The sequence below is a fragment of the Ornithodoros turicata genome, unplaced genomic scaffold (genome assembly GCF_037126465.1).
Source record: "Ornithodoros turicata isolate Travis unplaced genomic scaffold, ASM3712646v1 Chromosome13, whole genome shotgun sequence".
Taxonomy (NCBI): domain Eukaryota; kingdom Metazoa; phylum Arthropoda; class Arachnida; order Ixodida; family Argasidae; genus Ornithodoros; species Ornithodoros turicata.
In genome coordinates this window covers 4,226,620-4,298,708 of record NW_026999307.1, presented here as the reverse complement: position 1 = coordinate 4,298,708, position 72,089 = coordinate 4,226,620, and the positions used below count along the sequence as shown (strand labels likewise).

General features: G+C 43.3%; 1 protein-coding gene and 2 long non-coding RNA genes across 5 annotated transcripts; 2 read left to right on the top strand and 1 right to left on the bottom strand.

The window, feature by feature from the left end:
• The first annotated feature begins 14,264 nt into the window (after window positions 1-14,264).
• LOC135372062 (uncharacterized) lies at window positions 14,265-28,717 on the top strand. The gene is made up of 4 exons (XM_064605785.1): window positions 14,265-14,333; window positions 14,470-14,528; window positions 27,494-27,886; window positions 28,486-28,717. Exons 1-4 carry the CDS (start codon window positions 14,311-14,313, stop codon window positions 28,698-28,700), a joined length of 690 nt encoding a protein of 229 aa, XP_064461855.1. The 5' UTR covers window positions 14,265-14,310; the 3' UTR covers window positions 28,701-28,717.
• An 18,641-nt stretch (window positions 28,718-47,358) lies between these two features.
• LOC135372108 (uncharacterized) lies at window positions 47,359-49,303 on the top strand. Of its 3 annotated transcripts, none has more exons than XR_010415828.1 (3): window positions 47,359-47,425; window positions 47,545-48,500; window positions 48,839-49,303. It is a non-coding gene; the product is annotated as an uncharacterized LOC135372108 (long non-coding RNA). The 3 variants fall into 3 exon arrangements; XR_010415827.1 differs by having other exon boundaries at window positions 47,361-47,832; window positions 48,161-48,500; XR_010415826.1 differs by having other exon boundaries at window positions 47,361-48,500.
• A 9,012-nt stretch (window positions 49,304-58,315) lies between these two features.
• LOC135372117 (uncharacterized) lies at window positions 58,316-59,037 on the bottom strand. Its single transcript, XR_010415837.1, has 3 exons — window positions 58,868-59,037; window positions 58,700-58,735; window positions 58,316-58,642 (listed from the first exon to the last, which is right to left on the bottom strand). It is a non-coding gene; the product is annotated as an uncharacterized LOC135372117 (long non-coding RNA).
• Window positions 59,038-72,089: the final 13,052 nt, after the last annotated feature.

Sequence of the window (72,089 nt, the reverse complement as noted above, 5' to 3'; positions counted from 1 at the left end):
GTAAACGTCGGGACGAAATGTTGGGTTAGGGGACTAAAATGGGGAGTAATTGCAGACTAGAGGAGTAGAAGCTGCAATTACTCCCCATTTTACTCCTTTTTTTCTTAGAGTGTGCAGGCGAGGTCGTAGGATATTCTAAAGCTCAGTAATCAAGAAAATCCGACGCTCGGACAACGCACGGTGAACGGCCGTTACATGTGAGATATCAGGACAGTCTTCTTGTATACTGTATACTGAAAGATAACAGTCTCCTCGTCAGTGTCGTCCCTTGTTATTGAATGCCTTGTCATCTTGCAAGGTTATTAGTCGGCGATCACTTACCTAGTGGTCCGCTTTTCAACACTATTAATGTTATTGCTTTATTTCATTACAGTGTACTATGCTGCACATAGTTCATAATTTTTCCCTTCCTAATATAGTCTCGGGCATCCGTAGTCGGATCAGACGCGCGTTTTCGAATGTAGCAATGCCATTCGGGAAATACTGTGACGGAGGTCATTTCATCGCCTCCTTTGTCAAGAAGCACTTGGAGAAAGCACCAGAGGTGTATGCGTCTGTAGCTGTCTCTTCTGCTTGAGGTAGATGTATTTGTGTCATTTTTGTCTAGAAGGTTGAAGGGTTGAAAGGATGCAAACGGTCGCTCTGGGGAAGATGACCTCCGCACTGTTGGAGTTCCCTTGAGAATATATTTTGCTAAGCCGTTGCTTCTTTGTAGTTTGTGAAGCGTCCGCTAATGGAGCTGTATTATCGTTTGTGAAGTTAGTTTTATTGCCAAGAGTTTAGTGATGTTAAGCAGGGGAAGTGAAATATTATGGATGGAATCGTCTGGGCCATACTCATGTTCGAATGATCAAATCAGGGTTTTTTGGGAATCGGGTGTTCGGTTTGGTATTCCGATCTTGAGAGATCTGGAGGTTCAAGAAAGTTCGGGAAGAGATGGTCAGTCTCGACCTTCGGTAATGTACTTATTATCATGTACATAGCGTAATTAAATCTATATACCTGTTGTTACTCCTGAGCTATCCTTCCTTCATTTCAAGTACGGACTCGCGTCATCCCGCCACAATTCCACCACGACAACTTCCCTTGAGACTTCGATCTTCAACGGTGGGACGATGAGGGCAGGAGTTGAGTAACCCGTATGTGGCGCTCATTAGTTAACTCAAGGTTTATTCTTGAAAACACAACCTTGTAGCTTAATGTAATGTAGCTGAAAATTGTAATAGTAATGGGGCCGTGATGTCACATGTAAGATGTTTCTGCCCAGTGTGATAACAACATTGTAAGTCATAAATCATGCAGATAGCTTTCCCATTGTAGTGATAGAGTAGTCGTAGACATAAAAAGTCAGTTTATAGCGGTAAACAAGGAAATAGCCATATCAGGTAATAAAGGATGTAGGTAGTCCCATACTATCCGACTGTAGTGCATAGATCAGTAATAGGCGCAAAGAAGTCAATTTATGGCTGTAGAAATAATCAAAACAGGTATTACATCATGTGGGTAGTCCCATACTACCCCATAGGAGTGTACAGTGTCGGCCTAGTCATAAAAAGTCAGTTTATAGTCATAACAGGTCATAAATCATGCAGGTATTCCCATACTATCTCATTGGCATAGATAAGTAATACTCGCAAAGAAGGCAACTTATGAGAGTAAACAAGGAAATAGTCAAAACAGGTAATAAATCATGCAGGTAGTTCAATACAATCGAATAGCAGTGCATAGGGTAGGCATAGTCATAAAAAGTCAATTTATAACCCTAAACAAGGAAATAGTCATAACATATCATAAATCATGCAGGTAGTCCCCTACTATCCCATTGTAGTGCATACATCAGTAATAGTCGCAAAGAAGTCAGTTTGTAGTCATAAACAGGTGAATAGTCATAACAGGTCATAAATCATGAAGGTAGTCTCATAGTATCATATAGTAGTGCATTGAACAGTGATAGTCACAAAAAAGTCAATTTATAGCCATAAACAAGGAAGTAGTCAAAATAGGTCATAAAGCATGCAGGTAGTGCAATACAATCACATACTAGTGCATAGCGTTCGCATAGTCTTAAAAAGTCAATTTATAGTCATAAACATGTGAATAGTCATAACAGGTCATAAATCATGCACGTAGTCCCGTATTATCACATAGTAGTGCATTGAACAGTGATAGTCACAAAAAAGTCAATTTATAGCCATAAAAAGGAAATAGTCAAAATAGGTAATGCATCATGCAGGTAGTCCAATACAATCGCATAGCAGTGCATAGAGTTAGCATAGTCATAAAAAGTCAATTTATAGTCATAAACAAGTGAATAGTCAAAGATGTCATAAATCATGCTGGTAGTCCCATAGTAGTGCATAGAGTATGCATAGTCATAAAATGTCATCATATATAGCAGTAAACGATGAAATAGTGATATCAGGTGAAAAATCATGCAGGTGGTCCATACCATCCCATTGAGTAGGCATTGAGTAGGCATAGTCACAAAACAGTCAATGTGTAGGCATAAACCATGAAATAGTCAAAACCGGTCAGAAATCATGCAGGTAGACCCACACTACCACATTATAGTGAAAAGAATTATGAAAAGCGAACCCGTGAATTTAGGATTAAATTCCACGGCATAAGGATTAAAAGTGGCGACATAAGGATTAAATTCCACGGTATAAGGATTAAATTCCGCGGTATATGGATTAAGTAGACGGGAAAACCTGTAGTAATTATAATATGCTGTGACAGCAAAGAAAAAGCAATGAGAAAAACTTGCAGCAAGCACGAAATGAAAATATGCCGACATCAACATTTCTACAAGTCTGCGCACTGATGGGAAATCATCCCTAATTGCATGCATGACGCAGATCGAGATCCAGTGGAGTACTTTCTATTGTATTTTCTCGGAGCACCCCATATCCTTCTTGTGAATGGAAGACAGGTGGTATAACGGAATTTCCTGCAGAAATAAGGATTTTCCGTCCAGTTTGCCGTTCAAGTAGCGCGTAAAGAGCGCACGGCGCTGCCGTAATGTTGCCATGCTCTTCGGTTTCTCGGATGTATGTAAAAGACACTTGCAGTACTTCGGTGTCAGGACACAGTATTTCGAAATATTCGTTAGTTCTGACGCAAATTGTCTGTCTGCCTTCCACACGCATTCTCTACCTCTCGGCAGCAAAAACCGTAGTATCCATCCGTAGTATCCGTCGGTTTGCATTTCACACATGAACACCTGCACGACGAAAAAAAAACACGCTTGTTTCGGCTTACACAAGTGCTTCTCCCTGATACATGGAAATTTCACAAAGCAGTCCGTGTTCACGGCACGGTGAGCTACTGCTGAGGACGGATGTGATTCCGACTAATCTCTGGACGAGGAATCTTCTGCTGCGAAGAACACACTTTCCACCACGCTAACGCACGAACAACAGTTCTGTGTGAGCGACAGTTCTCGAATGCGGAATTCCAGCGCACTCATGTTCGAGAGGCTCGATATTCTCGACGTAGAAAGTGGTCACAAACGCCCACTGCCATTTTCGTTTTCGCCGGATTAGCGCCCGGAAGTGCACGTATTACATGCGTCCTCGACAGATGGCGCAGGGTCATGCAATTGTTGACAGACTGCTCGGTGTCCTACTATGTCCCTGGACATGCAATTATGGAAAATTCGATTACAGAAAGACTACAACGATTTCAGAGGAGTTCTTTGATATTTGAACTTTTGAAGGTTCAAGCTTTTCGTTGAACATAAAGTTTCGATAGGTTTATATTCACTTTTCGGTCCCTTTAATACCTGTAGGAACACTTAGGTATCTGACAGGAGTTGACACGTGTCCAAAAGGAAGAAAAAAGAGGGCGTAATACAAAGGGCTATGATTGTATCAAAGTAGTCTAACCTCTGACTTCAGCGGTACAGTATGTAATCTAAAATGTGCCAAAGATCAAGCGTAGGGAACATGTGAAACACAACAAACCAAAATGTCACTTTCTAGTTAACTTACTTCTAAACAGCACTTCTGCATTAGGAAATAATAAGGTTACTCACAGGTTGTATCAGCTCATATCCGGAAGGAAATCTAAACAAATGTAGCGGAGATAACAGTCCCTTTTCGCCGTGTGAAATGACAACCAATATTCCCCATGTGTTTTTCTACGTTTGGCAAACCGAATTTCCGCGGGCAGAGAAAGCTAGTAAAAGTAATACGGAAATTCAGTCAAATTATGGAAATATAGCAACACTGCCAGTCACAAATATGCACATAAATATTTTACCCTCAACCTCTCGTTGCATTCAAACCTATAAAGCACACTGCCAATAATTTCACAATGACTAGCCAGAAACAGCGAAGACTCTGACACTTCCGCCTTCTGCATTGGACGTTGAAAGCGGGAGGCCTGAAAGACCGCATAAAGCACACCATGAATCGATTTCGTCCAAGCGACAGGCAAAACAAATCTAAAACCAAAACGCCAAAACGAAGATGTCCAAACGAACGCCCTGCTGCTGTTTACCTGTATCTTCGTGGCTGACTGCAGAATATCCATTCCCCATGAGTTCCTTAAAAGTTTCACAAACTTCTACGCGTACAACTCGCCCTGGTGTCCTATGAAACACAAGCCAAGCAGCTCGCAGGATCACTGTTCGGCGTCGACGCCATCATGGAGGCGTTCGAGCTCAAATTTGAAACTCTCGCTGTAACGTTTAAGCGCGATTTGTTTAGGAGTCAAAGAGAGAGGAAAGGCGAAGGGCGGCGGCAAGGAGATTATGCAGTGAAGACGCCTTCAGGCTTTTTTGTGAGCGTTTAACCGTCAACAGAAAATTTTAGGTGTAATAAGTAAAGTGTAAGGACGATTCCATCTGGAAATGACGGCTAATATAAATGATATTCCGCCTAAAGCGAAAGCCGTAACACTTATTCTGCCTGATTTTATTGTTAATAAACGCTAGGGTAAGCCTAACGGCTAAAATTTGTCGCGTTTTTAGCGTTTTACATCTAAATAGGCGTCAAAAATGCTGTAAGTGGTATTTTAAGCGATTCAATTCTGAGAGTGTAAGAACGTAAATGTAAGCTCAAGTCATTGAATAATTAACATTATCGATATACTGCTGGAGATCATACCAACAATAGCACACAATATATTTTTTATTGCGTGTTAGCGCCGCAAAGCAACTGTGGCTATAAGCGGCGTACAGACGTGGACATATGGAGTAAGGACAGCAGGAAGGAGTAGGGGGGTTAGTATGCGTCCTGGGCCGACTTCAGGGGGAACTGTGCCGACATTCATCTGGAAAGTATTCGGAAAACCCAGGGAAAACCTCAGACGGCACAGCCGGTAGTAGGATTCGAACCCACCACCTGCCAGTCCTCAGCACGACCGTGGTTACCACCAACGAGCGAACGCCTTAGCCCGCTCGGCCATGCCGCTGGTCACATAAGAAGTTCTGATATGTTCTGCAGTAATGTCTCTGTACTCACAATATTAGTACAGCAGCTACAGAAAGGCATAAAACAAGTTTTCGTATACATGACACCACTTGAATGCAACACAAGCTTCTGTTGCAATGCCAGAACAAATCAGCTGACAGATTTACCTTACTTAAACCTGAGAAAAAGAATGTACTGTTGCACACGTGATGCCGTTTGAATGTAATGCTCAAAAGTCTCGATAAACACATAATTTATGACCGAAACACATCAGCTGGAAGGTTTAGATTTACCTTACTCAAAACTGAGAAAAGGAATGCGCTGTTGCACACATGAAACTGCTTGAATATAACCCTTGAGGGCCCTGGAAGAACACCTTATTTGTGACCAAAATACAACAGCTGAACCAATACTTAAATTTATACCTTAATCAAAATACACAAGATGTGCTGCCGTGCATGTGATACTGCTTGAATGTACACTCTGAAATCACTAGACTAAGAACATAAACACCTCAGGCATGGTTGCTCTAAGCTAGCGAGCAACAGCAATGGTATACGAATAAACAAAGTCGAGCACAAGTGATGCAATGCACTAGATTCATCAGAAAATGAAATGTCTCAGTACCAGGTGCGGGTGTGACTGTTCCGTCAACAAAAACAGACGAACTTTGAAAGGGCGTCTGGTTGGCAGTGGTGACAGCCTACTGCTTGCAGCCCAGAAGGTGAAAGTTGGGACGTGTAGTGCAAACGTTTTGGTGGTGCCAGAATGCCTGCGAAATCATTTAACAAACAAGGCAAATTACAAATCAGTAGTGAAAATAAAACATGAATGTACATCCGCTGGAAACCTCGTAGATTGTAGCATAGTAAAGAGACCATTATATTCCCGAGGTATGGTGCAAGACTTTTAGGGGAATACAAACAAAGAGCCAGGAATACCATTTAGTTGTCCTGAATCTCTACAATTGGAGGCAATAAGTTGATTGTATCTCACATTTAGGATGATCAAGGAAAACTGCATATCAAGCAGTTCTATTGCGCATTACAGTTCGCCAAGTTGTAGCACACGACACATTTGCCAGTGTCGCAACTCCAGGACCAGACGAAGAACAAATAAGGAACATCTTGAAGCAGTATTCATAGTGAAACTGCAAGGAAGCTCTCCTCTACCGTGCTCCGAAAGAGAACGAGCGCCGTGCAGCTGATATAGGAAAGACACTGACAACGTTCGCTACCAGAATATTGAATGGACACATGCAGAGGCATTCTAAACTGGAACTCAATCATGTTCTTGCTCGCTACAGTATTTAGATTAGATTAGATTAGATTAGATTAGATTAGATTAGATTAGATTAGATTAGATTAGATTAGATTAGATTAGATTAGATTAGATTAGATTAGATTAGATTAGATTAGATTAGATTAGATTAGATTAGATTAGATGGGATGGGATGGGATGGGATGGGATGGATGGGATGGGATGGGATGGGATGGGCGGACGGACGGACGGACGGACGGACGGATATGCTTTATTTAAAGTGCACATAACAGCACAAGGGCCATATATATGTATATTGCACCAACATCTAACAATGATCAACTTATGGAAGACACACCTTGTCAAGTAGTACGTAGAAACAGCACTTTTAAATAAAGAGAAAGAATTAAAGAGGGCAACATCCCGGGGAAATGCATTGTACGCAATCTGCAGCCTAGACGAAGGTGACAAGGTGGAATATGCCGGACAAAAAAGTAAAACCACTGTTATGTCTACAAAGAACATGAAAATTCAGAGCGACAAAGAATTGCTCACTCGAAATAATGCCGTTCACAGCCTTGAATAAATACAAGGTGTCCCGCATTTGTCTACGGCTATAAAGTGTACTAAGACCCAGTTGAGACAAAAATATATACGTAATCATAGTAACACCAACGCTGAAAATATCTCTCATCATATACAGAACGGACATAAAAATGGCGATACACGATCATATACGGCGACAAAAAGAAAAAGAAAAAGAAAAGAAACAGATATATGGGGGTGGACGAGAGAGCAATCTAGCTGTAAGGTGGTTCTTGGAGGAAATAAACTGACAAAACAGGTACTGCGTTTGTTCCATGATGTATGAAGAACACTACCGTAGACTCCATGCAACTGTGTCAACTATGATCCTATTTCCGGCTCTGTTTTCACAAAGAACCAGATATTCTTGGACACATCAGTGGTACAAAACATTTGCATGAGTTGTTGGTATAGTTCATGATTATGCATGTGCACAAGCGTTGACTTACAAAATGTAAATGTTCTTGAAACATATTTCGACATGTAACAACAGTAACTGACATGGTCCTGTGAATGACAAGAATTATATTAACCATGCGTTAGTGTCATCAGGATAAGTTGTGTGTACATCCCAGGATAGAAAATACTGGAAATTCACTGGCTGCAGGAAAATAATATAAGCTTGTTGCAAAGCAGAATACTCGATGCTTCCAGCCCCCCATTTCCATTTCTGCAACCTTTCTCAATGCTTCCTGTATGCACTACACTCATAGTAACTACGCTGCATCACGTTGAGAGATGACAAAGCTAGGTTAGATGCACCACAAGGAATGTTACCCATATGTGGACTAATTTAGCGACACAGAACTCATAGTTTATGGCTTAGCCTTTTTCATAACAGAACCTTTGCATAATACTGTGCACTATGGCATCAAAATGACGTATCGGGTGCACCAGTGTTCGGGGGGAAGCTATTTATGCTTGTATACACCAAAATTATATTTGGCGTGCAAGCTTCAGCTGCATGTGATACAGGATGCAGCGCGTAATTTCATCATAACTGCTTCATGGATGATAATACAAAATCCTTGGTTAATAGAGGGCTAGCCTACAACAGTAGTGCGTGATTCGTATTTGACACAGATGACGCTCCATGTAGTCTACAATGAATGGTTTTGATATCAGTACGAATTTCAATAGCATTGCAGTAGGATGGAGGACAATAAGAAGGAAGATTTTAAAATGTGTTTATTACAAGTTTCCTACCACATTACATTTTGCATTTGCACACCAAATCACACAGAAGCAGTACCTGTTTTGTTTGATGAATGTCACATGTGCAGTATTTGTAGTAGCCCAAGCACCATGAAGTCAACAAAAGTTGGGAGCATCTGCGTCAAGAATTCTAGCAATGCAAAGCGAGAAAAAGTTGTCTGCAGAGAGTTTCCTGTGAAAATACAAAACTATGCCAGACTCGCTCGGACTGTTGTGTCACCTTTACATTCGTAGTCACGGTTTATTTCTTCTTGTTCCCTTTCTTTTACTACAATCACTTCCACTGTACGATTGTATTACGCTGCATTGTGCTAATAATATATTACTCTCGTTTACCGGTTTCATTTGCTGTTGCAGTTATTTGTGGATCAGACGATCACAATATATTTTAGGAAACATGCCTGACATTTATTCTTTGCGTATCACACGCATGCTGTTGTTACTGCGAAAAATGTTTATAGTGCAGGAGGTTTGCATATGTGTGCTGCACGGGGAATACCGAGGTGTGTGTCAAATGACGACGAAGGTGGGGTAGATGCAACAGATATAATATATACAACATCAGCATGTATACAACAGCAGACCGCCAGTTGAAATGCTTAAAAATACTGCTTCTGACAAAAATGATCGTACGCACCACGCCTGAACAACGTAGTCGCGGTGTTCACATTTATACTTATTCTCGTTAGGCGATACTAGGCGAGGATTACGCTTTTGAGGTGATGTAAATTTCATTTCCGAAGAGGTAGAGACGTAGTGCAGTCAAACCAGTCGTACTGTGACAACAGCATTTCAATGTAATCCAAGAGTGTATTTTGGAGTACGTGAAATCACGTGCGTGAAACAGCTGCTACCTGAAATCCACCATCTCGCGTTCCCATCATGGATTGGCATTGATGGGGTACTTGGCCATATAAGTGTAAGTATATATAAGTATATAAGCGCTACAATATGGCCGTGCTCGGAGCCGTTTATGAGGGGAGTTTGGTCATTCTGTGATCTTTTGCCGCCCGGAGAAGGGGAGCCGCCGTGACGTCAGAGCCGTCGTCGCTCCGCCCACTTGAACTAGATGAAAGGCGAGCCGTGGCGGCAAGGGGGATTTCAAGGCTGTGCCTCTGCTCCAAAATGGCGGAATGGGATATTTCAAGGCGATAGCGCTGACCCAAAATGGTGGCGACTGGCCTTGGCGCCGCCTATCGTATGACGCCAAATGGCGCGCTTTGAGACAGGCTCCTCCCAATGGCCAATCTCTCCTAATAAAGAGCTCTGGACGAGCTGTTCTGTGCCGTTGAGGAGGAAAAGCTCCTCCGTTCATCCTAGAGCACTAGAAAAACAAGTTTCAGAGTACCGCCAGCCTTTTCCCTCGCCGCGGCGATGGCTATTGGCCGAATCCACCCACGTGACCGTGATCCACCTTATCCCTTCCAATTATTTATTCATTCGGATATCTGTTGTACATGTAATGCTGCTGTTGCTCACTGGCTCTGTTAATTAAAACACTACGGTCTGACGTCTGTGTTTTTAAATCAAATTATTGTATAACTGAGATTATATTATCGCTACCTAGGAGAATTTTTTCGCTTTGTGATAGTCCAGGTCCGTTTATCTGTACGCACAGTAGTTTCTGCACCATCTAGGATTGTGTTGCACAGGTAATCTCACGCGAGCTTACATAAAATTGAATTTGTCGCGGAGCGTTAACACAGCGGCCCATATTGGCGTGGAGGGGAAATAGTTGCGTTGCCTAGTTACGTCAGGTGAGGCCAAGTCAAGCCAAGCGGTTGGCGGTATTCTGAAACTTGTTTTTCTAGTGCTCTAGTTCATCCGCTTTGCTCTCCCTCTTTTGCGCTCTCTCACCTTTTCTTCTAGCCTCTCTCCTTATGATTCTAACGGGCTGAGGGCGTGCAAGACAGTGTTGCCACATCTACAGATTTGTATGGAGATCCACAAATTTTCGGCAACATCTACATATCTACAGCTTAATTCTGAAAGCTACAGACTTTTTGACTCCGTGATGAAGGAAGCCTAGCGTGGGCTACACAATACACGAACATACACAACGATCGTTGTGTATGTTCCTGTATGTTCACATGCTATGACTTGTTTCATCATGAATTTCATGCACCAGCTACCCTGCGCTTACGCTATGTTGTCAGATTTTTTGACAATCGTTAACAAAGTTGTGACGAGAAGCCCGATTCACAATGGGCTACTCTCGGATGAAAAAACAACGAATTTTTAATTTCACGTTTGTTTCATGATGTGCGTATAAACAAAAATGACTGTCAGTATCATCTCTCATATTTTGTATCACTCGTGACATGGAAGCTGTTCGCACTGAATCACACGGTGTGTATACCAACCATCATGGTTAGATGTAGTGATTTGTTTGATGATGATGCTTGATTTTTTCTTATTCGTGCTGCCTCCAGTGGAAGCAAATAGACCTCGCGCAGTCGCCGGGACATTGACACCGACGAACAGGTGGTGGTGGTGGTGTGCCATTTCAGAACGGTTTGCCTGCCGGCTTGTTGTTCAGTTCTTCCTAGAAAGCACAGCCGGCGCCAGGATTCGAATCCGGGAGAGCAAAGCCATTCTGCGCAGATCCCCAATAACTTTTGCCATCACATATTTCCATTACTTCCATGAGCGAAATAGAAAATGTCAGACGATGAAACGCACAAACTCCTGGCCTAAAACGATGTTTTACTGCCATCTATCATCAGATTTTTACGGAAGTCTCCATACGTTTTAATAAGTGATCTCCATACTTTTCCTCCGACGAGTGTGGCAACACTGGCGGCAGATGCGCGGGCAAGTCTGAGCGTGCGGGAGGAAGTTTGAAGTACACAATGGAGTGCGAACCAAGCACGAGTGGGCCAAGTAGTCGGCAAAGGAAAACAGAATGCGATCGACGGCGATGGGCTGCCGAGACTGAAGAGCAACGTAAGCAACGCCTGGCTGTGGACGCCGCGGTTCAACGCCGAAGCGCCCAAACGAGACCGTGGAAGAACGAGAACTTTGATGTCTCGTTCGTTACTTAGGGTGGCCGAACCTTTTAAAAAGCTCTATAGCTAGGGAGATGCATTGGTGGATCCCTTGGAAATGCGCTAGCGTAACCCTTAGGGTAAACGCTAACACGGACCCCGAAACGCAAAAGGAGGAAGTTAAAGAAGGAATCAAAGAAAAGAAGCAAAACAGAAACGAGGAAGCAAAGGAAGGAACGAAAGGCTTCAAATGATCCACCAATGGATCTTCCAAAATTAATTGCGCCTAAGTATTTAATCGGTGCCCATGGAAAAATTCAGATTACAACGCTCAATTCCGCACAATATTCTGCAGTTTTAATTCGTCGTTGACTCACCGTGTTTTCTCAGACCCCAGTGCATGTCAGCCGGGACACCCTGTATATTCCACCAAAGAGAATCACCTGATTTCAAAATCTTCTCTTTGAAAAAATTATATTGTCATGAACATAGAACCTTGAGGTAAATTTAAAATACACATCTGAACAGGCAATTTTACATGGTTTTCACAAATGCTGAATATGCCCTCCTCCGGACGCACTGCATACATCTACTAATCGTTTCATATTTGAGCTAGCATGTATGGTGTTACTTATGTCCACAGTAGTTGAAACGGAGAACACAGAATTATTTTTATTGACAAGAAAAAAGACTACAGAAAATCGTACCTTTTTGGCGGATCTTTACATTCCAGGCAAAAGTAGCATTTTTTCTCACTCTCTCTTCAACCCATACACCAATCCTGACAATTCTCGCGTGCAATAAAGCGGACATGCACAGCCGCCTATGAGTAAAATTTCGCAGGGAGCAATGCGAGCAATGAGACAGGTGGCGTTTAGCAAAAAATGTCGCATGTTGCCCCGTAGCTCATCTTACCCCACCTTACCCTACACAAGTGGAGGTATGAAGTGCTAATTGTGCGCAGAACCGAGCATTAGCATTCTCATAAAGCACATTATACAACAGCTAAGCGGCCTTCATCATGTATTGACGTAGATATCTACGTCAATCTATCTAATCTCTCTAATATCCATATCTAATGTATGATGGAGAAGCCTTGCAACTTAGCCATCAGGAAAGTGTAGTAAATCAAACTACCTTCACAAGATATTTGTGTCCCAGCAAACGAAGGTAACACGGCTCATTGACGAGAAGGCTTCATCTACCGCCAAAACTGCTTTATCTCCATTGCACAGCTACATGGTTATACCAGTGATGGTGAAATATACAGGGCGTCTTTCTTTTTTTCGATGCAGATTTTTCATAAAAACAAAACAAAAAACAATAAGGGCTAGAGACATGCTGTTTTCACTTCTTTCATCTCTAGGCCGGCGGACGTTCTTGGCTATATGTTGCTCGACCTAAAAGTCGTTAAGTAACTTTTTAGTTATAAGAGCTACGAAGTTGTTCAATGAACATATGTTGTTTTCGGTCACCTGATATCGTAGCCGTTTTCGGAACAAAGATCCGTTCGGTAGATCGCCCGCAAAAAAAAAAAATCGTGCAGGAACACATTTTTTTTTCTTTATTTTGTTCAATGGGCATCTTCGGAGACCCGTTTTTCCTTCACCGCCAATGTGAGAGGGTGAAAGAGCGCACTGTCGCCTCTTGCGTCCTGGAAAAAGATTAAAAGAAAACAGAAAATGCAACCCAAGGTAAGGGCAGTTCCAATAGCGTCACCAGATACATGTGTTTTTGTTTTGTTTCCGCACGTTACAGCTCATCTTCGACGCATGAGGCGGCACTGTGCTCCTTCACCCTCTCACATTGGGGGGGTGAAGGAAAGATGCCTCTCCGAAGATGCGCAATGAATAAAATAAAGAAAAAACAGGTATTCCTTAACGAATTTTTTTGCGGACGATCTGCACAACGGATTTTTGTTCTGTAAACGGCTACGATATCAGGTGACCGAAAGGAACAGATGTTCTCATTGAGACAGCTTCGTAGCTTTTATAATTAAAAAGTAAATTAACGATTTTTAGGTAATTAGGCATTCGACGGCTGACCAACAGATGGCCAAGGATGTCCGACGGCCCAGAGATGATAGAAGTGAAAACATGATGTCTATAGTCCTTACATTTTATAATGAAAAATCTGTACCGACAAAAAAAGACACCCTGTACATGGTCTTCAAATAGAACACATCGTTAGAAAAGTCTAGAAATAAACTATCTCAAAGCTAGAGAGGATGTCTGTTTGAGCATGTCAGACAACGTTTATTATTGATGAGAGAAGGAAGTCACTGAAAAGGTTAGCCAGCTGCAGGGCTGACTTCCTTCTTTCGTCATTATTTCCTAGGTACTAGATGCTTTCTATATATTTGTCCTTTGTATGTCTTCCAGCTTCAGATCATCAATTCCCAGTACTGTGACGGCGATATTTCTTGGAAGACAATGAGTGGCTTCACCGTGCAACAATTCACAGAAAAGCAAGGAACAATACATACTCTGTAGCCGACAGCAAATTGAACTTTAATACCCCTATGAAATTTTCCGTGATATTAGGGCTCAGTGGTTTCCATGACACATTTAGGTAATTACTTCATGATTCGCGAGAATCCGCATGCCGCAAGTCATGCTACTTCCAACAGTTCCAATTAAATTAGTGAAAGTTCATCAAGATACACATAAGTGGGTAATATGTATACAATGAACGAATTCATTTCTCCTGTCAAAATACGGTCCAACGAACAAAGGCTGCTATCGCATTCCTCTATATGATTTGTTACGTGGTAATTCCACAACTATAGGCAACTGCAGAACCTAGTTAGCGCCGTCTGCAGAAGTGGAACTTTAACGCGGCTCGACATGCTGCTTAAGTGTCCGTTCCAGTGAGTCATTCTTCTGACGTATTTATTCAATCTCTCCTCGTATCAACATTCAAGGATTGTACGCTTGTTTGAAATGGCGTATTTACATGTCTTAGAAATTGTTGCATGTTCAAACACCGCGTCCGTGTACATCTAGATTGGATCGAGTGCTGACGATATCCCTCCTCGTGGTCTTCGTGGCTTCGCCAATCACACGTGAGTATTTTGTTCCTAACGTTGGAAGCGCACGATGTGGATATTTTCAGGGTCGTAATCGCCTAACCCTTCACCACTACCCGTAGAGTTTTTAAAGGAGGTCTGCATTCCAGTCCGTTGGCACAACATTTGCTCGTACAATAGTCAAGATGTCTTAATGACTGCAGAGCGGTAGTGAAATTTCGCGAACCTTGTCGCGACTCACGTCTCTATTATTTTCTTGTTCTCATCATCATTTTCGGGACGAACACAAGGATCAGCATTTAAATGTATTTGAAAAGCATCACATTAATTTCCCTTCCATAAAAAAGGCTCCACCTTCGTATCTTACCCCCGTGTAAAATTTGTAAAAACATCCAGGTCTTAAATCTCTCTCTCTCTCTCTCTGATTTTCTCTTCTCTAATTTTTTTCGTCCTGCAGCGGTAACTGCACTCTCGCATTCAGATCTTTTGGTTTTCAATAGATACAGGTTATATATACATATTAAAAAAATGCTCTATGAGAGCAGCCGAGATTAGATTCGTAAAGGTGGGTTATACAGCCACGCGGTCGTTCTGTCGAACAGAATATGTCAATTGTTTGAATAATAAATGCCTAAAATTAATTTTTAGATGACCGAACTTGTGAACGGCAGGTTTTCAACGAAATATGAGATAGCAGAATCTGAGCCTGCTCTTATTTAAAGCCGTCCTCATTATTTTAAGCGCTGAAAGAGAACCTACTTCACGACATCCATCACGGAGTTTTGATGTGAAATGAGCACACATGTGCGAATAATTATTTCATATGCGAAAACATTTCAACGCACTTTTGATGCCTCGGTGAAGCCACGCTGCATTAATTTCAGGGAGAGGGGCATCGGTGAAATCCCTTCTCACTCTACCGATACGCCCTCTCCCTGTCCTACCACTGCGGCTGAGAAGAAACCAGCCTGCGCGCTTGCTGGGTGCAGCGTTGGCAACTTTGGAGAAAATTTGCAGGTCTAGCCAATCTTCTGTTCACTTAGGAAAAACATATTTTTCGAAGATCTAGATAATTTCGCTGTGGCATCACACACGCAGAGAATTTGACGTCATAACACTTGTACTGTATTGAGTTGGATTTAAAAGAGGAACGCTCTTGCACGGCCAATCCTGCTTTATCGGCTGGCAACCGACCGTGCTACAGGCAGATCAAAACGCCAAAAAACAGTATGCCACACTCGGACGCCTCTCCTTGTAGCAAGAGGGTTAGATTGCGCAGAACTTTAGATTGCTTTTGCGGACAACCTTAACCCCCGAATTTTTTCGCACTGTGTTCCATGAATGATAATATAAAATGCCTGGTAATAGAGGGCTAGCCTACAACAGTAGTGCGTGATTCGTATTTGACACAGATGACGCTCCATGTAGTCTACAATGAATGGTTTTGATATCAGTACAAGAATTCCAATAGCATTGCAGTAGGATGGAGGACAATAAGAAGGAAGATTTTAAAATGTGTTTATTACAAGCTTCCTATCATATTACATTTTTTTTGTTTGCACATCACATGACACAGAAGCAGTACCTGTTTTGTTTGATGTGTGTCACATGTGCAGTATTTGTACTAGCCCGAACACCATGAAGTCAACAAAAGTTGGGAGCATCTGCGTCAAGAATTCTAGCAATGCAAAGCGAGAAAAAGTTATCTGCAGAGAGTTTCCTGTGAAAATACAAAACTATGCCAGACTCGCTCGGACTGTTGTGTCACCTTTACATTCGTAGTCACGGTTTATTTCTTCTTGTTCCCTTTCTTTTACTACAATCACTTCCACTGTACGATTTGTATTACGCTGCATTGTGCTAATAATATATTACTCTCGTTTACCGGTTTCATTTGCTGTTGCAGTTATTTGTGGGCCAGACGGTCACAATATATTTTAGGTAACATGCCTGACATTTATTCTTTGCGTATCACACGCATGCTGTTGTTACTGCGAAAAATGTTTATAGTGCAGGAGGTTTGCAAATGTGTGGTGCACGGGGAATATCAAGGTGTGTGTCAAATGACGACGAAGGTGCGATAGATGCAATAGATATATATATACAATATCAGCATGTATACAACAGCAGACCGCCAGTTGAAATGCTTAAAAATACTGCTTCTGACAAAAATGATCGTACGCACCACGCCTGAACAACGTAGTCATGGTGTTCACATTTATACTTATTCTCGTTAGGCGATACTAGGCGAGGATTACGCTTTTGGGGTGATGTAAATTTCATTTCCGAAGAGGTAGAGACGTAGTGCAGTCAAACCAATCGTACTGTGACAACAGCATTTCAATGTAATCGAAGAGTGTAATTTGGAGTACGTGAAATCACGTGCGTGAAACAGCTGATACCTGGAATCCACCATTTTGCGTGCCCATCATGGATTGGCTTTGATAGCGTACTTGGCTATATAAGTACTGGAGCTTTTTCAGCTCACGTGCGCTACAATATGGCCGTGCTCGGAGCCGTTTATGAGGAGAGTTTGGCCATTCTGTGATCTTTTGCCGCCCCGAGACGGGGAGCCGCCGTGACATCAGAGCCGTCGTCGCTCTGATGTGGAACTGGAACTGGATGAAAGGCTAGCCGTGGCGGCAAGGGGGGATTTCAAAGCTGTACCTCTGCTCCAATCTGGTGGAATGGGATATTTCAAGGCGATAGCGCTGACCCAAAATGGTGCGACTGGCCTTGGCGCCGCCTATCGTATGACGTCAAATGGCGCGCTTTGAGACAGGCTCCTCCCAGTGGCGAAACTCTCCTAATAAACAGCTCTGGATGAGCTGTTGCTTACCGTTGACGAGGAAAAGCTCCTCCGTTCATCCTAGAGCACTAGAAAAACAAGTTTCAGAGTACTGCCAGCCTTTTCCCTCGCCGCGGCGATTGCTATTGGCCGAATCCACCCACGTGACGGTGATCCACCTTATTTATTCATTTGGATATACCGTTGATTACTGGCACTGTTAATTAAAACACTACGGTCTGACGTCTGTGTTTTTTAATCAAATTATTGCATAACTGAGATTATATTAGGAAAACTTTTTCGCTTTGTGATTGTCCAGGTCCGTATATCTGTACGCACAGTAGTTTCTGTATCATCTGGGATTGTTTTGCACAGGTAATCTCACGCGAGTTTACATAAAATTGAACTTGTCGCGGAGCGTTAACACAGCGGGCTATATTGGCGTGGAAGGGAAATGGTTGCGTTGCCTACATACGTCAGGTGAGGCCAAGTCAAGCCAAGTGGTTGGCGGTATTCTGAAACTTGTTTTTCTAGTGCTCTAGTTCATCCGCTTTGCTCTCCCTCATTTGCGCTCTCTCACCTTTTCTTCTAGCCTCTCTCCTTATGATTCTAACGGGCTGAGGGCGTGCCAGACAGCGTTGCCACATCTACAGATTTGTATGGAGATCCACAAATTTTCGGCAACATCTACATATCTACAGATTAATTCTGAAAGCTACAGACTTTTTGACTCCGTGATGAAAGAAGCCTAGCGTGGGCTACACAAAATACACGAACATAGACAACGATCGTTGTGTATGTTCCTGTATGATCACATGCTAAGGATTGTTTCATCATGGATTTCATGCACCAGCTACCCTGCGTTTACACTATGTTGTCAGATTTTTGGACAATCGTTAACAAAGCTGTGACGAAAAGCCCGATTCACAATGGGCTACTCTCGGATGAAAAAACAACGAAATTTTAATTTCATGTTTGCTTCATGGTGTTCGTGTCAAAAAATGACTGTCAGTATCATCTTTCATATCACTCGTGACATGGAAGCTGTTCGCACTTAATCACACGGTGTGTATACTAACCATCATGGTTAGATGCTGTGATTCGTCTGATGATGATGCTTGATTTTTTGATATTTTTGCTGCCTCCATTGGAAGCAAACAGATGTCGCGCAGTCGCGGGGCATTGACACCGACGAACAGGTGGTGGCGGTGGTGTGCCATTTCAGAGCGGTTTGCCTGAAGGCTTGTTGCTCGGTTCTTCCTAGACAGCACAGCCGGTGCCAGGATTCGAACCCGGGAGAGCCAACCCATTCTGCCCAGAGCCCCAGTAACTTTTGCCATCACATATTTCCGTTACTTCCATGAGCGAAATAGAAAATGTCAGACGATGAAACGCACAAACTCCTGGCCTAAAACGACGTTAATTAAGCAAATTATATGTTTTACTGCCATCTACAGATTTTTACGGAAGTCTCCATAGGTTCTAATAAGTGATCTCCATACTTTTCCTCCGACGAGTGTGGCAACACTGGTGCCAGATGCGCGGGCAAGTCTGAGCGTGCGGGAGGAAGTTTGAAGTACACAATGGAGTACGAACCAAGCACGAGTGGGTCAAGTAGTCGGCAAAGGAAAACCAGGTCCCCCAAGGTCGCCATTTTCCCATGTATTTGTTCCTATCCCGATGCGTGCAATGCCGGAGGCCGCCCTTAGATACCCCATTGTTACCAGACGTTGGCTTGCGTGGATTGTAGCGCGCTAAAGATCCAGTTGAAGCACAATCCAAGCCAGGCCAAGTCACCGAAGGAGAAATGGACGACTGCAGCGCCTGCGGCGCCTGGTACGACAGGTACGCTATGTGATGCACGCAGCCGTGCACTAGATCCTACCGATCGCTCAACACGCTTAAAAACGGACCAAAAAGTGAAATACGACCGAGAAAGTTGTTATACGCGTTTTATTTGGACATATAAAGACTAGATTCATTCGCAGAAACAACAAAAACATTTTGCCGCCAAACTTAGCGCGCTGAAGTGATCCGGAACGGCAACAGTGGGGTATCTAGTGGCGGCCTTCTTCGTTGCACGCTTTTCCGAGGTGAGTTTGGGGGACCTGAGGAAAACAGAATGCGATCGACGGCGATGGGCTGCCGAGACTGAAGAGCAACGTAAGCAACGCCTGGCTGTAGACGCCGCGGTTCAACGCCGAATCGCGCAAACGAGACCGTGGAAGGCCGAGAACTTTGATGTCTCGTTCGTTGCGTAAGGTGGCCGAAGCCTTCAAAAAACTCTAGGAAGATGCATTGGTGGATCACTTGTAAATGCGCTAGCATAACCCTGAAGGTAAACGCTAATACGGACACCGAAACGCAAAAGGAGGAAGTAAAAGACGGAATCAAAGGAAAGAAGCAAAACAGAAACGAGGAATCAAAGGAAGACATGAAAGGCTTCAAATGATCCACCAATGGATCTTCCATTTTTTATTATACATTATTATCTTTTCGCCCATCGTCTATTCTGTCCTCAACCATCAGAAAGAATATAATCAGAAAGTCCTGTAGTTAAAACTTTAACTAATTAATTGCGCCTAAGTATTTAATCGGTGCCCAATAAAAAATTCAGATTACAACATGCGATTCCGCACAATATTCTGCAGTTTCAATTAGCCGTTGACTCACCGTGTTTTCTCAGACTCGAGTGCATGTCAGCCGGGACACCCTGTATATACCACCAAAAAGAATCCCCCGATTTCAAAATCTTATGTTTAAAAAAATTATATTGTCATGAACATAGAACCTTGAGATAAATTTAAAATACACATCTGAACGGGCAATTTCACATGGTTTTCACAAATGCTCAATATGCACTCTTTCGGACGCACTGCATACAGCTACTAATCGTTTCATATTTGAGCTAGCATGTCTGGTGTCACTTATGTCCATAGTAGTGGAAACGGAGAACACAGAATGCTTTTTGTTGAGAAGAAAAAGGACTACAAAAGATCATACTTTTTTGGCGGGTCTTGGATTTGACATTCCCAGCAAAAGTAACCTTTTTTTCTCCCTCTCTATCTTCAACGCATATACCAATCCTGACAATTCTCGCGTGCAATGAAACGGACATGCACAGCCACCTAAGAGTAAAATTTCACGCGCAGGGAGCAACGCGTCTCTGAGACAGGCGGCGTTTAGCAAAAAATGTCGCGTCTTGCCCCGTGGCGCATCTTGCCCCAGCTTACCCTACACAAGTGGAGGTATGAAATGCGCTAATTGTGCGCAGAACCGAGCATCAGCATTCTCATAAAGCACCTTATACAACAGCTAAGCGGCCTGCATCATGTATTCACGTAGATATATCCCCGCTTTCTAATCTATGATGGAAAAGCCTTCCAACTTAGCCATCAGGAAAGTGCAGTAAATCAAACTACCTTCACAAGAGATCTGTGTCCCAGCAAACGGAGGTAACACGGCTCATTGTGGATAACCATAGAAGAGAAGGCTTCATCCACCGCCAAAATTCCTTTGTCTCCATTTCACAGCTACATGGTTACACCAGTGACGGTGAAATATACAGGGCGTCCTTTTCTTTTTTTCGAGGCAGATTTATTCATAAAAATATTATGGGCTAGAGACGTGCTGTTTTCACTTCTATCATCTCTGGGCCAGCGGACGTTCTTGGCCATATGTTGCTCGACCTAAAAATCGTTAAGTAACTTAGTTACAAGAGCTACGAAGTTGTTCCAATGAACATCTGTGGAACATCTGTTCCTTTCGGTCACCTGATATCGTAGCCGTTTTCAGAACAAAAATACGTTCGGTAGATCGTCCGCAAAAAAATCGTGAAGGAACACATTTTTCTTTTTATTTTGTCCAATGGGCATCTTCGGAGACCCGTTTTCCCTTCACAGCCAATGTGAGAGAGCGAAAGAGCACACTGTCGCCTCTTGGGTCCTGGAAAGAGATTAAAACAAAACAGAAAATGCAACCCAAGATAAGGGCAGTTCCGATCGCGTCACCTGATACATGTGGTTTTTTTTTGTTTCCGCACGTTAAAGCTCATCTCCGACGCATGAGGCGGCACTGTGCTTCTTCACGCTCTCACATTGGGGGGTGAAGGAAAGACGCTCTCCGAAGATGCGCAATGAACACAATAAAGAAAAAAAGAAAGGTGTTCCTTCGCGAATTTTTTGCGGATGATCTGCCCAACAGATTTTTGTTCTGAAAACGGCTAGGATATCAGGTAACCGAAAGGAACAGATGTTCTCATTGGGATACCTTCGTAGCTTTGATAATTAAAAAGTAAATTAACCATTTTTAGGTAATTAGGCATTCGACGGCTGACCAACAGATGGCCAAGGATGTCCGACGGCCAGAGATGATAGAAGTGAAAACAGGATGTCTATAGTCCTTACATTGTTTGCTGAAATCTGTACAGATAAAAAAAAAGACGCCCTGAACATTGTCTTCAAATAGAACACATCGTTAGAAAAGTCTAGAAATAAACTATCTCGAAGCGAGAGAGGATGTCCGTTCCAGCATGTCAGACAACGAAAAGAAGGAAGTCACTGAAAAGGTTAGCCAGCTGTAGGACTGACATCCCTCTTTCATCATTATTTCCTAGGTACTAGAGGCTTTCTATATATTTGTCCTTTGTATGTCTTCCAGCCTCAGATCATCAATTCCCATCACTATTTATTACACGGCGATATTTCTTGGAAGACAATGAGTGGCTTCACCGTGCAGCGATTCACAGAAAACCAAGGAACAGTACTTACTCCGTAGCCGACAGCAAAGTGAACTTTAATATACCCTATGAAATTTTTCGTGACGTTATGGCTCAGCGGTTTCCATTACACATTTAGGTACTTACTTAACGATTCGCGAGAATATAAGCATGCCACAAATCATGCCACTTCCAACAATTCCAATAAAATTAGTGAAACTTCATAAAGACACAAATAAGTGGGTAATATGTATACAATGAACGAATTCATTTCGCCTGTCAGAATACGGTCCAACGAACAAAGGCTGTTATCGCATTCCTCGCATTTGTTACGTGGTAATACCACGTGGTAATAGCAGGAGTGGAACTTTAACTCGGCTCGACACGCTCCGTCTGTGTCCGTTCCAGTGAGTCATTCTTCTGACGAATGCCTCAGAATAAATGCCTCAAATTAATTTCTAGATGACCGAACTTTTAAACGGCAGGTTTTCAACGAAATATGAGATAGCAGAATCTGAGCCTGCTCTTATTTAAAGCCGTCCTTATTATTTTAAGCGCTCAAAGAGAACCTACTTCGCGACATCCATCACGGAGTTTTCATGTGAAATGAGCACACATGTGCGAATAATTATTTCAAATGCGAAAACATTTCTTCAACGCACTTTTGATACCTCGGTGAAGCCACGCTGTATTAATTTCACGGAGAGGGGCATCGGAGAAATCCCTTCTCACTCTACCGATACCACCACTGTCCTACCTACTGCCTGTCCTACCACTGCGGCTGAGGAGAAACCAGCGTTTTCTAAATGAACACATCTATAGACTGTGCGAGATACATGTTGTGGTACGTTGTTAATTGTCACAACCCGTGGAAATTTGAGTGGCTGATCAACGAGCGCCCCTTCGCGGAGATACAGCGTAGGGCCACCTGGAAAAATTCGCTGTCTGTTCTGGAGAACATGCAGGTGCAGGTTGGCAACGCAACGGTTATAACCACTGATCTCTATGTATAAAGGCTGGATCGCGTATGGGAGAGGGGCTCGTGGGAGAGAGGTACGCATTCGGGCCGCCATGTTGGTGGGCCCTAAAACGCTGTGTGTGCCCATTGGAAACAATGGGAGGCAACAGAGATTGTGAGTATTTATTGCGCTACAGGCGTTGATCATTGTTTGTCGTCACGCGATTTTGTAAGGTGCCAGTATACTGATGTATCCTAACAGTGTTTCGCAGGTGCCCTGCTTTTCGATTCTTAATAACGTTATATTTTGCATTCCGAAACTAGACTGTCACTGCAGTGCAGCGCTGGGAATTGTACTACAGCACGTTTCCCAGCCAATATTTCAATAAGAAACGATGTGAGGTTAACAACAACCATGTATATAATATCCTGTGCTGCGTTCTGGACAAAAATTTTTCCGTCACGAACGGTCCGGGAAAAGATATACTCGCATGACAGAAAGATATCGTTCTGTAGACTCTCAGCCGTTGTTTTAGCCGTGTATGCGCTTAGTATGATTTATATCAAGCATCGCCGCAGAAAGAGTCTTTTAGTGAACGACATGGGTGCCATGCCTCGCACATATGGACACACCGCCAAGCAGCTCAAATAATTACTTCACGCAATTCGTTCGCGCTCGTTAGAACAGTTAGTCAGGTAGTGATGTAAGCTTAATCAATTAACTTACTTAGGAAGTGGTGACACCTGCTTGAGACACGGGACTTATCTCTTTTTGCAGTACAGCCCTTCTATGTTTGTTTGTTGCTTCCTTCATTTGTTCTGCGTATTTGCAGGCGCGGTTGTGCCAAACTGAATGTCCATCCAGCACTGGCTTTGTCATGCTTGTTATGTGGAGCACGTTACTATGTGGAGCACGTTACAAAAAATGCAGCTCCACATCTGAAACACCAATCAGTATCATCGTCATCTAAAAGGGGCACCGTTGTGAGACCAGACACACTTTCTGGAGACCTTCTATGGCACTTTCCGCAGTTTGCACAATTTTCTTCAGCATCGAAGTCTCTCATAGGAACCACTTTCATTAATGACTCCCATCTTACCCTTTGATGTGCAGGGGCCCTCTTGCACTACACACGTATGGTCTGCAAATTGCAACAGAACGATTTGGAGGTTGAAACAGTTGTGCTTTTGTCATTTTGGACCTCGTGTATCCTGTCTGTGAAGCGTAAACAAAAAAGTCTAACACGATATGCTTTTGTAAAGAAGATCACTGATGATGAGTAAAGAGAGTATACATTTTTCAAGTTCAACATTTATTTCTTGCACTTATGCATTTCAGGATACAATGAACGTGCAGGGAGGTCGCAAAAGACTATACATTTATTGTTTTGTGACCTTCCTACAATGACAATATATATTTTAGGGATGACAATGGACAGGTACACTCTCTAAATTTGTAGCACTCAATTTTAGGTTGGAATGAGCAAAGAATAGCAACTTCCCTCCTGATATTTTCTCATATATGCTGAATTTTAAATTTAATGTGATCAACGGTAGATGTAAACAACATCAGTACCAGAGAAATGCATCCTCAATAAGTAAATTTCTTCTTATAGCATATATGTGCATGCCTATTAACTGAAACGATTATCACAGTTCCCTGACATGTTTTAATTTCTGAGAGTGTACTGTAGAGGCTGCTTAGATCTACAACAGTTCACACAAGGTATTATATACTGTGAATGCCTTTAAAAATCCCATGTGACACATATGCTTTTACTTTCTGGAGGTACTGTGGTAGTCAAAGTTTGTGGGCATTACGCAGGTTCTGCACCCATTTCTTGAGTATGTCGAGGCAGCTGTGAAGTAACCTGTATTGATGATTATTCCAATTTTTATGGTGCATCGACAACAAAGGCAATAATACATCAGAACATTGGTTTGGGTGCAACCAGTTAAAAATGAATGTTGTTTAATAAATGCATTGGACAAATGTTAAAACATCAGTTTAAAACATGGCTTACAATCCCTGTATCTTCTAAATATTGAAAAGATTAAAACCTATTCTAAAAAGAATATGGGGAACTCTTCTAAAAAGAATTATAATGATTATATTGCTGGGTGATGTCAACATGTATGAAAATGTGTAAATTTGAGAGAGGCTAACCACAGTGTGTGCACTGAGGTGGTTCCTTCCTGTAAAGTAGAAACCAGTGGATGAGGAACTTGATACTTATCTGTACACCCAGTCGTATCACACTGCACAGATTATTCACTGGGTAGTCCACATGACGAAACCTGTATTGACGAGACACCACTTTTGCCTTAAAAACTGCTACAAATAGCACGGCACGCTACAAATTATTATTATCGTAACAAGCTGACGATACAGGTGAGACACAAGGCGTTATCCAAGTCGCGCCACACCACCGTCACGTAGCATTCTGTGTCACAAATCAAACCAAGGCACAAAACAATACCAATACATGAAAAAAGGTGACAATCTTGGTCTAATTACGACGTAATACCGAACTTGTGCGCGAAGGTAATTCAAAGAAATGAATGTGCACTCGCTTCCGTAGAGAACACCGTGTACCATGCTAGCACTGCATGCAAAAAAGCGCTCGAGTGCTCGCACATATATTGATGACAACACTACCAGTGTACTTTAACATGTTCTTTCAAGCACATTATGCACTCAAACTGTATTTGCCACCAGGTAACATGCAAGTGTGCTCGATTGAACCTCGGAAGAGCGATCAAGCAACCTGCATCCAGTGCTCGTTTTGAACAAAAAAACACTTCATAATGGTCAACTAAATATACAGAATGGACGCCTATTTATTCCTTGATAAAGAATTACTCACCTGTAGAAATTTAGGCCCTGTATCCTTGCCAGTACGGTTGGTACGACCGTAATTGCAAGAAGTTGCCATGATCGCTGCGGCGACTGTTGTGGGTACAGTAAGATGGCGGCCGGTTTCCTCACGCACGCGCTCCCCATCCGCGATCCAGCCTTTTACAATCGAGATCAGTGGTTATAACTCGCCCTTGAATGAACCAGTGTTAACAGTCTGCTCACAAAATGGTGCTGATAAAACAGGTTTCCATGACAATCATGAGCCAGAGCTGAAAGGGGAGGAGCGACGGGAAAGGCGTATTGTGAAAGATTACCTAATATACTTTTACATATTTTTTGGCGTATTCGTCTGTGTCTCAGTCTCACCGTTACAAAGAAACTGTCGTTGAATAAAGTACCAATTTGGGCCGTTTGGTCACATATAATAAAATGACTAAAACAGTGCTAAAACAAATAAGGACAACACTGGACACACTACGCTTTAAGCAAAGGTTTAATGAGCCTACACCCTACACATATTACACAATACACCAGTGCCATGCCGCGCCATCCCATAAACACGTTTTTAGGTCGTGTTTTCAATGAATTCATGTAGCTTATCAGCGTAAAAGATTGAACACGAACTAACACGACTATCTGCAACAAATATGATCTGCCTTGCTTTCTGAAACAATAACGGGCCCCTCCCACTACATTTCCTTAAAACCTGGGTTTCCTCAAACACGGCTGCACAATTGTTAGAGGTTTTTAAATGTTCTACTAAAGAACTGCTTTCTACATTTTTTTTTTTTGCATTCTTGTGCTCACGCAGTCTTGTGTTGACACATCTGGCAGTGTGCCCGACCCATACTTTTCCACAGTGAGAGGAATTTTATACACAACATTTTCTTTGCAATCCGTGAACTTTTCCTTATGCCTTATGCATGTGACATTCCTATTTTGCCTAGTTCAACCTCCTTGTATGTGAGCTTAGGCAATTGCTTTTGCGGACAACCTTAACCCCCGAATTTTTTCGCACTGTGTTCCGCAAAAGCAATTGCCTAAGCTCACTTACAAGGAAGTTGAACTATGCAAAATAGGGATGTCACATACATAAGACATAAGGAAAAGTTCACGGATTCCAAAGAAAGTGTTGTGTATAAAATTCCTCGTACCCGTGGAAAAGTATACATTGGACAGAGTGCCAGAAGTGTCAACAGAAGACTGCGTGAGCACAAGAACCCAGAAAAGAAATGTAGAAAACAGTTCTTTTTAAACAGTTTCTTTAGAAAACAGTTAAAAACCTGTAAAAATTGTGCAGCCGTGTTTGAGGAATCCCAGGCTTTGAGGAAATGTGAAAATGTGTGAAAAAAAAGTGGGAGGGGCGCGTTATTGTTTGAGGAAGCACGGCAGATCAAGTTAATTGTGTTAGTTCGTGTTCAGTCTTTTACTCTGATAAATACATGAATTCCCTGAAAACACGGCCTAAAAACGCGTTTATGGGCTGGCGCGACGTGGCGCTGGTGTGTTGTGTAAGATATGTAGGGTGTCGGCCAATCAAGCATTTGTTGAAAGTGCAGTGCCTGCGTTAGGTGATGCCCGTCTTTGTTTAGCACTGTTTTAGCGATTTTATGAAAGAAAATATTATTACGGATGTACTAGAAAACTGTAGTAAACGGATGTTAATCTTCTTTAACAGTATTCGCAGCAGCGAAAGAACAATGTGAAAGCATTGATACGTATATCGACAGCATCCTTAATGAAGGTCTATCCGGCACCTCCAACTGCATAGAGCCTGCATCGGTTCGGGAGTTTCCAGTGAACATTACAGTGAATTGCACAGTTATCGAAGGAGGATTTCGGAACGGAATTGTTACTGGTCTTACATCGGCTAAGAGGAAGGGGAGCTGCAACAGAAGCGGTAGTGACGACGGAGGAGAACTCTACACCTGTCCCTTGTCTCTCAACGGAACCTTCATAAATTATTACGGCTTTGTGAAGGCTGGCTACAATTTCAGACCCAATCATTATTGCTTCATGGGATTGGCCATCAAGAACAGCACCGTGCAAGCACAATTGTCAATCAAAAACGGTAAGTCTAACCGCGCACGTACAAAGAAAAACATATTGCATGCACTGTTCGTACTGTTCCCGCATTCAAGAACGTTTCTCACGTAATGCACATGCGATGGCGTCGTAGGACACTAGAGTATCGCCAAGCACGTGAAGTGTACACCAAAAATTCGCGAAAAAGTCGATGGAAGTCAATTGACATCTTGCAATACTGAGACCGCGGTGGAAACCCGCTCTACTCTCGCACATGAATGTTTCGCAGTGTCCAGCACAGTGCTTAACATTTGAAGGTGCAACACCAAAGGCAATACTTATGCAGCTGCATCGACTTCTCTGCATGTCTCTTCTGCAATGTGAAGCTCGAACAAGGAGGTTCAAGGTATCGGGAAGTAATCAAGTAATTACAATCAGAAATAACGAGGCCATAGGGATATCTGAAGGAATAATTGTCAACAACGAGTAAGCAATTTGAAAAACAGGAGTGAGCTCCGCATACGTTTGCTACTAAAGATAACGATAGTCGGCATCATTGTGCTTGACAGTGAATGGTCCCAAGGCCAAACAGAACGTCCTAATCAGGAATAATTGATGTTTTATACTTCTGCTTGCTCTTTTCAGAAGCCGTCACTTTGAAGACGCTTTGCTTGGAAGAGGTCGACTTCGAGTTCACTCACGTTATCGATGACAAGCAGAAGTACCTGTTTGAGCGTACAGTGAAGCCTATTGTGTTAGATATATTTAGCGGCCTCGTAAACTCTACATTCCGTGATTCTTTAAGTGACGCCATAGCGAAAAAATATACGTCCTTGGGTGATGTACCTATTGTCGATTGAATAAACAAATTGAATCGATGTGTCGCAACTAGTGCAAAGCGCATTTACGTGCAAATTTCAAGCGAAGTCGACTGAGCAACGTGTGGCTCGATCTGTGATGATGCACGCCCGGGGAGCACCAGCTGCCACTTTAATCGGTTGTTCGTCGTGGTAACGCTCCCTGGTTAGTTTTTTTTACACTTTTTCTACTACTACCTCGTCATTACTCTTGTTCGACTACTGTAACGCCTCACACAGGCATTCGATTTTTCTTTTCTGTTTTTTCTATACTGTGACGCTTGTTGTTTTTGTTCGTGTCAGGGCTGCAATTCCTTCTTTGCGGTGATGACACCTAACACCTGTCGCACGTATGATCGACGATGCGGAACCTCCATTACTACGTTCCCACTCCCGGGACGACGCCCGTCATCCCACCGCAAGCAAAACGCAACATAGCTAAAGCGTGACGAACAAGGTTTATTCACCTCGAAGCAGTCGAGAAACCGCAGCGAAACAGATGCAAGGAAGAAGAGCAACACCCAAAACAAAAGACCCCCAATCCTCAGTGTTGCTTCTTTTTATATCATCCCCTGGATCACGTGTTCATGGTACTCGGTGCCATCTCGCGGCACAGTCAGTCGGCTTCAGCTCCACGAAACCAAAAAAGAAAAAAGAAAAACAATCATATTTTATTATCGTTCATTGCTTTCTGTACACACCCAAACTGCACCTACCGTTTTAACACGGCACTACAAATTCAACACTTCTTCCCCATTGTTTAACGAGTACCATAGTACAGTGAATAGTATCACACAACGTCCAGGCCTAATACACTATTAAAGGGGTTGTGACAGATCATCCCAACCCCCCTATTCACCAACTGTGAAGACTGTACTTGTGCACGTGATACACATTTTGTAAAAAAATCTGTGATAAATAAAAAAAAGACGGCCTACATATAGCTGCGACATTAATGTAAATGTAAATTAATTAATCCTGCATAAAAGACGGTTCATTGCATCGATGTGAACCTGCAGGTAAGGTTTCAGAGCGAAGAGGATAATAGAAGCGCAGAAAAAGGAACACCGCGAATACCGAAACCCATGCGTCCCTGCCATCAGTCTTTTTCAATGAAGATCAGAGTAGGTGTTTCGGTATGCTCTCCGTGGATAAATTAGCATGTTCCAAACCCTGCGTGCTTATTGCCGAACTATCAGTAAATGGTCTCCTTTTTACTGAGTTGCTTCGATACCGGAAATATAGACTAGATTTACTCCACCTGAAACACAATTGCCATTATGGAATATATTGATTCTCGAGGTAGTTAATACAGCTAGTGGGGAAAGTGGTTCTGCTATTTCATCAACTTATTAAAGAAGATGAGAGCTGCGGGTCTCAGCCGCGTAACTGTTCCAGGAAGGAACAGCCTTTCTCAAACCTTTCCCAAAGGCATGCTGTATTGAATACACTTTTCGGATACATTATCTGGAAAACAAGATAAGCCGCCATCATGTTTGCTACTCCCTCCTCAGCAGTGACAACCCGAAAGAGCCCCAGGTTATCAACATGCAGGAATATCTCTTCTGCAGTCGGGAAGTCAGCTTCAGAGCACACAATGCACGATGTGGCTGACAGATCTGTCAAGTAAGCACATTAGTACTCGTATAACAGCTTATTTGCTGACTACCACAACTTACTAAACGACTTATAGTCATCAATGTCGCTTTATATGCTAAATCCGATTCCCTTCCAATGTGTGTATTTACTCTGATTTCGTACTTACGCCTTTACTTACCCGAGATTCCGAAGCTCTGAAGTGATGGATATTAAAGGTGAAACAACCAGTAAGACCACGTAGCCCATATTTTACACAAAGTCCCTTGTGTCTGATGCCACAGATGCTCTTCCTGTTGACCAGTTGAGCTAATACACCGTTGTCGGTGTTGCAGTATTGCACAAATTAGAATGAGGCTGATGCCCCATTCACATCTCACACGTCCAAGGCTCTGATATCCAATATACTGCTTTAGAAATCTGATGGTCACATTGTGGAAGCTGCCGTGAATTTAGCGTTTAACAACTGCCCATGGTACAACATTATGTACATAAAAGATTCCAATGGTTTATAGATAACTGATAACTTACACCTGTGCATATGCTTAAGTGTTCCACTGAAAGCTTTGCGCCCCAAAATCTAACAGACCATGCACTTACATTATCCTTTAGGAAGAAGACGTTCCAGGCTTTCAGCTTCCTTTAATCGCGCACGGTTTGTCTATGGCAAACAGAGCAAAGACGTATATAAAAATTTCAGTAAAAGGGAATTAACTACTGGGAAATAATTTACATGAAGATCAAAGTTATATTTTGGCCATCTTTTTTTTATTTGTAATGGATTTTTTACGAAATGGTATCGGGTGCACAACTACAGTCTTCAGAGTTGGTGCATAGGGTCCTGCGGAAACTTCTTGCGAGATAGTTTGCACCTACCAGATAACTAATTGGTTAAAATGCACTAAATTTTAATTCGCGCTTTTTAATGGAACACGGCAGAGCGAAATCGGAGGCGGTTCTCATTTAACGTCATAGTGCTTTTCCGAAATTTCAAAATACGCCGTTACATAGATTTAACAGTCTGCCAAACAAATCAGAGATCAACCTAAAGCAAGCAAATACTGCTCGTATTGAGGAAAAGAACGAGACTAATCCTCGGACGATAACCTGCTATGACGCAACTTGTGGAGACACCTGTAAACGGTTGCCCGGCTGAGCTGACTGCGACCAGCGCTTTGCCGTCACCTACACCCCGCATCAGATTACTAGCCACTGTTAAGAATAAACCACCCAGAATATACGCTTAAAATTCAACGCACAAAAATATACTCTCAAATATCCCCACGTAAGTAAAAACGCTAAGGAATCCCCGGTTAAGAATATGTCGTTCAAAATAAATCGTTTCAGAATCCCTCCAAAATTCACCCTACGGTTGCTACGGTCACGAGGTATGGCCGCGAGTGAAATAATCAATCCGCTTCGACAAATAGTCCCAAAGTAGGCGAATTTAACTGGACTCCTACCATGAGTATACTTCGTACATCGCACTTCGATACTTCGTACGCGAAACAAGTGTGCTTCACTTGAACGTCAGTGTAAAGCGAACTCAGGACACACGCACGAAGGAACGAGCGCTCAACACTGCCACACTTCCCGTCGATGCTTTGTCAAGCGAAATAACGCGAAATATGCATATAATGAATACCCTTTCTACACTAAAAAGGAAAACATAGCAACAACACACACACGGAAAGGATATGCAGCCATGACAGACCACTAGGTAGAGGGTGAGTGCTAACAAGGACAAAAACCACCAATGTAAGCTACGTTCTACTGCTATCCTCGGCGTAGAGCAGACTTGTACAAAATACCACGCAAAAGTAATTAAAATAAGATACTAAATACTCCATGTAAAAAGTATTTAAAATAGAGTACAAAATACTCAAAACCCGAAGTAATTTGAGTAGAGCACCAAAATACTCTAAGAAGTATTTAAGATACTCTTTAAAGCGCTTTAGTATTAGCAGTAAGTGAAACGCGTATTCTGAACGTGGCCGTACAAATGAAAGGAATAAACTTGATCCGCTATGCTTAAGCCTATCTTTCATTTTCGAGGTCTTGGTGTCAAGTAATGCTTGGTGAACCTTGGTGAACCCAAGTAAACTCTGTTGATATTTTGTGACCCAAAACTTCGTAATTCCTCGAGTATGTCAGTACGGGTTTTTCAACCTCTGGCACGTGTTTATTGCTTTGGTGACCAAGGAAATAAATGCCGGGATTCTCTTGTACCTAATCCAATGGGAATTCACCTGGCAGGCTGTCACTATGAATAGGAAGCGTTTTCTGACGAAGTTGGTTTTTGACAACAAGGCCAGGCGTGGGACAAGCCTATCGTACACGAGGATAAATGACAGATTCCCGAATTTCCGGGAAAAAAGAGAGAGAGAGAGAGAGAGAGAGAGAGAAAAAATGAGGGTTAAGTTCCAGTGAGCTGGAAATCTGGACACAGCGGGAAGTGTGCTTGACGAGGAAGGAAAGTATTTTGAGTACTGAGTAGCAAATACCGAAAAAAGTATTTTAAATACGTTAAAAATACTTGTCGCAAAAAGTATTCAATAAAGTACCAAAATACCGCAAAAAGCATTTAAAATACTGTATTTTGAGTACGTACTCAAGATACGTACAAGTCTGGCGTAGAGATACATATCTATTACACCGCTGTCGTTCTGTACTACAGGATATATTTTGAAACAGTTTATTTTTAACGATATATTTTTATACAGTTTATTTTTAACGATATATTTTGCAACGATATATTTTTTATGGTGGATTCTTGAGCGATTGTTTTTTGGGCGGGGATTTTTGCGCGGTTGATTTCGTATCGGGGAATTTTGCGCGGTTCATCATAAACGAATGTATTTTGAAAGAATTTTTCTAAACGGATTTACTCTTACATACATACATACATACATACACACATACACACATACACAGATACATACATACATACAAGATGGGAGGAGACGAGGCTAAAAGCTTCGCAGCTTGAGAGGCGCCTCAACTCCTCTACAGTCGCAGCAACTGCGAGGGCCACAGAGGTCTAGTGCATACCCAGAAAGGAAAGATAACAGGAAAACAAACAGAAGAAGAATGAAAAAGTTGTAACACTGCATTGATCAATACGCACAGAACACTGGTTACTACAATGAGGCACAACAACAGCACGACTGCGCTTAGCATTAGCAAACGAAAAGAAGCGCACATCTCTTCATAAGGACAGCTGCACATATTACGTTTACAAAAACATCATCAAGATATTGTGTTGAACGATAAACATATTTTGACCTAAAAGTGCGGACGCGAACAAAACAGGAACATATATCAAAAAGGGTAATTATATTATGGAACAAAAATTGTTTCAATTCACGAAAGGACATGGTCAATAAGTTGGCATTATGACGGCTGAGGTGATTTAAAAGATGTGGGATAGATACCTCAAGTCTTCGACGACCATAATTTGTCACAGAGAACGGTACATGGAAAATGTCACTATTACGAAGTGTGTGTTGTTTAGTGTTGTTGCGCACCAGTGCTCGCGTAAACAGGTCACTAGGTAGTTCTAAGGATTGTTTGTACGTTAGTGCTAAGCGAAAGGAATACTGCTGGAAGATTGGTAGGAAGTTATATTCCCGAAAAATAGTCTGTGCGGGTGAATCATAAGGCGCCGCATCGATGAAACGGAGGGCCCTTTTTGAAGGGTAAAAAGCCTTTGCAAAGACGTGTTGGACGCCGACCCCCATACAAGATAACAATAGATGAGACGGGAATGAATTAGTGCCTGATAAATTAGGCGTTTGTACCATGCTCGGAGTGACGACTTGTATCTATTGAGCGAACCGAGTGTCGGACTAATGTGAGAAGCGACATGAGAAATATGGTTGGACCAGTGCCGTATTTACAGTGGTGGGGACCCCGGGGCAGTGCGCTGTGGGGTCTCCCCCGTTTATTCTATGTATTTGTCTATTATATGTCTATAAATGACATCGTTTTGTATCTAAAGGACGGCGGCCGTGTGGCACACTAGTCCAAGATTTTGCAGCAATCAGGTTTTGTCATATTTTGACCATTTCCTAGACAAGTGAAACAAATATTATATTCGTGTCTATCCAATGTGTTATTCCGGGTCGATATGCGGGGACGGAGGACAGATTTTTACTAAGTTTCCGTTTCATGGATGCGTTCCAGGCATGCAAAACAGGACTTTTTCCTTGGACAAGACCTTTACTGGTGGGGGCCCCTTTGTGGTGGGGGCCCCTTTGAGGTGGGGGCCCCGGGGCGAGTGCGCCGTCTGCCCTCCCCTAAATTCGGCACTGAGTCGAACCACAATAGCCTACTATCAAATCTGACGCCCACGATTTTTGTGCTGGCTGTGAACTTGACCTTGGAATCTCCAAGAAACAGGTCCCGGCCAAGATCAATACGTTGCCCACGTGGCGCAAACGGCATAGGAACCGTTTTATCAATGTTAATTGTAAGATGGTTCGAGAGGCCCAGGTATTAATTTTCTGTAAAACGAGGTCGGCAGATTGATAAACATCATCGCGTGTTTTCCCGGCAACTAGCCCAAGCAGCACAATGTACCGAAAGTCGAGTGCAATAGGGATGGACGGTATGTGTCTTATCATTGTTCTTTAGCTGCAAGAGCGTGTTCAAGGCCTTCCACCTACCCGTCCACCCCTATTGCACTCGACTTTCAGTACATTGTGCTGCATGGGAGGAGGGAGGGATACATCGTCGGCATAAAGTACTATCTCCGGGTGAAGTGTTATGATATCGTTTATGTAAATTGAGAACAACAGGGGGCCTAGAATGCTTCCCTGTGGCACCCCTGTCTTTATGCGGAGCGGGCTGGAAACATTAGAATGACTTAACGAAACGAATTGACCGCGATCGAATTGGTAAGACTGAAAAAAGAGAAGGGACAAGCCACGGACACCATAGTGTTCTAACTTGGAGAGGAGTAGACTCCCAGACAACACAAAAAATACATATATCTTATGGGCCATATGACACGTTGACTGCATATGTTGGCTTTTTCAACCTTAAGATGTATAGGAGCCAAAAGAAAAAAAATATCAGTGGGGTATAAAAGTAGGCACGAGACATCCATTGCAAGTCCTGTCTTGCTCCCGATATGATCCCATGTGACATCCCTGGAACCCCCATAAAATATACTTCGGAGTTTCACTGGGAGTTCATACGGACTGGTATCGAACGAAATGATGCAGTCCCAGGGATGTCCGTGCAGTCCGAAGGCGGACGTCCCGTCGACGTCCCTGGGATAGGCTTGTGTTATCTGGATTAATGATGTCAAACGCCTTGGAAAAGTCTATCTACAGACCTAAGGTGGTGTTTTTGCATTCGAAACTACGTATAATAAACTCTTTATAAGTGCATGTTCAGTTGATTTGTTTGTCTAAAGCCATACTGCCGCGGCGACAGAATGCCGTTTTTTTTCTTTTCAATGATCACCTTCTGGATCACCTTTGAAAAATTGGGCAAGATGGAAATAGGCCTGTAGTTGGAAAGTTTGTTGCGATCGCCCTTTTTGAATATGGGCACCACCTTTGCAATTTTCAACTGAGCCAGGAAATCTGCTCCGCTGGATACTTATGTTAATAATATAAGTGAGCATGGTTGCAATAACATATGCCACGTGCTTTATGCTCTTCAAGTCCTATCCAAGAGGCAGTGCTATTTTTTAATGAAACGATTGTGGGTAACACTTCGTTTACGTCCGTCGGTTCGAGAAAAAGGGACTGGACTGGCGCGTCGTCATAGAACACAGGTGGATAACAGTCGCCAGTACCTGTGGATTTAATGAAGTGCTCATTAAACGCTGTAGCTAGTTGCGAACCATGGTATTCTCTGCCGTCAATATGGAGTGATGACATCTGGTTGCATGTGTGACTTAGTTCAAGTTCTTCCAAAGCGTGGCTCTATTTGCCAACGTCAGCCGGGCATATTAATGCAGGCTAATTTGCATGCGTGCAACTCGCTGCTTAGAGCACTGCGGAATTCTTTGTATTTTAGCCAGTTAGTTTCCGTGCGCTGTTTCAGAAATTGAGCAAAGAGCTTATTACGTTTCCGGAATTTACGCAAGTGATTCGGTTTGCGCGCTTTCTTATGGATCCTGTGAGTTTTTACAGGAAAACTTATATCATACGCGTCTTTATATTTCAGCAAAAATTCATTCAAGGCATGATCTGGGTCACTTTCCTGTAAGACTGGTCTCGAATCCGTTTGTTTGAATACATCCTCAAATAATGCAAGACCGGCGGCTGTAATACATTTCCCTTTAAAAACGGCATTCAATCTACTTGAACTAAAGCCCGGTACTTTTACCGATATGAAGACAGGGAAGTGATCGCTGATGTCAGTCGTTATTGTGCCGGCAACAGCTGTAGATATACTCCACTCCCATGCATTTGTGGCAAAATCTTAAAGCACATTGTTTGTTCAAATATAGTGTCTCACTTATCTCTGAATAATTTTTTCTTCCCATCACAGCACGGATTTTGCAAAAACTTGTCATGTACAACTCAGCTTGTCTGCTTTTATCATGACCTTGCACGTAATTTCGGTAATCAGATCCAAACTGACTGCATTTTCCTCGACTTCAGAAAGGCATTCGACACTGTCAATCATCACTTAATGCTTCACAAGTTACAGTTCTTGAAATTGGATCCCTGTGGTACTGAACTGGCTCAAGTACTATTTTAGAGATAGGAAGCAATCTGTGGTGATAAATGGTGCAGTTTCAAAATTAGTAGATGTAACATCTGGTGTCCCACAGTGATCCCTATTGGGGCCACTAATGTTCCTTATATACATAAATGACCTTGCCAAAGTCGTGGATTCTTGCATCAGGATATTTGCTGACGATTGTGTAGTATATCGGGTAATTCACTCAGCAGATGACATTAATATCCTACAGAGAGACCTGGTTAAAATCGAGACCTGGTGCAGAGAATGGGGCATGCCATTAAACACCTCTAAATGTCAGTCTATCGCGTTTTCTTCGAATATACACACTTTAACATATAATCTAAATAACACAGTCGTTCAAACTGTAGAAGACTACAAGTATTTGGAATCAAGACATTGGGAACAAGAATTTGGACAAACATATCGAACGGACTGTTAGCAAAGCTACTAAAACACTAGTAGTACTCGGTGCAGGATTATGCCTACCAAGGATAGTTCCGACCTTTGCTATCCTCCTCGTCTGATATCAGAGGGTATTTGGAGCAGTGTACTTTGCGCCAAGGAGGAGCACGCGCCAAGACCGCCCCGCGCGTTTCGCGGCCGCGCGTCGCGTAGAGAGGGGTTTCCTTCTCGCGTTTGAACATGCATCAACATGCAAAATACATCTTATTCCCTTTCCACATCTTTTATTACATCCCCGAGCGAAGAGTTTCAATCGTCATTTACCAACGATCAACTCACCTATAAACTTGAGATGAGAGAGAGACGGCGGACGAGAAAAAATGGCGACTTAAACAAGAAATATATGAAACAAAAGCAGAAGCTGTAAGGAGGATCCTCGCACACGAGCGTCTTATAGAAATGAAACGTTGTTCAGCAAAAAGTCAAGACTATCAAATCGATGGGTATTGGTGAGATGTACAATAAATCCATTTCTCAAATCATCACTTATTCATTGTCTCGTTTACTTTTGCATCGTGATGTCTGACGCAGGTCGGTTTGCTTTTATCCACCCTGCAAGGGTTCTTATTTGCAGTCCTTCCATGTCGGGTAAAACCTATCTCGTTCGTAACATTCTAAGAAATCTTACAGTATTCACTATAGTCCCAGAGCAAATCTTTGACGTTAGCAAATATGATGCGACCTGGCAAAATGAATTTGCAAATGATGTTGCATTCCAGAAAGAGCTACCAAAGACATGGGTTGAAAGCGTGCCTACTTTGATTATAGTCGACAATCTCATGACTGAGAAGAATGTGATGCAAGAAATGGTTCATCTCTATCCGAGAGCATCACATCATGAGAACGCATCCATTATTTTTTCTTTGTCAGTACTTATTTCACAACGACGTCAACTATAGAACATCATCTCACAATAGCACATATATAATATTATTTAATAATTTAATGTCACGCACGCAACTTGAACTTTTAGGATGCCAGATCTTCGGCAAAGCTCAATTACCGTACTTTATCAGTGCATTTGAGCAGGCAACAGAGAAACCATTTGGTTATCTAGTGATTGACCTACACCCCCTGACACAGTCTCAATTTCGGCTGCGAACAGGCATTACTGGAAACTTTCACCAGTTTGTTTTCTTGCCAAAATGAAAAGTCTGCGTCATCATTTAACTTTTCTAAAAGTCCTTGCAACGTGTACTCCTAAAGAGCGCGATGAGATTTTAAAGGAGGCGCCACCTCATAGCATAGAAGCTCTTTCTGACGTCTGTAAGAATATATTGAATTGTAATATTAAGCTACCGCCCAGATTGTTCAAAGAGCTGGAAAAGTATAAACACACCATTCGATACATTTCATATAAAACACTGCACAAATCACCAAAAAGACTAAGATACTTCCTCTGTCGTCAAAGGGGTGGATTAGTACCACTGATCCCCTTATTACTCACGGGATCAACCAGTGTGTTCAGTGGTGTCACAGGTCGTGCTCTGGCAAAGACGGTAGGTGTCTAAAAAATGGCTACAAAGGTTGAGGTATTGACTCCTATCGAATCAATTCTGGAATCTAACGAAAGCGATGATATTAAAGTGAAACGAATGTTAACTGCTATGTACTACATTATAAAAATTATCAGAAACTATCTAATGAAACAGAGCCAGCACCCACAGTGCAGGAAGAAAAAAAAACGATGAGTCACTTCCAATGGGACGCTCATTTGATTACAATTCGCTTCCTACTAATGTCAACATTAAAAAAGTAAGACACGTAGTCTCAGTGCTACCTAGGAGCTTGACTAGGAATGATAAGGGAGAAATCATTCGTAACAACCAAACAATCCCTGGTTCTAATATAAAAGAATTGGTGTTGCATCTATCCGGACACAAGAAAGGGAAGCCTGCTTGGTACCGAAAAGTGGCAAAGTTCTTGCAGCCACACCAAATACGTCAGAAGAGGAAAGCAAGGAAACATATACTCCGGGAAACATATAAATCGCCCCAAAAAACAAAGTTGCTTTCATCATCATCATCAGATGAATATATCACAGAAGAAGAATGAATTATAGGGATCCAAATGCTGGTTTAAGGGGTTGCCCGATACTGCAGAGGTCGAAACATCTCTAAGAAACAGGCAATCGAAGAACTACAGCGAGATGACGTCTACACACTTTACAAAGAAGGAAGACGTAGATTTAAGAGAAGAAAGACCATCGCACTGCACATCGAGGATCTTCATCAAGCAGACCTGATTTCATTCCTGCAGTAGAAGAAACAAAGTAAAGGATTTTTCTCCATACTCATTGTGATAGACTGCCTATCAAGACGACTCATGACTACACCCATTAAGACTAAGCGTGGTGAAGATGTGAAGAAATGATTGATCAACTTGTACAGCCATAAAAACTATCCACATCATTTGCAGGTAGATAGAGGGAGAGAGTTCTACAACAAACATGTGAAAGCATGGTGTAAACGTCACTCAATACACATCTATAGCTCTAGATCTATTTACAAATGTTCTTTATCGAGCGCGCAATTAGGACTATTAAAGCTAGACTTTATCGTTATTTCACCAGTAAACGTCATCACAAGTACATTGCTGTTCTCCCAAAGATCATCGCCGACTACAATTCATCATATCACTCGACTATCAAGATGGCCCCGAACGATGTCGATAAAAATAACGAGATTGAACTGTTCAATAGACTTCACAGTAAAAATGACAACAAACCAAAAAAGCTTCCATTGAATATTGGTGATCAGGTGCGTGTCCTCACCAATAGATCAATTTTTCACAAGGGGTACATTGGGCACTGGTCCTTACCCCAACAACACAGTGTTATCCCAGGGATATCCTAAGAGCATCATGCATGGACAGGGATGACATCCCCAGGATGGTGAATCTGATCCTCAAATCATCCTCAACATATCATTTTGGCACTATATAGCGTCCCCATGGTATCCTCAGATCATCCACAGATCCTACGTGAGGACCTCTTGAGAACAGTGCTAGAGCATTTCTAGGATGCACCACTTTTTTATATTCATATCCCTTTTTCAGTATGCACACTTATAAAATAGCCCCCAACTCGTCGGAGAACCCATATCAATGTTTTTTTTATTGCACACAAAACAGTCGCTTCCTGACTCCATGCATCTTAGCAGCGGTTTAAAAAGAAAGCAGATAGAAATACAAAAGACGCGGAGAAAAGTCTGAGAAACACACTCCGAAAGGGGAAAGAAAAATTGTTTCCCGGAACAGCATCGCAAACGGTACTGCCCCGACGACCTTGTTATCAGCCGCGCCATTCCGAAGCAGAAACAGATACAGTTTATTGCTTATTACGCGACGCTCCGTAAATTCGAGAGCCATGCTCGTCTGCGACACAAGACAGAGGGTGAGCTGTCCATGTTTCCTTCGATTACGCAAAGCAAAACTACTAAAAGCGAGGAATTGATTGATGTGTTAGCTCTGCATCACTGCAAAGTCTATGTTTCTTACTCATTTTGGTTTGAGACATTCAGGTAGGACCTTTGCAAGTCAAAAGCAATATAACAGAATCGCGCGTTTCTGTCCATTTCCATGAGAAATGCTCCATGTATCATAGACAGTCATCCTTTTCGGAGGCAGATAATTTTACGCTAGACCACCCTTTATTTCAGAAGAATGTCAATCGGGTCCAAGGATCGGCCGAAAAAAAAAACAAAAGCAAACAAATGTGTTTAGGGAGTCTGAGCTGGTAAACTAAACAAAGTAATATTTCTCGTCCCACTATCTACCCACAGGAACGGGCACAGGACATACCTGAACGACTCTTCACGGACAGTCCGCGAGTGTCATCCCCAGAATGTTCTCGGGACACACCTCGAAGGACGAGGACACGATGATACTGTGTGGACATCCTGAGGACCGTGTGTGTTCTTGGGGTAGTTGTCTACACGATCACGCGATAGGAGAACTCGGACCCACCAGTGTTTTACATAGCTGGTCCAGACGGGGTCGAAGACAATGCAACTTACTATGCCAATGAACTGCAACGCGTCGTGAAATCGCAAGACGACCCATACCCAATTGAACGCATAGTAAGTCGAAAGAAAATAAACGGTGTCACACATTATAAAGTGAAATGGCTAGGTTATGATGACTCATTTAATTTCTGGGTTCCAGCCCAAGATGTCGCGAAGTTCTGATTTTTACATGTATCCCCTATCCAATGATTGGATGGATATGCACCCGAACAACAGTCTCAATGACTTTACAATTTCTCTGAGTGCACCACTACAAGTGAATGAAGAATATGAAGTCGGCCTGCATGAACTTTCCATCTCTAATGTATTCTACAACGTTCTACGGACTAACGATGCTACTATACATATTACTTCCAGAAGCATTATTGAGCTGTGTAAGGAAGTTGCTGTGATATCGACTTTGGAACATGCACTGCAAGACTTTTTAAAAGAATTCAACATTGCATTTGGTTATGTTGATGGAAGGTACACATTCCAACTACCTCAAATAATTCATTCTATTAAGTTTTTGGATGAAGAACTGCAAGAAGCCATGGGTGTGTCCACTATACAGGGTTTGAAAGTTGTAGGTGCTAAAGTTCCACGTCAGAACACGTACATGGGAGAGGAAGCTATCTCAAGGATGCTTTTAAAGGAAGAGGTGACTATCATTACACAATATGCTCCGATCATATTCACACCAGGTCGCTCTATCAGTGTCACACTAAATCGCTTCTTTAAAAGATATGAAATCGATGCAAAGATACTATTCCAAAACACAGTGATGGCCACTAACTACTTCTACAGTAGTTTAACTATAACTACTAACTACCTAGCGATTGAGTAGTTTAACTAGTAGTTCAACTACTTTTCAGGGGAGTAGTTAAAACTACTTTTTTAACTACTGCCATGTAGTTTAACTACATCTATAACTACTTAACGTTGTCCATCAACACCAATCCCTTGTAGTGTTCTTGGACACCTAAATATGAATCACAAGCAATGATAAACTTTGGCTCAAGCCATTGCTACGATCGTCAAATACAAAGCTTGCGGTGAAATTCTTTTTGTGCCTGCGCGATAAACTAAATTGCAGAATTATTTCACAGCAAATGAGGCTTCACTAGAGAAGCATTATTTATTTATTTATTCACATACCCCAAAGGCCATACCCTGGGGGACACCAGATGATACGTGACAAAAGGACGAGGAATGGTTGTTCACGAAAGTGGACTGGAGGCGGTCAGTTAAGAACATATGAATCGAGGAGAGAACGTGTGCATCAAGGCCTAGTTGTGAGAGTTTAACCATTAATCTAGCGTGCGGTACAGAATCAAAGGCTTTAGCAAAGTCCAGGAACACGGCATCTGTTTGAGTAGAACTGTCCATATTTGAGTGGAGGTCGTGGATAAAACCAGCTAGTTGTGAGAAATTTTTACGGAAGCCATGCTGGCAAAGGGAAAAGTAAGCATTTGACTCTGGGAAGTTGATTACCTGCGAATATATAATGTGTTCCATGATTTTGCAGGGGACGCTGGTAACGGAGATTGGTCTATAGTTCAACGGTGAATGAGTGACACCGCTTTTATGCACTGGTATTATCATTCCCCGACGCCAGTCTTCTGGCAGGACTGAACTATTAAGTAGGAAGGGAGTTGCCTCAGGAGAGAAGCCGCCGATATTTCGAACAGAGACTGTTCTTTTTCTGGACACCGTCCTCATCATTGGCATGGTATATAAAGGGTTAGGTGTGACGTGTTTAAAGGTTCATGCGAATTGTCCCTTTAAACCATGCCAATGATGAGGACGGTGCCCTGAAGAAGAACAGTCTCTGTTCGGAATATCGGCGGCTTCTGTCCTGAGGCAACTCCCTTCCTACATCTGTACCGGTTCGCTGGATTTCTACCAATCTATGAACTATTAAGTGATTGTTGGAATATTGCAGCAAGAAATCTGCTCGAGTGAGCCTTTGTGTTTTTAAGAATTTTGCTGTTTATTCCATCGAAACCAGCAGAGGAGGAAACCTTGATGGAAGAGATAATCTTTTCAATGCCAGCAGGAGATATCGCTATCGGTGACATGCTATTGAAGATGGATGTGAGAGGCGCGGCAGGTGGAGTTGTGTCGTCGTTGGTGAACACGCTTGCAAATGCGTTATTGAAGATAAGAGAACATTGGTTATCTCTAACAAAATTACCATCACGATCTTTCAATTGGATGTTTGCCGATGGAGATTTTGGGTTTATAGCTTTGTAGAATGCTTTGGGGTTGTGCTTCAAGAGGTTAACGAGGCCCTCGCTATAGAACATGCGTTTTGAAGAAGTCACCAATGATTTTTATTTCCAGGCGCACTCTTGATATTTTAGCAGTGATGATGCACACTTACAGCGCTTAGCAAGCCTGTACAGACGTTTCTTTTTACGGGCGAGCAGTTTGATTTTATGATTGTACCATGGGGCATGACAATGTGTCTTGATGATAATGGAGGGTATATAGGCTTCAATAAGTGCATTAATCTTGGATTTGTATAAATACCAGTTGTCCTCGACTGTCCGTACATCAAAATTAGCGAGAAAGTTAGCCAAGTAATTGGATAATTCAGAATTTATTTGGTCGTAGTTACCCTTATCGTATAATCTTATGCGTTTGCACACGAGGAACGACGGGGCACGCTGGGGACAGATATTGTAAAGTGTAGTACTTTGTGATCACTCAAGGCGCATGGAGAAAATACAGAACCTACTATATCTGAGTCGTTAGTGAGGATTAGGTCTAGGATGTTTGACGAGGTGGGAGTTACACGGGTGGGTTCATGAACCACCTGATGAAGGTCAAACACATGACACAAATCAATGAAAGAACGTTTTTCAATGCCAGAGGCTGAGGTGGATCTCCAATTAATTGAGGGGTAGTTGAAATCACCAAGAGGAATAACCTTTGAATTTGGGAATTTGTGAAATATATGATGTAGTGATTTGTGTAATTCTGAGATGAATGCATTGCTTGAGGGAGGTCGATAGCATGCACCAACTACTAACCTACACGTGACGCAGTCAATCAATACCCACGTTACTTCGATAGGAAATGTACAATGAACAGCATATGATTTAAAACAGTTTTTAACGACGAGTCAAACACCACCTCCTCGTCTATTTACGCGATCACAGCGATAGAAGGTAAAGCCAGTACACTCTGGTAACAGCTCACTGTCTCTTATATCTGGCGATAACCAAGTTTCAGTAAGTGCAACAGGGTCACATTTACAGGATTGCAACAAACTACACAAATCCTTACGCTTTGGAATCAAACTGCGGACATTACAAAACAACAACAACAGATAAAGCATGTGCGGTAGTACAGTGGTGGCAAACAGAACAGATCAGCTATGGTGTACGTTCAACAACCTGTTTTAAACATTAGGAAGGGAGTTGCCTCAGGACAGAAGCCGCCGATATTTCGAACAGAGTTTTAAACATTGTTTTTCAAGCAACCTGTTTTAAAGCATTAAAAGTGAAGATTTAGTACACATGCACGACACAACTGCTCTGCACCTCCGTTCTCATCAAACAAGTAGCTCAAGGTAAAAGTCAGAAGCACAATCGTGCCGTAAAGGTTACGGCAAAATCGGAAGTAGTTGGCGCCTTCAGTAACCTAACTACTGTAGTTAACTACTTAAAATAGTAGTTTAACTAGTAGTTGCCACTACATTTCTGCAAGTAGTTGATAACTACTTTTTAACTACAATCAGGTAGTTTAACTAGTAGTTTAACTACATGTAGTTAACTACTGGGCATCACTGCCAAAACAATACCTATACATTATTGGTCCCACGTCTCTTTATCCCTGAACAACTCAAGAGACTCCTCAAATTCAACTCCAGTAAACTGTTAGAAAATACAACACAGTACATTGGAGATCCATTTACATTCAGTTTTGGTGTTGTTCTAGAAAAAGTAATACTTGCAAGGGAAGAAGTCCAAATTCCACCAAATTGTTACGAGACACTGCGTTCGCTTCTACAAGCTATCAGAGATGTGATAGATAGCAATGCTATACTAACGTACAATGAAGATACACAGCTGTTTACTTTCACTCCTGTTGATGGAGTAACTACAGATCTTTCTGAATATTTGAGTAATATGTTGGGTTTCGCACTAATTCAGTCTATTGCAAACAGCGCCACCGGAACCACACCACTCAATCTTAAACCATTGTTTCATAATTTCATGATTTATTGTGACATTATCGAATCATCTCCACATGGGTGCAAAAAAGTTTTCCATTTTGAAAGTCGTCCCATATTTACATAAAGATAATCCCCAGATTCATTACAGCTTCCATAACGTGCAATATTTGAAGCTGTTACAGAACGAAATCACGTCAATTTCGATTAAGTTGTATGATGAGACAGGTTGTCCACTTCATTTTAGAGGACCAGGTCGTACAGCTCTAGTTCTACACTTCAAAAATGTATCTTAAAGAAGTGCCAGACACCCATTATGGATCAGGACTTGGTGATCTTGTACCATACAAAGGGCCGCCGTTTCAAATTGGGAATGGCTTCTTTAGTTCTTTGCGTAAGCTAGCATTGCCACTTTTGCGTCGTGCAGAGCCTTACATAGCCCGTACTGCTATGAGCGCAGCGAAAAATTTGGCGAAAAAGTTATCTGAAGGACAAAACATCAAGCAAGCACTGAGAGCAAGCTCAAATATATTAAGGACACAGATTTTGAAGGACATTGCAGGCAGTGGACATCGAAGGAAAAAGAGGAAGAGAAGAGACATTTTTGATTAATCCTCTGTAACCATGAAATAAAAAAGTCACTTTTTTTTTCACACATTGATGTCGCTTCTTTATAAAGAAAAGGTTTTTGCATGGAATAGGGTCGCACTCCAAAAACGGGTGTGAATTGGCGCCCAAGAGGGGTTAGAGGTCGGGACAATGGGTCGCCCTCCCACTTATAGAAAGTGTGGTGGACAATGCTTCCCCAGACAACACGCAAAGTCCCTCGGATGTCCTGGCGTTCCCATCAGGTCCCAAAAATAAGAATGTCCCGCTGAAACTTTGTGGGGATATCCCACGCATGTTTCAGCAGGACAAGACTCGGAATATCCCATAGGCGTCTAGCCGGGATAATTTTTGTCCTTCTTCATTTGGCTTCCTGAGCAGGTGAAATTTCGGAACTGTGGTTACCAATAATATCGCATATCGTATCTGATCGTCTGAAATAACGCTGTGCCTGAAGCAGAAAAAAAACGACATATATCTGCAGTTAGACACGCTTACTGAAAAATTCCACTGTATGTACAGGGCAGTCCCAAAACGTTGTACTGTACTTTATTATCCTTTGATTATACCATTCAATAAATATATATCCCCCTCTTTAATTATACTGCACAACAACTTGCCCCATCAATGTGAATGACCCCATGACGAGCGCTGCCTGGCAGTGCGGCCAGGACCTACGCGCTAAGCGCGATCTAGATCCTGGTTTATTAAATTTTTGACATGCAATATTTTCTGTATCTCTCGCAATGGGACCTGCGACATAAATTTGAAACGGCGCCTAAATCGCTACGTTTTACAATGAAAACGCAACTCCGCGACCTCATTTCTTCGAGGAGATTTGCAAATCAACACGATGTGTGAGGATGTGTGTGCATCTGCGTGGTCACAAAGTGGTGTTCACTTGTGTCGCTGACGCCGCTTCCACCACTAAAAAACAAACGCGCGATGCGCGCACACGCATCCGTCCAGCAATACACTGCCGCGCTCGCTGGCTCCGTCATAAAAGAAGTAGAAGTCAGCAACCATGGTCGGTACCCCGAGCGGTCAACGCAGGGCACTAAAGGCCAATCCAATCCAATCCGTTATTTGTTTTGTGGCGTTCGTTGCGGTGACCGTTTATGGTGTTCATGCGTGTACGTAAATGCAGAAGAATCTGAGTTTCACAATGGGTGAGTGAAAAGTATGAAGGTAATGAGTCAGGAAGGATTGATTACGAATGTTTGTATTTGTGTTGTGAAATAGAAAGTTGCGCTGTTTCGTTTGTGCTTATGTGCATGCGTTCGTGTAGTGCAGATCCCCTTGTGTTTTGTGTTGACAAAATGACAAGATCGATGGCATTTTCCACTGACGTGTGAAAAGCAGCTGTTCAACGCGCTCCTTCGTCAGCTTGCTCGACATCTCAGACTCGGCTAGCACTACTGTGCGAACAGTGAGCAGGGTGAAGATACTGATACATAATATCAAGTTGCGAGTGCGCTCTCAAATATTTCAGAACATGCCCAGGACGCACAGGACAGAGTAATTATAGCTTTTTCGCTGCTTCTAACAGTGCGATCAAGAAACATAGCATATTCAGGTATGACTTGCTTAGTTCTGTGTCTCAATAGGAAATGCTAGCCTGACTAAGGCTGACAAATTTCCACATTGTGTGTTCCTCAAATGAAGCACAAAATTTTCGGCATCAAGCTATTTAACTGTACTTACAATGCCATTAATTTCGTTATCTCCCAACGCTGATGTTACCGAGGTTTGCTTCTAGGGTAATTTCGTTTAATAGGCAGGCTGATTCGGGCGTAGCCTGTTCTATTGCCTAAAGAAGTGACTAGTCTGTTCAGCTTCTCTATACTTATTTGTTGTCGATAAAAGTGTGAGATGGCTGATGGGTTTCTTCACTTTCACCGTAGAATTTTCTGGTGAAGAACCAAAGCTTTTAACATTTGAGGATACCAGAAAGGCAAGTTGGTGTTCCAACTTCGTGATAATAGACTTGAGCGAGGAGCAAATTTGACTTTGAACATTTCTCTAACAGAAGCTCATTTCTCCGGGCAGCAGCGACTGCTGCGAAAAAAATTGCTCTTCGAGGTCCCATATTTACGTGAAAAGATGAGTGACGTGGCCTGCTAATCAGTTTCACCTGAGAAACTGAGAATTTTACGAGCGCTCATGAAGGACAAAGTAGCAACCTCCTCCAGCTCGCAGTGAGGCAAGGGGACGATGAAGTTCTGCGACCTGTTATGCTGTGATGTAAGTTCTTGTAAGATTCCATAAGTTCTTATGCAGTCCTATTCATTTTTGTGAACTCCCTCATCATGGTTTACTGCGATGTGTCTAAGTTGGACTCGAATAGTGATATGGTAAGTTTTAACTACAGTGCTGGCTACAAGAACAGTACTTAGTCCGTCCCACTTTGCTATAAGGAATGCATGTGCAGCTATAGTGCTGAACAACTTGTTGTCAGTAATAAGCATTTCCCCACACCCTTGCATTCATGCTGCAGTAAGTATTAAAATATGTGTTTGCATATTCTGTATATATGACTTGTCACCTGTGTTTCTGAAGCCAAGTCACGTTTTTAATTATAGGCACTGTAATGCCAAACCGGCTGCTCAAGGACGTGACCCGCAGTAAAGGAGAGCAGCACATAAAGTCCTGGCTTAGGCACGCCAAAGAACCTCATGACAGGACGTCGACAAAAGATAAGGGCTCGGAGTTCTACACAGAACAGCAGCGACAGCTGGGCCAATCCGTGCGAAACTCTTCAGGCCTAGCTTTGAGCCTAGATTTCACGAGAGAAAAAAATGTGCATTCTCTGAGAGTGTGGTAGATACACATTTCTTTCCTCTGTATATTTGGCTCCAGACTGAGGGCTATGCAGGTGTTGCCTTCAAAATGAAAAGTGTTATGCCATTGTCATCTCCATGCAATACACATCGACAATATTAATGGGTTTTCGTTAATGTATAATGTTGGACAAAAAAAATTCAGCTCATGAAACAGAAGGTGGGATTATCTTAAAGTTTATTCTGTGTAGAGAGCTCGGGAGCAGACCATAATTGTGACAAATAGTTAATAACTTTTTGGTGAGGATAATAAGCTTGATTGTGAATAATAATAATACGTAAAGACAACTCGAATATTGTTCGAGTTGTCTGCGTGTTCATGTGTATTGGAAGGTGACGACAATAGAGCTAGATATAACTTTGCAACGTAGAAGGCCGCACATATAGGGTGTTTCACCTATCGTGATAAATTCTAACCGTAGACGTACACGCCGTATAGGATTGTGGGATTTTTGGCAATTACCCTCTGGCAACTTTTGCAGACACTTTGGCTTTGCTGACGGCTTTGGACAATTTTTAATTGACGGAAATTTATGTTTTCAATCAAATTAAGAAAATTGCCAAGCACACCCCTATTTTTTAACAGAAATATGAAGTGCCCTCCGGATGACTGCAGACCCAACAAAACCTATGCACAGTATTAACAGAAACGGTCGAAAAAAGTAAAAGTGATGCTTTAGTCCTGCCGACTTGATTGTTGCAAAAAGCCAGCAGATTAGTTGCAGGGAAGAAGTATCCCCGCCTCTTGCTTTACCTTTCTTTTCCCTGGTTTGACCTTGATGCACAAAGAAACGAAAAAAAAATCAAGGTGGGAACACTTCTTCCTCTTCCTGCACATTTTGCGCACGGATTTTTGCAACAATAAAGCAGGTGGGGCTATAGCAGCACTTTTGCTAAGACTTTTCAACTATTTCAGTCACTATACTGTGCATAGTTTTCGTTACGTCTGCGGTTATTCGTAGGATCGCTTGGCAATTTTCAAAGTTTTTCATTGAAAAGATCCCTGAATTAAAAATTGTCCAAAGCTTTCCAGAATGGCAGCAAAAGATTCCAGAAGGTAATTGCAGAAAGTGCCACAATCCTCCTGCAGGTACGTTGCCAATAGAATCGTTTATCACTTTAGGTGAAGCGCCCTCTATGTATACGTTCATAAAAAAAGCAAAAAAGAAACACCAGGAATTTTCCTTGCATATGTGACCCTTCGGAGACTGCACTTGTTTCAAGCAAACTCCAAAGATGCCAAATTACACCTCTGCTTATTTTCCGCAACCTGATTACTAGTCATGATGGTGCGTTTATTTCATACATGAGCATGTTGTGTAATCCGGAACTGCTCAGAATGTTTGAAATTCCATGCTATATTTTACAGCTGCTATTGCAGCTCTTGTAGTGTTATCTTGAACGCCCAAACTGGGCTCCTTACATTTCATCTTGGCCGAGGCCAACTGTAGACTACAGAAGAATGAAGTGTGGAGTGCCCTATAGATGACGTTATTCATTTTATTCATCTATGTATTTTGTAAAGACTGCACTTGGCTCGCATTGTCATATCGGACTCCTGATACATGTTTCTTGTTCGGGTTGTTTGTTACGCGACCACGCTGTCCAGAAGGGAGTAAATAAGGTTCTCTCTGAAGTGATTGGTATTTTTGTGCATATTATTGTAGCCAAATAATGTTCATCGGCTCAGTTAAAGACTCAAATATCTGTATCAGGAATTGTGAAAAATGGTTTTGCTCAGATGACAAAGGTGGAAGGCAGTTTTGAAGGCTCGTAGTACAACTTACCTCGACTGAAATGACGAATTTCTACATGAATCTGATGTGTACTGCACGGAAGTGGCTTTGTGGTGTTTGCTCATTTTTGCTAGGAGGTGCTTCGAACCAATTATGTGATGACGGCGTTTGCTAGGTGCTACAGCGCATTAATGCGATGACATTATTTACTCATTTATGCTGAATGGTGCTTCAGCCCATTGATGTAGTGACGTTAAATAACAGCACCAAGGTGATGACCCTTTAGTTCCATATGTCATGTGTACATTTACAGAGCCTTTTTTAGATATAGGGATGCCATTTTCGGTCCAAATAAGCATATCGACTATTTGTTTAGCGTTATGAATATTTCTAACTGCTGGCGCAAGAATCGTTCGGCTTTTCCCTGCATACAAGGCAAAGTGTGGTCTGACCCTGTAAGCCATCCAGCCACCATTAATTCCGAAGCACCCCTTGTGGGCTTAATGACTGAGAACACAGTTTCTGCTCGTCACTGCTATATGCAGACTACAAATTGATTTCACCTCTCAGCAGCTTCAGATGTTGGTGTGATGTAGAGCTTTTCTAGAGCTTTTATGCGTTCATGCATTGAGCACTTATCTGCTTTGTTATCATCCAAGTCAAATGTCATTTTCTTTTTATGCATATTGTGTAGTATTTAACATTGTGTAGCTATACATCACTTGAAGTTCCTTGAAATAAAGAAGCCATGAAAGCTTTGAAACTGCTCTGATCACGTGAAAATTATTTGCTGCAGCTAGTGTTAAATCATATTGGATACCGTGAAGGCACGGTATGGCATATCCGATCAAAGCCTGACCATATCCCAGACTTGTCCCACGGGATGTCCCCAGGAAAGGTCATAGGACGTCTTTTTGCAGACAACGGGATGCCCCATGGATGTCCGCCGGATATGTTTGGACATCCCATGGATATCCTGTATTCCCAAACAGATATCCATAGGACGTCCTATGGACGTCATTGTGTCGTCTGGGTCGAATCGCGATAGCCATCGCATTCCGAAAAACAGGTGGCCCAGGTAGGGTTGGGTTGTGAGGGCGATGTCAAAAGGTAAAGGGGGATGGAGGACAATGATTCCAATCGTGAATGGGATCGCATTCCAAAAAATGTGGTCAGTGGGGGGAGGTTAAAAGTGTGCATCAGCGTCCAAGCGGGTTAGAAGTCGAACAATGGGTCGCCTTTCACTTGTAGAAAGTGTGGTGGACAATGCTTCGAATCGCGATCGGCCATCGCATTCCGAAAAGCAGGTGGCCCAGGTAGAGATGTGTTGTGAGGGCAATGTCAAAAGGTACGGGGGTTGGAAGAAAAAAAGAGTCTTTTTGCTCGGGTAAGATGCTAACATATAAAGCTATGAGGAAAGCATTGTATCCTTTCATTTGCAAAGATGTCACAGGTCAACGTTGTACACGCACAGTCTCAGCTGGCTTTGAAGGGGGAGTGTGAGTTATTCAACATAACTCCTACCCAAGTTTCAATAGAATCATGCGAGACGCAAGTCTATTATCCTGTTTCTACAATCAGCGGAGGAGAATCGACGGTCGAATGGAACATAACAAATCTCTCAGACTTGTATCTCGATTTATCATCACTGTATTTTAATATAACTATGCAGACATTGAGGTCGGATGGGAGTGAACCAATTACCCGAAGTGCAGACGGTATCACTGAGGACACTGTATTCCCAGTCAACAACTTGGGTGCCACTTTATTTAAATATGTAACCATTCACTTGAATCAACGTCTTGCGAGCAGTAACTGTTTGAACTCCTATCGATGTATGATTGATACCCTACTTCATACGAATACTCATCTGCAGAAGACTTTAGATGATTGTGCAATGTATACATATGACACAGGAGAGCATGCAGCACATGATCCAGTCGCTCCGGATGCAAAGTTGCGCATTGCTAGGACAAGTGGGGGGGAAACTATTTGAAATTGTCATGAAGGTTAACACCGACCACACAAACCAAGGGAGGCTTTTGTTACCTGGTGTGGGGGTTCGAGTGACTGCTCTACATAATACGGATAGGTGTAGATTGCTAACTGACACCAATGAAACCCATAAGCATCAATTGAAAATCCACAGCGCGGCATTTGTAGCACGCAAAGTCAAAGTTAGCAACTCAAGTTTTATTGCACACCAGAAAGCCCTTAGATCATCCCCAGCATGTTACATCATGCATGGACTAGAAAGCAAAGTCCGCTCGCTTTTGCCAGGCCTTCATGATGCAATCTTTGAAAGCTTATTCCCTGATAGAATTCCTGATCAACTTACTGTATGTCTAGTTCGCACCGAGGCCTGTCAGGGTGATTACAAGTCCAGCCCCTTTTGTTTCGAGCATTTTAACGTTAGTTCTGTAACACTAGCAGTCGATGGATACAGGAATCAACTATCCTATGACTGGGAAAATAATCTGGCTAGAGCAAGCCACTATGAATTCTTGTATCAACTGAATCAAAAACATGTCGAGTTAAGTTATGAAAAAAAAAATTCCTTTATGATGCATTGGAACTTGAGTGCTGACGAAAGTTTTGTTTCCTACCTTAATCCATTGCGCAAGGGCAATTGCAGGATTGAAATGAAGTTTGCTAAGCCATTGCCTTGAGCAGTGTCGATTATACTTATTAGTGAAGCACCCAAGATTTTATCAGTCGATGGTGATCTTGTTGTTCGAGTGAACTAAGTATGAATGTGTTTGATCTGGAATTATTGTTTTCTCTGAACAATGAAACTTTGAATATGCATCGTGGGACCTTCGCAATTGATATGGTACCAAGTTTAACGACAGAAGGGTTTATAGTTATCAATACACACCCACACGACGGTCCCGGACAACACTGGCTATTGTATATGAGAGACAGGAATGACAAGTACATCTATGTGGACAGCTTTGGTCTACCACCGATTGAAGAAGAGCTGCTAGATCTGCCTGTTGATCAGTATTGCGAGAAATGCATTCAAAGCATTTACAGCTCACACTGTGGACTTTTTCTTTGTTTCTTTGCTTCCCGCCTTTGAAAGAATTACCAACTCAAGAGCATTGTGTCCTTATTTGACAATAACCTTGTACACAACGACCTCAAGATAATAAAAATGATTGAAGAGGAATACCTCATTTAAAGAAAAATGTCTCATTTTATTTCTTCAATGTACAGACCTCTTTAAGGTAATCCTCCAGACTCGACACCTTGCGACAACCATCTTTCTTGCGACGCACGATGTATTCCGAGTGTTGGATGTAAGAGTTTCAATTATTGGTCGCTTGAGTCCGGCATTAAGTATGGCTGGAGAGATATTGTCACCCTGACGATACCGTCGCAACAAGTCACACTTGATGACGACGAAGTGTTGGAGCCTCCGACTAATCTTTCCTCGTTTCGTCCGCATTGGAAACGGGAGAATTTGTATAATGAGACGAAAATCAGCCTCTGGCCCGTTGCAGTTCAGATAGGAGTTTAATTTAATCAAATCCTTGTACATCAGCCATTGTACCATCAAAGCAAGTCGTTCACTGGGCTTCATGGTTGATCCGAGCTTGGACGGCAACCGAGATAAGGTCGAATGTTATTGTCTAGCCAATGAGATGGATTCAATGACCACAATCCACCACAACGACAGCGTCGCAGATGCTCATCATATTGTATAAAGAGTGTTCTGGGTGGTGGCTTCAATGTCTTCACAAGAGGAAGATCCCCCGTCAGAAGACAATCAGAATCTGAACAAAGAATCACATTTTCAGAGAGGGAAAAGCGGGAAAACTTTCTATACACACAATCTTCGTCGGAGACCGCGTAGCAGTTCTGCGCTTCCATCGTCGACTGTGAGGGGGATGATGAAAAAGGAATTCGATGGAAAGGGTGTGCGCACTTTCCCTATTGGTTGCGTTTTCCTTAGTTTGCAATTGGTTGTTTACTACAAAGACTTTTTGCTACATGTGGATTTCTCCAGCCCACCCCCTTGTTGCTAACAGTCATTTATACAAAGTAGGAGAGGATGGGATATGATAATGAGGATGCATCAGCTTTAAAAAAACGAAGATTTGGTTCCTAGAGCATCACTTCGAAGCAACATGAACAACGATGGTGGTAAGTTTTGAAGGTTTTTACCTTATTAAAGTTAGGTTTCTTACAAAAGTTGTCTTTCTCAGTTTTCTCGAGTTTTAAAGACGGTGATGATAGTGGTGAGTTTCAGTGGTTTTTCACCTCAAGTTCATGTTCTTAAGAAAGTTACCTTTCTCAGTATTCACATCGAGCCAGGTGTTCTACTTTGAAGACGGTAAAGAAATGGCGAATATGAAAAGGGAGAAGTATCTAAAGTTCCGTTCTTTTCAACGCCTGAGTCACCACCACCAAGCTGTATGTATTAGCCATATTTCATAGATTTCGTGTTAGTAATATATGAGTTTCATTTCAGATGCATCAGTTTGTGTGGTAGCGAATGAAAGTATTCATTCAATCAAAGCCTATGACTTTGATTCGTTGATCTTATTTGCAAATATCTTTTTAGATACTCACTGGATACCACTACCAGACAGTCAGTATAGTTATAGGTCTCGTTACCATGTTTGTCTTTGTTTTCAGATTAACCCGGTCCCCCTATGCATCGTATGTATATGTGAATGTTCTCTTTCAGGATATAGAGTTCCAATGGCATATCGATTTATGTAGACGATATTAATAGTTGTTGTATTTGTTTTCAGATTACCCTGGCCTCCCTATGCAGTGTATGTACTAGTGAACGTTCTCTTTCAGAATATAGTGTTCCAATGGCATATCATTTTATGTAGATGATAATATTAATAGTTGTTGTATTTGTTTTTCAGATTACCCTGGCCCCCCATGCAGCGTATCTATAAGTGAATGGAAATGTGGATGTTGTTCTTAATATTATGCCCTCTTTCAGATCAATGCTGCTAGTGCTGCAGTGAGTCATCTGGTTGGGTAAGCAATATGACGAATGCTGATTTTGTGTTACCTTTCAGATCCGGACGCCATTCGGGGTATAATTCAAGAAAGTTTAATCGAATCATTATTAGATTTATTAAATATGTAATAAAAATATTTTCTGTTGTAGAAAATGTGGAATGTCTTGTATGTGTCTTCTGTTTCAGGTGTGAACGTTTTTCCGCTGGGGTTTTCTCCTTCACGCAGATTGGCAACATAATTGTATAGGCAAAATACAAGACTTAGTTTCAGTTTCACGCTTATAGGTTGGCAACCATGTTACAGGGAGAGAGAGAGACACTTCCCCAGGAGCAACGGACAGAACATGATCACGCGCAGCAACACTCTAAGCATACTCTAGGTTAATCTACTCATATACGTGTGTGTAATGCAAGACAAATAAATCCGACTCGTTTGAAGCCTACAGAAATCAGAAGTGGGATCGACTCACCATTTTCATCATCAGAACAAGGTGGGCTTTGATTTAGTTGGATTGCAAAGCATGCTCACGCGCCGTGCATCACGTCACGTGGACGCTCCGCGAACGATGAACGGGACGCCGACAGGATCCAGCACTACTGTTGACCGAAACCTGGCGAACGTAGCCGACGACAACGTACAAGTCGTTAGCAGCCACACGAATGGAGAACAGAGCGCGGACAGCGAGGCAACACCGTCAAGTGGGCTTCACCGCACGACTCGCATCGGACACCACAGCAACGTTGATGCTGGGACAAGAGCACCGAACAAGGGCAACAACGTGGACGTTTTTGATATTCAGTCACTTATGCAAGCCGCAGTGCAAGCAGCGGTTAAAGAAGCTATGGACGGGGCCCGACAACTCTACGAATCACCCCGGCCACCACAACGTACTATTGCCAGCGATGAGTCATCACCGATCGGGTACCTCGCTTCAGCGAGCGCGAACCTTATACCGACATATGATCCTGCTACGAACACTCAGGCGACGGTGGAAGCGTGGACAAGGTAGACGGACTCGCGGCGGCTTACGGCTGGAATGATAAACAAACTTCTTGCTTTGCGCTTTCGAAGTTGGAAGGCGTTGCGAGAAGCTGGTATGATGGACTCACAACAACGCAATATACATGGGTAGAGTGGAAAAGCAAGCTTCGAGAAGCGTTTCCATCAAGTGCAAGTTTTCAACAGCTACTGCGGGAAATGGAGGCCCGAAAAAGAAAACGGGACGAAACCATCGAGCTCTACTTCTACGACAAACTCGCCAAGGCCAGAAGATGCGGACTGGACGATCCCGCTTGCATCGAGTATATTATCACTGGCCTCAACGACGAAAACGCAGTTCGATCGCTAAGTGTGCGTGAATTTGCAAATCCCCAGGAACTCCTTCGTTGCCTGAAACTATTGGACGAACGACTGGACATCGTCAAGCACTCGCGGTGGCCAAGACTCCAGTAAGAGTGCGAAACAGAGCACCGGTCAAACCGCATCATCCAAAGGAAATGGAAAGCCAAAGTACAATGACAAAGGAGAACCCCTCCCCAGTAAACCACCGATGTCCCAAGGACGTCTACATGATGTTACCCTCAGGACGATGAAGACATCCTGAGGACATCCTGAAACATAATTTTGACATACTTGGGACGTACTCAGAACTGCCAAAATAACATCCGCGCACGTCCCAAGGAAGTCCATAGTACGTCAATGACGACCTTTTACGGACCTCTAGTGGACCTTTTTCCCGTGCCTTAGCCAGGCTTACTGGCGTTCTCTGAACATTACATCAACACCGCACAGCAGTGCGTATCAGTGGCACAAACAAGCAACATTAGATCAAACACTTTATTTCGTATGAAACTGAGCGTCATAGCATCGTATTACCTCACCAGGTATTATATCACAGCGTAACATGACCAGCATTTTTTTCGCATTATTATTGAGAACTTACATGTCTTTGAAAACATGATGTCCATGAACACACACAGCATCGGCCCACAAGGGGAAAAACTTAAAGGTATATGCCCGCAATGTCCGAAGTGCGACGCTGAAACATATGTTGAAGCACTGGCATAACCGACGACCATGCTGCACTGTGTTTCGTACAACTGGAGATTTGCGATGTGTCCAGCTTGCCTTTCGTGCGCAAAAATTAACGCTATCCAACTTCGGCTATATCCACTTTTCGCCACGGACTCCCTTCCTTGCCGCGTCATGTGAGCTTAACCTGCAAGAAATGTAATTTGAAAAACACTGCTACAGCAAAATGTCACTGTGAAGTACGCATCGACGTATACGCATACCTTTAGACACAGCGCCTATGGTTGCAGTCTGCAGTAGCCTAGCATTCTCCCTATCAACAGCCCTATTGCCTGCGAAGACGGGAAACGCATGGATAACCACGTAGTAGGAACGTGAATGCCTCGCACATTCACTACGTACCTTCAAAACGGGTAAAATCTTGCAAATGACGCGGGCGACGCCACTTGATCCATAATTCACATTCATCTGCGTTTCCACACATCTGTAAAAGAGTCAACAATGTGCGACACATTGTACTTCCCTGCAAATTCTTTATTAAAATCACTCAGCATTTTTTACATACAGTGGCACAGCCGTAAAGGCTTGTGCTGCCGTGGAGCACATGACGAAGTTGCACGGGTGAAGCGTATGCACAATCTGTTTCGCAGTAAACACAAGTCACTGAAGAGCTCTGAAACGCACTTTAGCGTAACTTACCTGATGTCTTTCAACATTTCTGTGACCTTCCCACGTCGTGAGTGTGCTGTCCCAACAGCGTTGTTCACCGCAATGAATACGTCGAAAGTATCTGAAATTCATAGATTAGACATTAGTAACGGGGCCACTGACGATGTTGCATCTTCACCTTGGAAAGTGCTGGTAGGGTCACGAGTACACTTAGCTGAAAGATAAAGCATAGGGTAATAGGAATCAAAAGGGTAATAATCACACTGCTAGCATAAAGTAATAGAACCCACACGCTAGGAATGATACCAAACAAAAGTTGCACGAATCGTACAAACATAGAACTAACCTTTAATCTAAGAAATCGCAAGGCTTCTGGACCTATCTTCCAGGGTGCACACATAAAAGCACCCCCAGGCAACACTAGTAGGGCATAAAAACACATTCACAGCAGTCCAGGGCACCAGAGCAACGACGGAACGCGAGAGAACGGGAGCCAGAAAAAGGCGTGCGAACGCAACGAAGCTTGCAAGCGAAATGGACGCCGCCCGCAGCGCAGAAACGGCAGGAAGGCCATCTGCCCGCCAGGCCATGCCCCAGCGCCCAGGCGCTCCTCGGGGTGTAGCAAGGGAACGGAAAGTCGCGCGAAGACGGGACCAACGCTATCGGAAAGAGGACGCTTTCCTCTTCAAAAACACATCTCAATCACCTTCCTACACCAGCAAGAACCCGATATCGAAAAAAATGCCCCAGGCCCATGTATCAGAGAACCGCCGTTGCCACGGTGTTCTAACTCGAGAACCGAGAGGGATAGAAAGATGCGGCAAGTTTCTACGCGTTTCCCATGTCGAGTGCGTGTGCCCATTAAAAGGAAGTCGGATCCGCCGTGGGCTTCAAGCCTGAAGACAGGGACAAAAATCGGTGAACGGTGGTCGGTGTCAGGAATTTCGAGAATGACGTCTTAACCACTGGAAATCGACGGCTGGTCTCAATTGGAAAGTTGTAGAGCAGGGAACAGAGCACGCGCACACAAAATTTCGACTAAATCGGACATCGGGTAATCGACTTAGACACCGAAAAGTGGGAAGCGTTTCAGTGTGGCTCTAGCCAGCCTCGCAGCTCGTCATGCTCTTAAGCCGATATCGGGAGAACGGAACATAGCGCGCCTGCGGGACAAACGCTGTTGGAAAGAGCACATTGAGACCTTCATAACGAAGGCAAACATGAACATGTGGCAGCAACGGGAAGGCGTTTTTTTTTGGGGGGGGGGGGAGAAGCCGCTGGTCCCATGTATTGGGAGGAGTGTGAACGCGGAATCCTCTAACTCGAGAACTGCTAAATTTAGAGAGACGCGGTGAATTTTATCACGTGCTCCGCGTCGAGAACAGTGGGTTCTCCAAGTGTGAACCCTGTCCGAGGCGAACTTCTTTCCAATAAGGGCACTGAAGTTCGGAAAAACGAATTTTACTAACGCGTCTCCGCCTACGAGTTCGAAACCACTACAGATCAGTTCCTGTGTGATTTGCGCGATCACACAGCTAATCCAGGCCCGTTCGGACCTGAATTTTGGTCTCGATCCAACAGTCCGGGCGGGATTTACAAGACTTTGAAGGTGTCAGAAGCACCGACGGTTGCCTAGAATTTTCAAATATCTGGACAACCGCCAGGATTTCTCACAAGCCGCAAGGTGCACGCGTAGCGGGATGGAAGGGAAATTCGTCACAAGAAACAGCATCCCGATATCGCCGCTGCAGGCCAAGATATTAGACACGGGAACCCATCGCGAAACACCGCGATGTCACTCTGATGGGGTTAAACCATCACTGGATGGCTAAAAGACGCCGCGGTATCAACCGCCACCTCAAGTGGCATGTGCAGTGCTCAGTTGGAATCTCTATGCATATCTGATCTATTCTGACCGATTAATTCACTACGGTGCCGTAGGGGACCTGGGCACATTCTTCTTATTTGTCCATGCTACCAACCTTCCCGAACCGCGCTCTCTCAGATCCTTAGTCAGTTGGAATTTCACCCTTTCTATCTCTATGAAAATTACTTGGCCCCTGGTGAAATCCAGCCCATCAACACTCTGTGATGAGAGCTTTTTTGGTCTTTTTAGACACGTCAGGACTTCGATCCTTATGGTGAAGGGGCACATTTCATCACATTTTATGCCAGTGGGCTCGGGTATCCACACTAGCGACGAAACTCCTCATTATTAACCTTAGAAATAAAGTTATTGTTTTATTGATACTCTAAGCCAATTCCTTCAATTGGTTTCGCATTCTTTGAACTGGTGCAGTGTGTACAAAACATGTTGGATTACATTAAATCAAGTGGAAATCAGCGTTTAGCATTTATATCCATTAAGCCAACTCATTGAATTGCTTCTTTATTCCGTGGGTACGGTCTTCGCCACACAACATAGTGGAACATGATGTCGCGAAGGTATAGCTTCTCTTCAAAAACCCTGATTCTGTCAGTGAGGAACTTGTACCTGACGGCTACATAATGAACGAATTGACTGTCTGATTTGTCGTTGGATCTCGTTGGAATTGTGGCGACAATTCAATGATGTTATGTCTTCTCGTTCCGGCAGGGAAGCACATCTTGAGATGTAGTTGTGTGTGTTCCGTTCTACACAGAGATATTGCAAGAGATATCGAGGTCTTCTCGGCCTTCCCAACTACCTTTATTAGCACTACAGTAAAAGGAAACAGAAGCTAGATACTGTGGTACATCTGCTAAGCTCGGACCATGTCGGGAGTTTCTTTGTAAATTCAGATGAATAATTTTTGTGTGTTGCCACTTCGGTAACACGGATAAAAAATAGTGTCACTGTTTTAGTTTCTTGCTGCACGCTGTTGAGCGTTATCATAAGGATACAAAAATATAATGAGCATCGAAAGTATGTTTGTATTCTACTTCTAAATCAACATCCGGTCGGGACGCCATTTCGAAGTTCCAGCGGTATCATTAAAATACATCCTGGCTAGACAACGCTAGGACGTTTCGAATGACGTCTTATTTACATCATTGGGACATTTTTCGCGGATCAGGACTTCGGGATCTTTTCAGGGCGTCCATGGGACATCGGTGGTTTACTGGGTCTGCTTCAATTGCTCCGAATACGGGCATCTTTCAGCCGCATGTCCACAGCCACAGAGGAAGCCACGCTGCGACAAATGCAAACGAACAGGGCATGAGACTAAAGACTGTCGTCAAGACAAAGGCAAGGGTTCGGCACACCAAAGTCAGCAGCTGTGCTCGCACAAAACGTGGTCACAGCGGAAGGGCCAGCGAACGCGAAGTATTTCATGACGGCTCTCCTGGACGGTAAAGAAGTCGAGGCATTTGTTGACATGGGCAGCCAGTGCGTCACGCTTCGCAAGACTAACGCAGACGAATTATCGGTTCAGTACAGCGATCTCTCAGCTCCATTTGAGATCCACGGCTACGGCTCTGGCAAAATAATTCCTATCGGCAAAGCGCGACTGGAACTGAAAGCCGACGAAGCCGCAGCCACGGTGGACGTCTACGTCGTCCCAGACAATGCCCAAGTAGTTCCATTGCTGATCGGACAACCATTCACAGAGCAACCACACGTCACGGTCATATATGCAGGGGTAACATGCTGCGGATCTTCGAAGAACATGCGCATCTGGACGAAGATGGCACCCTTCAGGATATACCCGCTCTTGCGCCACGACATGTCAGCCTTTGGGCGAAGAAGAAAACAGTTATTCCTCCAAACTACGTCGGACTTGTCACACTGTACACGAAAGAGGAGAACATGGGTGACGTCTACGTCGATGCTCAGTATCCAGCTGGTCGAGGTTACGAGCACTGCATCCTTAGTTGCGTGCCTCGCGAGGATGAACAACAGGAGTACCTTCTGCCGGTCGCGAATGTATCCGAGCACGGACTTTCCATTCAAGAGGACGACAGAGTGGTAAGAGCACAGTGGTGTAAGCCAGAGGATACGCCAACTGTGGTCAATGTGCTCTCCAACAACAAGGGCCATAGTAGCGAGATCAAGGCTTCCGAAATAAACGTAGGCACATTTGCAACACCTGCCCAAGCACAAGAACTCGCTCAACTTTTAAACGACTACAAGGATTGTTTTGCACAGTCGATGTCTGAAATTGGTTGTACGGCGCTCACAGAAATGCGGATCGACCTCATCGAAGACAGCGTCGTCAAGTACCGTCCTTACCGTCTCGCTCACTGGGAAGGGAAGTGGTTCGATGTATCGTACGAGAACTGGAGGAGGCCGGCATCGTAAAAGAGTCGAACTCTGAATTCGCAAGGCCTATTCTGCTGGTGACGAAGAAAACCGCCGAAAAACGACTGTGTGTAGATTTTCGTGCGCTCAACCGTATCACAAAGAAAGAAAGCTGCCCTCTTCCACTGATTGACGACCAGCTGGACAGACTGCACGACAAAAAGTATTTCACTACGTTAGACCTGGCATCGGGCTATTATCAAGTGCCGATAACGGAGTCGAGTCGGTCGAAGACAGCATTTGTAACTCCAGACGCGCATTACGAATTTACCAGAATGCCCTTCGGTCTCGTCAACGCACCAGCTGTCTTTCAAAGGATAATCAATGCCGTACTTGGTCCACTGAGACACACGATAGTTATGGCTTACATGGACGACCTACTGATCCCTACACGGACTATAGAGGAAGGACTGACTTGTCTCCGTCAGGTGTTGAGTGTCCTTAGGGACGCAAATTTGACACTACGACTGAAAAAGCGTTCGTTCTTCCAAGAGCAGACGTTATACCTGGGCTATGAAATCTCTGAATCAGGAATCAACCCAGACCCGAACAAGCTTCGTAGCATCGCGGAATTTCCAGTCCCACGTAATCAGCACGAGCTAAGACGATTCCTCGGACTGTGCAGCTACTTCCGCACATTCATAGCACGATTCGCACTCATTGCAAAGCCACTCAGCCAACTGGTTTGCAAAGATCAGACGTGGTCTTGGTCGTCCGACCAAGAAAGCGCGTTCCTTGAACTTAAACGAAGGCTGATGGAGAAGCCAACACTGGCCTTATATTCACCTATGGCCAGGACCGAGCTCCACACGGATGCTTCAAGCCAGGGCCTTCCAGGTGTGCTTCTGCAGGAACAATCAGACGATCTCCTCCACCCGGTTATGTATGTCAGCCGCCGAACGACACGTGACGAGGAAAAGTATCACTCGTACGAACTGGAGGCATCGGCTGTCGTATGGACTGTGGAAAAGCTACGCCCTTACCTGCTTGGGTTGGACTTCACGGTGGTCACTGACTGTAATTCTCTTGAAATGGCTTTCTCGAAGAAACACATCGTTCCCCGGATTGGTAGATGGTATCTTCGGCTTCAGGAGTACCGCTTCGAGATCGAGCACAGACCAGGCGAAAGGATGGGCCACGTAGACGCGCTACGCAGGGCTCCCGTGGGAGAACCCGAAGAAATAGATGTAGTGGACACTGTACAAATGCTAGCGACAGCTGTCACAACTGAGGACTGGTTGGCAGTGGCGCAACGTTCAGATCCGTACATCCAGAAGATAAAGGAAAGCTTGGCTAGTGCAGACCGAACAAAGGAAGCGAAGAGAGTAAAGCAGGACTTTGTACTCAAAAACGGAAGAGTGTTCCGAAGGCTACAGGACGGAACAAAAGACACGCTGCTATGGGTGATTCCAGCACGAGCACGCTGGCAAATAGTACGCAAATACCATGACGAAGTAGGACACTTCGCCCTTGATAAAACAGTGGAACTCCTACAGCGTAGCTACTGGTTTCCTCGCATGAGACGTTACGTGAGGAGCTACATCTCAACATGCTTAGAATGCTTGTACAACAAGAAACCATCGGGGAAACGGCCAGGAGGAAACCATCGGGGAAACTACACAGCATCGAGAAGGTGGCAGAACCCTTTCATACGCTACATATCGATCACCTGGGCCCCTTCGTGCGACGCAAGCGTGGAAATGCCTACGTGATCCTCCTGGTGGACTCTTTCACTAAATTTGTGATCATTCGTGCCGTGCGTAACACAAGTGCCGCCCTCGCTACGAGATTCCTCCAAGACATTGTGGGCATGTTTGGTGCTCCGGCTAGGATCATAACGGACCGCGGAACATCATACACAAGTGCTCTTTTTGAGAAGTACTGCCATAACATCAAGAGCATTCACATCAGAAATGCCACAGCGACTCCCAGGGCAAACGGCCAAGTGGAGAGATACAATCGCTTGATCACTCCGTCCATTTCTAGCCTTACCAAGGATCCCGACGGCAAGGACTGGGATGAGACCCTACCTCAAGTGCAATGGAGAATAAACGCTACATACAACAGGTCAACTCGAACGTCCCCGTTCAGCTTACTGTTCAACTATGTGCCGCGAAACCTGACGGGCGACCCTGTACGAGAGACGCTCAAGGAAGAGCTAGATAAGGAGATGTTAGAAAGACGAGCACAAGCGGCCGAAAACATCGAGAACGACCAAAGGTATCAGCAAGGCCTCTACAACAAGAAGCGCAGCACAGCGCCCGAGTACAAAGTGGGAGACCTGGCACTGATTGAAAGAGAACCTCCCGCTACTGGAGAATCCAGGAAACTCTGCGACAAATATAAATGACCATATGAGGTCATTGAGAAACTGCCGCGTGATCGATACCGAATTCAATCCTTGCCCGAGACTGGCCACAAAGGTCGAAGCTACAAGGGCACTGTCCCTGTAGAGAAAATGAAAAGGTTCGACATTTCACAAGACGACTTCGCAAGTTCGACAGAGTCATCCGATGATGACGAGAACCAAGATACTCTGCGAGACTGGCCCAGAAGATGAAAACTTAAGCTTTATTTGTTCGATCGGGTCGATCGAAAGAAAAGGATGGCCGAATATAGGCAAAATACAAGACTTATTTTCGGTTTCACGCTTATAGGTTGGCAACCATGTTACAGGGAGAGAGAGAGAGAGTACACTTCCCCAGGAGCAACGGACAGAACATGATCACGCGCAGCAACGCTCTAAACATACTCAAGGTTAATCTACTCATATATGTGTGTGTAATGCAAGACAAATAAATCCAACTCGTTTGAAGCCTACAATTGGCAATCCCCGGCACTATTGGCTTTAATTGGCATTACTAAGCACCATTGGTTTTAATTGCCAATAGTAAAGTATTTCACTTTTACAAATGTGTATGTCTATTGTTTGTATGTCTTCAGGAGGGAAGTATGCTATGTTAAATGACGATTGAAACTCTCCGCTCGGGGATGTAATAAAAGATGTGGAAAGGGAATAAGATGTATTTTGCATGTTGATGCATGTTCAAACCCTCCTTCTCTACGCGACGCGCGGCCGCGAAACGCGCGGGGCGGTCTTGGCGCGCGCTCCTCCTTGGCCCAAAGTACCCTCCTCCAAATACCATCCGATATCAGACGAGGAGGGTAGCGATGGTCGGAACTATCCTTCGTAGGCATAATCCTGCACCGAGTACTACTAACAGTTGGATTCCTGCGACGGAATTTTAGACCAGCTCCTAAAGAGATCAAGATAACAGTTTACGATCTGGAGCACAAGTTAAGATCTGGAGCACATTCTTCTTCATTGCCCTCACTACGAACCTTCCCGAATCACACTCTCCGAGTCTCTTCGTCAGCTGGACTCTCGACCTTTCTCCCTACCGAAATTGCTTGGTCCCTGGCCCAATCCAGCCCAGCAACGCTCTGCGCTCAAAGCTCTTCTGACATTTCTGGACACCATCGGACTTCGACCGTTATTGTAAAGGGGCTCGTTATTTTATTCCCCCCATTCCACCAAGCACTGGGGTAGAGTATCGCCTGTTGCGATGAAACTCCCCACTATCCAAGGCCGAAAATAAAGTTGTTGTTGTTGTTGTTTCGCCCGATCTTGGAATATTCTAGCGCAGTATGGGACCCATCTGGTATTGGTCTTCGGAAGAAAATAGAAAGGGTACAAAATCAAGCTGCAAGGTTTGTTACAAACAATTACTCTCAGTATGTCAGATCAGCAGCTTTAAAAGCAGCCTTTTGCTGGACATCACTGGAAAATCGCCGCAAGGCGTGTCGTTTGAAACTGTTTTACGACATGTACTATGGACACACGGGTGTTAGCCGATACGATTATTTACGAAGTCACCATTTTATCTCGGAACGGCTAGATCACGCATGCAAGGTCGAGCCGTATTTTTCGTGCGAACCTTATCAGAATGGAATGGCCTTCCACGGGACCTAGTTGCCACCAACAGTAGAAACAGGTTCTCCATGAATTTTTGTTTATTTATGTCTGAATCTTCCTGATACTTAGAAAGCATTGAGTTTCTGTTACCTAGATATAGTGATTGACATTGTTGTTATCAGTTGTATTTCCCTCTCCCCGACGCAATTCCACAGTAAGCGGAGAAGTAGGGTACTTTGAATAAATAAATAAATATGTCAGAATTTGTTATTATAAGATCCAGCAAAGTAGATGACGTCCTCGCAATTCGAGTTGGGGTGACAATGACGTTGCTAAACCCGTAGCTTGAAAGGAGGTCGTTGAATTTAGAGGCACTGAGTGTATTGTTGAGGAGATCAATATTCAAGTCCCCTCTGATAACCGCTGTTAGCTTTTTATCGCAGCAATAGAATAACAGGTGTTTGAGATACGTAAGGAAGTTCTGCATGTTGCCGCAAGGTGGGCGGTAAGCAACAACAAACAGCAGGTTTTTGCAGACAACAGAGAGCACCTCGAAGTCTGTTTCACAGGCAGTTAAGCCATTGGCAACCATGGGATTGTTGAAACTATCGTTCAGTAGAATCTGCAGACCTCCGCCACGTTTGTTCTTGCGGTTTAAAAATAAGAAGAGTACCCATGTAACTCATAACCATCCTTCTCACATGTAAACTATGTTTCACTGAACATGATAGCACCAAAACTAAATCCCAAAGATAAAAACGTGTCAACATCATCTGCTTTCTTTCTCAAGGACTGTGCATTTAAGTGAAGACAAGAAATATTATTGTTGCACTGTGCAGAACTAAGAGTAACAAGTGCCTCTTGTGCTGTAAAAGCAGTGCTAGTGCATGCATACAACGATGAGGCCATAGATGAGAGCTGGTCGCGAAATTAGGCTAGTGACCTGGTGAGTTAAACCAGTTTGTCAAGATCAGCTTTCGACATGATACGGAGGACCTCTCGGATGGACGGAGGACGGCTCTCGTATGGGACGGACATGTCTCGATCAGCTCGTTGTATTAGCCATTTATTGGAGTTACGTGTTAGGATATTATGTTTGCAAATCTCATTTAGTAAGACTTTGGGAATGAAATGCTTAATTCCTACAATCAGCTTTCATGCATGGTGTTTTTCTGCAAAAGTTTCCTATGCAATCGTTATCGTAAAATAAAGGAAATAATCTTTGGACAGTAATTCAATAAATAACAGGTCCTCTGTCTAGAGCGTACGCGTGCTTAAGCCACGCAGGTGCATGATGACGTCATACCGCGACTCTATTGTTTCAGGTGGACCTTGTCCAGAGGAGCATTAGTGGAAAAAACAGTGTAGCCCTGAGACAATAGGGTGACGTCACGACCAATGAGAAAGGTCTGTAGAGGGCGCAAGGAATGACTTCTCTCTTGGACACTGGCGGGTGTGGACGCATTAATTCTGTTCCTAGCAATTGCGTTGGCCGTTACTGGAAGAGCGTAGCTTCGGTGGGGTTCTGTTTGCTTCTGATGGGGTGCAGATGTGTGGTTTGTCACTGGTGAATGGTCATCTATAAAGGTGTCAGGAATGTGAGGTGAGTGAATTTTGTTCTCTTAGCGACAGAATTATGGCAGACTTTTGAGTTTTTCTTGGGTGGTAGGCCTAGCTACAAAGTAAACAAGAGGCAGGTCGGCCGCCGCCGAAAAAGGGTCCCGTCTCGCTGCGGATTCGATCCCCGGCAAGGCAACTTTTTTTAGTCAACTAATACCAGTGTTCCTAATGTGTTGTTTTTGTTAGTTTTGGCTTTTTCTTTATTCTCTTTTTAGTTTAACAAAACGAACCAAGTTAGAGCTGTTCGCCCGTTATCTTTACGTTAAGCCTTCCACGCGGCGTTTTGTTTGAGGATGTAGCCAAAGGCCTTCTGTTAAAGAGGCACCAAGATGACTACAAAAGAGTTGTAGACATCGGTTTCGGTCGCTATGAAATCGAAACACAAACGGAGCACATCGCACACCAACTCGCGAGCGACCCAACCTTAGCTTAGGGTGCAGAATACCGCCTCAACTACCTGGGATACCGTACAACGCGAGTGTCGGTCTTCTACTACCCAGCCGGGGTTGACTCCTGTCACCTTGGGCGAACCATACAATGTTACGGGAAAGTGACAAAAATTGAGGAAGCCAAATACAAAAATCACTACGGCTGGGGAAGAGGCGTCTACCAGATCTTTATTGAGATGGAGCGCCCTATTCCAAACTTCTTCAAAGTGGATACAGGCACTCGTTCTTTTATAGTACAGTGCGAACATCACGGTGTCGTCCGCGTCTGCCGACGGTCTGGCCGCGAGGGGCACTTAAACAGTAATTGCAGCACGCCAAAGTGTGTCAGATGCGGTGCTTTTGGTCACCCATCGTGCACCGTCCCATGCCCCAGATGCTCCGGGGACCACCCGATAAGCGACTGCCGGCAGAAGAGTTTTGCTTCTGCTCTGGGTTATTCCCGAGGACCTGTCCCGGCATTAGACGTTATTCTCAATACCAACGATCTTGCCATAGAAAGTAACGAGAAAATTGGGGCAGAGAACGGCCAGGCTCCTTTACTGGTAGATCCCCGCAAACGAGCCAATTCTTGAGAACAACAAAATCACAACCGCTGTGTCACAGGAAAGTAATCAAACCGACGAAATGACAGAGAAGGAAACGACGGAACTACCAAATGATGAAATAATAAAAGTTATCCCCCAGATTAATGAACCGCAATCAATTAGCGGCTTTTCGAAACCAGTTTGTAAATATCAAGTGGCAAAAAGCGTGCCAAATCCCCTGTATGACGAAAATAGAAAGAAGCCCCTTTACATTGCCCATGATAGTGATCCTCAAGGCAAACAACTTTGTGATCCGAGAAGTAAGCCACCGGAAAACATTGACTTTGACGTTTTCCTTTCATCTTTCGAATTGGAGACATGCGACGTAGACAACCAAACCCATGCAATCATTCGCACAGATAGCATCAGTGCGCCAAGTGACTTTGACGAAGTTGCGGTGCCGGAAACAGACGATGATAACGCGAACAGTGATTATGCTTCAGCATCTGAAGATAATCAATGGACAAGAGTGACAAAAAGGAAACGTGGGAATAAAGAAAAGAAAACAAGAAGTAAAATAGTAAAGTCTGAAAACGCATATGATATAATTGACGGATACAGCAGGGAACTTAACCTGTCAGTTGATAGCAGTAGCTCAAGCAAAAGTGAGAAAACGCCAACAAAAATTAACCCCGAAAAAAAGCAAGCTGTTGCTTTATCTGCCAGCAACGATAACCCCAACGGTGTGTTGTCGGCTACAATAGAGGACGGTTGATAAGAACACACCTTCTACCAAAAAATGGGATTAAAAATTAGTACCACTCTTCTCACCCTATTTATGCTAGTTAGGACTATGCATATAGGGACTTGGAATGTTCGAGGCCTTAGGACTCGGGTAATACAAAATGAAGTAATCGAATTTGCAAGATCAGAACAGTTAGATGGGCTTGCGCTCCAGGAAACTTACATAAACGACAGAAAGTATATACAAGGCTTTGACGAATTTTTTAACGTTAAGAGCTTCTGGAGTTTTTCAACAAATAAACAAGGTGGTGTAGCCATTATTTTATTTGGGCGAATGAGAGAACTAGCCATAGGCATGGAACGTGATTACAACGGGCGCATCCTGACAGCCAGTCTCAAAACAGGCTTTAAAATTCTAAACGTGTACGCCCCAGTTAGAAGCCCAGACCAAATATCCTTTTATAATTCGCTAGATGATTATGTTAGTCAAACACGTAAGCTAATAATGCTGGGTGATTTTAATTGCGTAGAAAATGAGATAGCCGACAGGAAACCACCCCGTGATAGAAATATAACCTATGGTTCACGTACCCTTATCGAATTTAAGAACAGAGGAACCTTGACAGATTCTTGGACAAAATTGCATCCGGGTAAGCCAAAGATGACCTGGAAAAATGGAGAGTACAGAGCCAGATTAGAGAGAATATACGTGACCGAAAATACAATAGATCTTGCTACGGAAGTAAATGTATTCGATTCCCCCGTTTCCGACCACGCTCTGGTAACGTGCAAACTTAAAGATAACTGTACAGTAAGAGGAAGAGGCGCGTGGAGGCTAAACCCTATGCTCCTGAAAGAACAGCGAGCAAATGAAGAAGTAAAAGAAATTTTGCAACAGCGATTAAGTACCAAAATCTCATCGACTGAATGGGACCTTATAAAAGCAGAGGTTGCTCGTGTATACTTTCCAAAGAAAGAAGAAAGAAATAAAGACGGTCGCTAATGCAATAGCCCTGCTGAGCAGCGACGGAGCTAGTGGCCCAGGTTTAGCAGAAGCACTAGCCCGACTGAAGGAAGAATTTAATGCAAAAAAAGTGGGACACCACACGATTAAGGTTAAGAACTAAAAAATTGGAACAGGAAAATTGGGCAACAAAAGTCCTACTAAATAAAACACTCGGTGAATGCAAGCACGAAATGTCCTCGTTAAAAGATGAAAATGGTGTTGAGATAACTGAACAGAAGGGCATTGAGTCCTTGGTGGCTCGGTTTTATGAAAACTTGCAGAAAAGAGAGCAGACCCAACTCACAGAAGATGTGATAACGTTTAAAGGTAAGGCTACAGGTACGAACGGCGGGGCGATAACTGCGGACGAAATAAAAACAGCTCTTTCGCAATTAGATGATAAGAAAGCACCCGGTGAAGACGGGCTGGGCCCAGCCTTTTACAAAAATTTTTTTGCCTACCTTATCTACGTCGTTTGTTGAGATGATTAATGCTGCATTCAAATCTGGTACACCACCCAACTCCTTTAAGCATAGCAAGATTACGTTGATTTGCAAAGACATCAACAAAAGAAATGATATTAAAGCATGGAGACCAATCTCTCTATTAAACACCGACTGTAAATTAATAACCAAGGTCACTACAAATCGGATCACTGACTCTTTAGTCGATATAGTCAGCGACACACAGTCGCCAAACATCGCCTTGAGATCCGCACAACTTAATGTAATGGCGCTTTCTGTTATCATACACTGGATCAACACGACACAAAACACAGCAAGCATAATAACAATATATTCAGAGAAAGCGTTTGACCGTTTCAGTCATGACTATACAGAGTGTCCCAGAAAACGTGTCATTGAATTATAATAAAAAAACTACGCCACCTAGAATCATGCGGTCAAGTGCATTTGTTCTTATTACGTTTTTGCCACCTCGTAATGTGAATGTAATGTACTTCAAGTTTAATTATGTATCATCGTGCGCTATTCTGTGCGACCTCCGTAGAGCATGATGTTCTGCTATT

Coding starts and splice junctions, on each gene's coding strand:
- LOC135372062 (XM_064605785.1), top strand. CDS start 14,311: ATGCTGCTTAAGTGTCCGTTCCA. Junction 14,334..14,469: donor CTGCTTAAGTGTCCGTTCCA/GTGAGTCATTCT, acceptor GTGTACATCTAG/ATTGGATCGAGTGCTGACGA. Junction 27,887..28,485: donor ACAATTGTCAATCAAAAACG/GTAAGTCTAACC, acceptor TGCTCTTTTCAG/AAGCCGTCACTTTGAAGACG.